Source organism: Puntigrus tetrazona, chromosome 15 (assembly GCF_018831695.1).
Source record: "Puntigrus tetrazona isolate hp1 chromosome 15, ASM1883169v1, whole genome shotgun sequence".
Taxonomy (NCBI): Eukaryota; Metazoa; Chordata; class Actinopteri; order Cypriniformes; family Cyprinidae; genus Puntigrus; species Puntigrus tetrazona.
Genome location: NC_056713.1, coordinates 438264 through 510352, shown reverse-complemented (window position 1 = coordinate 510352; position 72089 = coordinate 438264). Strand labels below are relative to the sequence as shown.

The following is a 72089-nucleotide window of genomic DNA, read 5'->3' as shown; positions in this document are numbered from 1 at the left end:
GATATGTCCGTGCTTTTTCAGAGTAATTAACACTCAAGGTAATGACATGTCCTTCATACTCTTTGCTTGTACCTGAATTAATGTAGTTGTCAAGGATAATTAATCGATATGAGGGCACGTTGGAAATAAAATCTAATGAAGACCAAATCCGTTTAAAAAGTAAATGGGGGAAGGAAACTGCACTGAGCGAGAAAACGACTCTCTTTCCCACAATGCACCTCACTCATAAAACCCACTTCTGATAGGAATTTGGTCATAACCATTGGAAATAGTTAAGACATATTACAGTCTTCATGTCCAATTGACTAGGTGGGGGGTGGAAGCATATCAAAGCATTTGTATTGTGGTCTGTTGCATGATTCATGGGCAGACGGGAGCCGCTCAGTGAACTGACAGTCCTGGGACGTGTGATTGATAGCATGCTGTGCTTATCATTGTGTGTATCGGTTTTATGACAAAAGCTTGAAGGACATTGCTACTTGATATGGTTATTCCGCAGCAGGCAGAGGGAGACTTCCATAGCAAAAAGAGCTTCACATTGTGAACTAAAGAATGTGTTTCCTACCCAGAGTTCCTATGAGTGACACGTATGACATTCCCAGAAGCTTTGGGGACGCCTTGAATGCATAAGAATAGTACATTCACTATTGTTATTCAAATGATGTTATATACTATTCAATTTATAGTCTGTCTGCTCGGTTTATTGATTTATTCTCCTTTTGTTCACCTTGCTTTGGGTGCAGCTTAATGATCCAAAACATACAAAGGCATGACAGCTTGAATCAAACTCATGTGCATCCTTGACTGAATCTCGAGAAACCTGTCAAGAACATGTTGTACACAATGTTGCATTTCACCTCAAAATAAATAAAATCAAATTTGAAATAAACCAATACATTATATAATACGTATTTATATAAATGCTAATTCTTTCTATATGTTTACTAAATTAAATTATGATTATTGCATTGAACCACAATATTTGATTATAATGAGTAATATATTAAAACACTAATGTCACTTTTAATTAATGCTGAAGTAAAAACAAATGAACAAAAGTAACAATAAAATGCTGAATTACAGTAACTCAACTATAACTCATGTATACATATATACAGTATAGTACAGTATATCTGTTAACATAGATGTTTTATAGCTAGAGAGTGCAGCCTACATTGATTTAATGGTTGCAACAGCTAATTTGCTGAGATGGTTGTCTCTGATGTACGTCCCATCATGCTTTAATCAGCATTAAGCAATGATCTGTGCAGAGACCCTGCTTATTTAATTAGCATGCATGTGAGCATCCCACCAGAAGTGGCCTGTGAGGGTATTTTAACCTCAAATGTACATTTTCAACACAGAAAATTTCTAATAATTAAGCGTGTAATTACAAAGTGCATTGTTCAGAGGGTAATAAAACAGAAGATATGACTGTGGAAGAGAAATGTGGAATGGACTGCAAAGTAATTAAAAAAAAAATCATCACTTTTGTATGTGACTGTATAGTAATTAAATCATTTTAAATTAAAAACAAATCGATTATTCAAATGAATAATATATATGCAAATTTTGCCAAAACAAAATTATGCTAAGATCAGCCTATATAAATATACAGAAATCGATCCATCAATCAATCTTAGCTTTTGCTCTTTCCTTTCTTTTCTTTCAGTTTGAAATGTTGCAACGGGTTGCTGGGACAGAGGAGTATGCAGGAGATGGATCTCCAAATTAGCCTTTTAATAAATCAACACAGAACGAGCAAACACAACCTCTTCAAACCATGTAAGACAGGACAAACTGAAACTCAGTGGACAAGAACTAAAATAGGGCAGATAACCAGGGAGAGACAGGATGAAGACCACGAAGGTGATTAACTAATAAATTTAAACAAGGACAGGAAGACCAAATAAGGGCAAACAGGAACTAAACAGGAACATACACATGACAAACATGACCCAAACATGAGTTTTGTTCTTTGATTTACCCAGTGTTTTCATCTAAAAACCAAAAGATTTTTGAAAAGATGTTGAAAACAATAAAATACACATTAAAAACTTGATGAATGGCTCCAACTTTGATAAGTTTAAAAACTGTAAACAACGACCAAGTAATCATGGCAAACTCCATGGCCCAAATGAAATACTACATCTATTATTAAAGTAGAAGGCAGTTTTGTGTGCCAACTGTCCCAATGATTCATTTCCTGGGTTTGGAGCGCAGCCAGACGCTAAGTTAGCCATCAACAACCGTAATGCAGCAAGGACACAGCTATAACCTCAAAAGAAAAAGAAGAGCAAGTCTCTCTTTCAGCATTTAGCCCCTTTTTATGGGGTGTGCGTATCAGAGCAGCTCTTTGCGTGGTGCCGCCTATTTTGTTGGCGTGGGCGCAGCAGTCTTTGACAGAACCCATTCTGGGTTTAAAGCATGGGCTGTACGCCTGAGCTGTGCCCTGAATCAATGCAGTCGCTTTCCTAACAGGCTTCAATATGTAACCATGGTGAAGGGGAATACGTCGTCATAGTAGAGCGCCCTGAGAGTCAGCCGAGACGCAGTGGAGCATGAAAGCTAAGCAGCCAAGCGTGTTTCCTACCTGCATTATAATGCTACCGGAGATATCATGTGTGAAAGGCTATTTGGGAAGCTCCTCGCCTGCTGCCTTCCATTGCTGTCATAACTCTCTGTGGTGAATACTCTTCACGGCAGAATTACATTAGGCCAAATACGTCCAGCACCAGCCTTTTATATGAATGCATTTCTCCCTACTACTACTAAAATCATTTCCATTTGCATGGCCCTGCCACAGCATTGCATTGCCATGCTTTCGCATACCTGTACGATATAGAACCCTGCTACAGCAACAATAGAGGCATTTTTATTACTTAATATATACACATTTCAGCTAGTTGCTAAAGAACACTTTTTTATTTTCATTTAGTGTAATTAATGTACTTCACTAAAAATAAAGCTGGAATAAAACTGAAACTATAAAACATAAAAATAAAACAGCCCTTACTTTATAATTGATGAACTACTATGTTGTTACAATAAAATAAATACAATTAAAAAAGCAATACAACACAATACAATTAAATTAAAGGCACATTGGTTAGGTTAGCTAGTTTTAAGTATTGGCTAACTTACAGGTACAGACAAACAGTGTAATCACAGAAAGGTATTTTTAAAAGTAATACAACATATTTTACATTGTATACATGTATACAGTAAGTGCATTGTATTAAACATGAATTCAAATCAATTTAAATGTAAGTAGTAGTAGTTAAACAAAGTAGTTAAAGACACAATATAAAGTGGGTCCATAAAAGAAATGTAACCTATTAATAAAACTTAAGTTAACTTTATTTTACAATGTCATGACTTGCAAGTGACCCTAAGCCAAACACTAGTCCTTATACAAACCAAATATAGTGCATAGTTAATTAATATTACTCAGTACTGAAATGTATAATTACACTGTAACAAGGACATCTTAAAAAACAGTTTAATCAAAACTAGTTTCTATACTAGGTGAAATAGTATCACGCATTAAACTGATGAAAAGTGATGAGGGCATAATAATAATGTCTAAAAGATTATTTTGAAGTTTGTATGCAACAAAAAATCTTATTAAAACAATCAGCATGTTATTTCTGAAAGATCAAGTTACACAGCTTTGCATCCCGGGAATAAATTACATTTTTAAACATATTAAAACAGTAAACAGTTATTTCACATTGTAATAACATTACTTCAAAATTTTGAATGGTAGTTTAATACCATAGTGTATATGAAGTTAATTAATATCTTGTGAAGAAAAAAGTTGATAAGTCCTAAATATTTATTATTGCTTTCTCCAGTGAAAATGTTGGTAACAATTTATTTTAAGGTGTCCATAATACAGAGTAATTACCTAGTAAGTAAGCTGTTGTACAAAACGTACTTACCATAAAACTAAGTTTGTACTTACAGTTCGTAATTATGTAGATGCAATGGGCTGCTGCTGTCACATAAGAATTAAAGAACATTATACATGAAAGAACTACTTATAATATAGATTGTACTTAAGTGTACTTCGTGTGTATCTATATTGTAAACCTTATCTAGCTGCACCGTAGTTTGATTTAACTTATGTCAGACTCAATTTTTACACAATGGCTCATTATAGCTTTCAGAACAACAAATGAACATCTAGATTAAACCCTAATCTATATTAAACCAATGCACCAAAAAAAAAGAAAAGAAAAAGAAAACAGCAAGCTGAACAACGATTTAATTAATGCCTTAATTTAAAACTGATGTGCGGAATCAAGTTGTTAATTAGATCAACATAGTTAATTAAGTGGAGATCAGGTATTATGTTAATTACAGGTCTAAAGTGCAGATAGGACTTATCTTACTGGATGCCATAAAGTTGTTATTTGCTCTTTAGATGTTATATGCATAATTAAATGTCAACACAAACCCCAGTTTTGAAGCAGAACACTTCAAACAGTCATTCTGTTTGAGAAAAACACTTTGGTAAGAAAATAGTTCATTTAATACATAATGGTAATTTTGGACATTCACATATTTCATATATATTCAATATACTATATTTAATATATAATTTTCAAAGTAGGACAGAGGAAAAGGATTGTATTTTATTAATAATCGTCTTGGTGGTTATCAATCTTTTATCAAGTAAAGTTGCTAAAATTTATTTCTAATTATCTATACCCATTTTTCATTAAAACTGAATGCTGTAAAGCAGTAAATAGCTGGCTAATATGATGAAACACTTAGAATGATCTCGGTTAGGGCACCCTAACAGCTTTCTCAGCATACTAGAATGTGGAATTCAGGACCCATTAGTACTCTTGAAAGATGAATATTTAACTGAAGCAGGGATATAGAATAAACTACAGCTAGAGATGAAATGCGGTCTAATTTAAATATTATCAACTCAAACCTTGAGTGCTTAAAAGCCATGTCTATTTAATTCCATGAGTGAAGGGTTACTTATCAGTAAATGTGTACGTATGCGATTTTGTATTTACAAGAGTCATTGTACCATTCACGCTACAAATTTACTCACATCCAAATCAAGTCTTATAGTTCGTAAAAATAATATTTCATCCAAACATTTTGCCATCCTCAGGTTTTAGCACCTTTTTAAACTCTAATTTCACTGCAGAGGACCTATTGGTGAGCAAGTGATGTAATGCTAAATATCTCAAAATCTTAAGATTTTGCATTTTAAAGTATTCCTGTGAGAATATGACAGTTTAATATTTATAGATTTTTCCTACATTTGTCAACAGCTGAGCTTGACTTTTATTAAGTTAGGCTTATAAAAAACCAACAGTCTAATTAAGAGACCATCAAATAGTGATTAATGGATATAAACTGGCCTATCAATTCTTTTTATTCAACACCCCTGATTTATTGAGATAAAAATCATGACCTGCAGTTTCAGAGTGTAATATCGGAGTAGAAATACACCGGAGTGCAAAACTGAACAATGAGTTTACAAGCACTTAGCACCTACAATTAGCACTCAGTGGTCCATTCCGGTCCAACAGAACAGGCTGCATGTTTAAGCACTTTCTAAACATAACTCAGCTTCCAAACCATATTTAATCATGGGTTGTAGGATGTCTTTAACGGTGCTGTAAAGTCTGTTTAACTGCTTTGTTATAATTAACAGCACAATTAATAAAAAACTGCATAAACGGAAACCATTCCATCAACACAACCCCTTCAACCCCTAGTAGTAAAAAAAATAATTAATAAAAATATTCACGTCTAATTGAAACACAGTCTACACAGCAACCTGTTAATTCTAAATATCCTCACCTAATAACAGAGAATATGTCGAGTGTTTTGGCATTTATCTATGACATTTGTGTCATAAAATGCCTCGGAAGTAGCTTTTTTTCCACTGGTTTGTTGACAACAGATCAGCATATGTGTTCATTAGTTTCAGAAGTAACCAGTCATACTTTATTTGTACAATGAATATTGACAGCAAAGAAGTGCAACACAAATGGTTAGTTAATCTGTCAATTAAACATCTCATATTAACCTCCTTGATAATTTTCCAGAATAGTCCTGTTTGTCTACATGTATCATACTGAATAACGTAATTTGTTTCATTGTTTCACTAGAGACTGTCGAGCTTTATGCTGCAACATTTATAACTCACTCAAAACAGACAATACTGTTATTAATGTCATACTATATTGTCAAATTAACACAGCCATCAGATTCCATATGTTAGCTATATTTAATGCATTAACTAACAATGAGCAATACATTGTTACAGTTATTTATTAGTCTTTCTTAGTGCTAAACTAAATCTGTTCATGGTAATGCTTTATTTTATGGTTACACTTATTAATTTCTCGTTAGAATGCATATTACTACAATATTAGCCATTTATTACTGTTAATTAAGCACATATCTACATGACCTTATTCTACATCTCTAATCCTAGCCAATGCCTAAACTTAACACCCAGCTTACTAACTATTAATTAGTAGTGTAGGGAAGATTACTTTGGAAATGTAATAGGTTACATATTACTTTCTAAATTTCAAATTTTATAAATCATTTCCAATCATGTAAACCAGGAATTTAAAATTTAACATTTTGAAGGAGACATTGGAAGCAAAATAACTGTGTTTTAATAAATGAATGGATCAGCACCCATTTTTCATGATCCAGCTATACCCTCAAAAGAAGTAAGTCTCACACTTGATATTTTTTGTAATGATTTGCAAATCACCTTTGCCCTTCCGCAGAAGAGAGGAGCAGGGTGAGCAGAGCTCATCATCATGCAAAGAGTTATGCACCAAAATGAGTTGCTGTAAACAGAGCTGTTTTTGACAGGGTAAAAAAGGGTGTTTTACAGGAACACCGAGACCATGTTAAGCTGACCCTAAAGAATCCTTCAAACTTGTAAAATGAGCATGTTCCATTTGAAACACAGCCACCAAAAAAAATTAAAATCTGACTTACTTTAAAAAGAGATTAAATAAGGGGCTGCAGTTGCCATACCCTAGCCCAATCCGGTGTGTCATGGAAAATTATTCAAATTATTATATTTTGTAACTATAGCCTGATCATGTTTATATGTAGGTATAAATATGTAACATTTAAAAGTATAAAACATACATTTTTAAAGTTTTTACTCATGATAAACTTAATTTAAACGTATTTCAAAGTTTCAAAGTACAAATCGCTGTATTTTTAGTTTAAAAAAACTAAATATTTGCGTATCTTTTATATAATTGAGATTTTTGTATCAGTCAATAAGCAATTTAGATTTTTAGACCCCTTAACCAACCCCCAGACATAAACCTACCTATTTTATAGCAAATATAAACATACAAATATAACAATCTCCCTAACTCTGTTCGGGAAGCAGACACACTCTGCCAGTTTAAATCTAGATTAAAGACACATCTTTTTAACCTAGCCTACAACACAATGTACTTGTGACATCGTAAAAAGAATGGCATCTACGCTAATATTAGTTCTGTTTCTTTCTTAATCTGTTTCACACTTTGTACCCAGACTAGATGGTGGATCAGCACCCAGAAATTATGTTCATCAGAGACCAGAACACTTAGATGTGCACCATGGACAGATCACCAGATCCTGATGCACACACACACACACACACACACACTAAGTCATTTACACTATCTGACACAGCTGCGTTTAAAATTGAACTGGAAGTTAAGTGCTGGGCGTCCGGTCAGAGGAGAACTGGCCCCAACTGAGTCTGGTTTCTCCCAAGGTTTTTTTTCTCCATTCTGTATGGATGGGGTTTTGGTTCCTTGCCGCTGTCGCCCCTGGCTTGCTTGTTTGGGACACTTAACTTCTAGTGATTATCGTCGAATTGATTACAGAGACCGTCTCTACATTTAATAACAAATTGGTCACTCTCGTCATAATACATCCCTGTCATTGTATTCTTCTGCTTTCTACTGTTCAGTGCTTTGATGCAACCTGTGTTGTTAAAAGTGCTATATAAATAAAAATGATTGAAATTACTGAAATATGCATTTCTATTATTTCATCAATAAGCAAGTTAGATTTTTATATTTTTGAATATAAAAGGATATAAAACGCAAATAATAACCATTTTTGTAACAACATAGCATTTAAAAATATTTTTATAGTCGCTAATCCCACTCCTACCTCTAAACCTAAACATAACAATATCTGAAAAGTATAAGAAAAACATGACAGTTAAATGCAATTACAATCATTTATTTATTGCAAAAATGACCATGTTTTGCAGCCACAGTGCTCTCTGGCAGAATACATTAGGTTCGTGTGAGGTGCAGTGTCTCTAGAACAACCCTCAAATGTCTAAATGTTTTGCAAAAAAAAAAAAAAAAAAGGCCAAATTTTCATAGAATTATTTCAATTTAAGTAAACGTAATGCAGTTGCAAACAAGGTCACTGATATGGCAACTAAAAACAAAACAATGCGATTTAAAAATTCATAAGGATGCATTTTTAGGTGTAGTCATTAAGTCAGTTTTGTACATTTAAGTGCTAGAATTATGCAAGTATTTGCACCTTCAGATGCTAAAAATGCATCAGCATTGTACGTTTTAGTAAATGTACATTTCATAGAACAACATTTTGAGTAAAATGCATACGAATTATCATAAGACAACGTTGGTAATTATTATTATATGATAAAAACAACTTTTATCAGCCAGTAAAGCTTTAGTAACACAACTGGATGCTCAAACTGTCAGCCTCTATTTAGATTGAGGTGCCGTGCACAGCCTGGATGATACAGGACTCACACTTTTCACACTGCAGGGGTATATAAATAGCCGATGTTTGAACAGTACAGCGTTTTCTTTACTCAGACACTGTGTCTGTAACTTAGGCTAATGTTTTTGTGTGTTTAAAGAGCAGAAAAGCAGTTGGCTGTTTGCTGTCTAGTTGTAGCCAGTATACTTTTGCTTTGTCTTTTGTCTATTACCACACAATGTATATTACACTGTTTAAAATAATAACACCAAAATATCTATTGTTCGTATACTGAAGACATTTTTAACATTTATAATAGAAGTTTATAATGGAATTTATTTGTTAATTAAAATCTCTACCTTTTTTCTTTTTTTCTCCATATTCGTCTAACATTTACATTTTATTAATTTAAACAATGAAAGAAAGAACAATCTTAATGGTTTTAGTTAAAATAACAACACTTAATGCATGCTAAAATGAAATTTGTTTGAATCTCATTTTATTTCAATTCTGCTGGTTTACAATATTGCATACTGTTGAGCAAAAGCTTTTAGTGATGCGCTAATCCTGTGTAATAAAATCCAGAGAGTTGCACATTAATAACATCATATTCATTTCAGAAGAGTTCTGGCTCAATCTGCACGCTACCCACATCCACCTGCCTCCTTAAATTCTGTATTAGGATGCATGTCATTGCAGCAGCACAGCTATGCAGTTAGACTGCATTAATCAGATCCGATGCCTCTCCTTTGGGTAACAGCACAGATTCCATGCATACTGAAATATTAATGTTGATTGCCATTCTGTATATGAGGCATCTTCCACAAATTAAATCATATACACTTATACATGTGCGAGAAAACACTCCTATTAAAGCACCTATTTTTTTTATTTTTTTTTACATTATTCAACAAATACAAAACAAAACGCAAAGTAATCACTTAGATGTTTAGATGTTGCTTTTCTATCTAGCGATTAATATTTTCTTACATTAGCAATGGTTGTCTCAGCAAATATGTGAATGGATTAACACATGGCAAATCGAGCAACAAATGGCAAAAACTATTTCAGCAAGTAGAAATTAGATTATATGCACTTCATATTCAGCAGTTAAACATGCTTTATACTTCTCAAACCACTTTATCGTGTTTATAATCATAATAATAATAATAAGTCAATTAAAACATAGTTTTGCAGTAAAATTGTTTTCTTGAATACTCTGGGAATATATATATATATATATATATATATATATATATATATATATATATATATATATATATATAATAAATCTGAATACATGTAATATATATATATATACACACACAAATATATATATATAAATATATATATATATATATAAATATATTGTTATATATATATATATATATATATATATTAACAAAGTTAACGTATCAATGTGTCCTATTTTGTGACATCAAAAATAGAAAAATAATAATAATAGTAAAAATAATAATCATCATATCCTCTTGAAGATATTTGAAGATATATTTTTCTAATTACATTTTTATGAGGGTTTTCTACATTTTTGCTTTATCACACCATAGGACAGAGTCAAATTTTAATTTTTCAACTACCCACATCACGCACCCAAGGATGTGTTCAGGTTTATTTTTTATATATACAATTACTTTCTGTATATATCAACAAAAAAAACCTTTGTGGTGACCTATTTTCTTACTTGTTTAAACCGGTTGTTAGCTGAATATAGGTACTGTGTGAATCTGCAGCTGTGATAAACTATATTCTATAAGTTTTCCCTGAGGTGGAGGACTCTGCACAGTTCAACCTAGGTAACATTTCCTCTGATCCTTGTAGATGCGATAAGGTCAGGTAATAGGGGGTCAGGGCATGCCTCGGTGTTTCTTCAACAGAATTCAAATCCATCTTGCTGGCCTTAAATTCTATATTACCATACCAGTATCCTTACTGCAACCTCTTATACACAGCTGTTGCAGTTTAGGTGTTTTAGGAGCCTTGAGAACTCCCACTGAAATCAATTAATGGGGTCAGAAGCAACTTCTTTTGGAGTTTGGTGTGGCCTGACTGGAATAAAGTGGCTGCAAAGGTAAGTGGGAGGTCAAACCTTCGGCTGTTCTGCAGAGGAGCTATTAGCATAAATTAATGCATTTTAGGCCAGCGTCGACTTTAGCACCTCTGTTCCCGCAGCAGTAACGTCCTTGCTGCTGACTTATTAGGATGCAGACTGTGGAAACAAGTGAGGGTAACAGTGAGTTCAGCCAGAGGTTTGTACAAAATCCGCCCTATGTTTGTACAATCAGTGTCAGCAATTTGGTATCAAAAGGTTTCGAGGTAATAAAATACTCCACATGCTTGCCCTTGAGCCGGTGACCTGTGAGTGTCATCATCGTTTTCTGCATAAAATGAAATTCAAAACAACCTTGTATTGTTAACTATTTTGACAACTGATCCCCTGCTTCAACACTGCTTTGCGGTACATTGTTAATATCTTTCTTAAATTATAGTTCACCCAGTAAATTAAATACATAATTCATAAAATATGCCTTGTGGAAAAAGAAGTGTGCTTAATTACACTGAATGTTCACCTTTTACTTTTAAAATACTGTTGTACATCTTGTCTTTTATAAACATATATATTAATTTTGGTATGTTGAAGAACAGGTAACACTTTATATCAGGGTCTCTTAACTTGTAGCTTATTAGCATGCATATTACTAGAATAGTAGCCAATATTAGCGCATATTAATTCTTTATTTTGCATGACCTTATTCTACAACCCTGATCCTACCCTATACTTAAACTATTTATGAGCAGCAAATTAAGAAATAAGAAAGTCATAGTGAATAGTGATGTGATTCCTTTTCTAAAGTGTTCGTAAGTATTTCTTTTTCACTGCGTTAACTGATTATTTTAAATGTAAATAACTAAAGTGCAAATTCATAAATTATGTCAAATAGCTAATTAAAAAATATATTTAAATATTGTAGGCTGCATGACCAGTTTCAACAGAAATTGCATTAAAGTATATATTAAAGTCTGTGCATTTGGCAGTACATTTTAATCTAATATTAAAGTCAACTGAATTATGAATGGAATTATTTAAATGTTATATTTAAATCAGGTCATAGTTGCATTTAGTTGCAATTAACATTGAGATTCATTTGAATTAACATTCAAATATTTCAACATAGTTTTAAGTATTAAGTATGCTAAAATGTACTTTATTTCTGCATGGCAAAAGAGTGAAATTCGGCACGGTTTCAACAGCAATGACGTTGTTGATAATATGATACTATGTCAATTACTATACATGAATATTATATGAAAACCTTTTAGTGGGAAAAAAATGTGCCCAGATTAATCAAAAAGTAAAAATGTGTACAAAATCTTACATGGCAAACATTTTAAAAGGCTAACACACTTAAGATTCAATACTAAACCTCTTGTGTGATAATAATGCACAGGCCGAGCTGTACTCTCTCACCAATCAGTATTCTTGTTCCATATTATGGCATATAAATTGTCAGTAAACAGCTATGGCGTGACATTCAAGGAGGCTTCCTGGTCACTGGCAGAAAGTCTTGTGACTCTTGACACAAAAGACGCTTCGAAGCTCGACATCTCACAGCCCAGTGACTCCAAGACTAAATGACCTGTCAGCTCTACAATCTGTGGCACTGCGACATCTCAATTCCACCTTACATTCAGTGCAGCTCAGGATAAAACACACGGGGAGAATAACCGAGAATGGATTGCATTCATTGATAGCACTGTTTATCTGCATTCACTGACCGCATTGCATTAGTACCTGATTCACTACAGGAATTATGTAAATCAGGCCACAGTGCAAACATGCAGACAATCTGTGCTGAATGCGATTTGAGCAGTTAGCACTTTTTTGCATGCCATATAGTTCTATTCATGCCATTTATCTATTGTAACTATTACAAGCTGATATTTTACTGGAATATTTAAATTTTAAATTTAATTAAAATAGTGCTTATTTGTAGGGTGGAACCACATAATATAATATTTTTAGTTCTTTGTTCAAAAATGTAATCACAGGCTTTGAATTCGTTTATGGCAGTTTTTCAAAAGATACATACAATTTGTTTCATTCATTAAGGGCTAATTTTACACCAGCGGCAAAACAAAAACATTGTAATTCACTGTAATTTGAATACACAGAAGACCATTTAAGCTTAATCGTAAAATGGCTTTGTTATGGAAACAATGCAGGGAATCGTATTGAAAAGACTGTTGATGAATGTAATATATGCATATCCACAACTATGAGCCTGACTGTAGTGACGGAGTAGGCCTACTTGTTTATTTTAGCTAATGGCACATTTAGTACAAGATTATTGATTCGACAATATTCACTTCATTATATATGTAAATATATGGGCATACCAAACAAAGCTGCCTTCGCGCAAAATAAATAGCTGTAATTGTGCTAATCAATAATTCATCACACACTGATCAGTAATTATGTACTATATATTTCATCATGTTCGCCTAATCCACAAAAGCAGGATGGCACTGATAATATCAAGAGACACTTTTCAATTTAGTAAATATTTCCCAGGGTGTGGTTATTTATTAAACTACATTTCTGTATAAATCCCATGCCTTTAAGTCTACCATAAAAAAAATTAAAATAAATAATAGTTGAACTTTGCTACCATTATTATAATGGAAAAAAGATTTGATTCAGTGAACCCTTTCTTTTTAGGGTATGTGGTCACAGTGGGAATTTTTAATTTTTTTTAAACAGATTTTTACATTTATTTCATTTATATTTTTTAACACAAAAGTAGTATTTAGAGTGGGGGAAACTATAAGGAAAATAGAAAATGCAACAATTAGACCAGACCGTACAATGCTACGGTAATAACACCATTAAATTGTATACATGTAGACTTCGCCTAAAAGCTGCAGTGTAGCATAGTCCGTCTAAAGCTTCTCGGCTGAGTAGCATTACCACAGCCTGGAACTCACTGAGCGATGAACTTAAGAAACAGGTTTCTTTTTTTCTTTTTTTGAGAGGTGGGACTGCAGTGGGGGAAACCAGCTGTTAGCCATTTGTCTTCATATGGTCAATGAACCAGTATTCAACATACAGCTGCTCCAGAGGATCTCACTTATTAAGCACATCTGTTGTTGTGCTGCAGAACGTGGTTGGCGAAAATTTTCTTCTAAAGATGAAAAATTAAAACTTTTTAAACATTTTCTGTAAATAACTGCCGCGTAGAGAAAAAAAAGTATCTACAATGTAATTACAATGTAATTGCACTGTTACAAAACACGCAGCTACAAAATTTAACATATATAACTGACCTTTTAAGCAAACTAGGTTCATTGGAAATATGTGCCTCTTCATTCATTTCTCCAAAAAAACGTACCTATACATACGAATGTATGCGGTTTCCAGTTGAAATGAACACTAGAGGCAGTAAAACTTCCACTTTTTATTCATTTTCACACCAAAGTATGATTTACAGGTACACTTTTTATTAATAAATGCAAATTTTTATACACATAGTTGCAGAATGTTATGTTATGCATATTGCATATGCATTAACAACATTTTTGCACGAGTTGAAAACCGATACTTTCAAACGTTTTCATCACATATACAGCTTCATATGTATGACTTTCAGTAGGTTTGCCCTGTAGCTCAAGTGATCCGGCATTGCACTTAGGCAGTGAAAAGCTCCCGTTTGAATCCTGTGTGAAACAGTTCAACAAAATAGCTCCAATCAGCGTAAGGAAGTAAGGAATGCGTTTTTACTTTTGCATTTGTTAACACTATCGGCTAGGTTTCGGGGATTGGTGTAGGGGATATTTCCGACATGATGGAGTATTAATCTTTAGCGACATTCACTGGATATTTGAATTCTGAACGACTGCAAAATGTACCTCAAGTAGCACTTTAAAAGCACTTTAATGTACCTGTACCAACCTAATACAAATGTGTTTTAGCGGCGCTGACATTTTACTCAAACTCCGGCAAAACGTGCAGTAAGGTACATAATTACGGGGTTGCAGAAATGTATGTAGAAGCATGTATTTTTTTAATTAGCCTGGGTTGTTTTTACGTCTAACATACAAAAATTGGGATTCTTTTAATGTTTAGTAAAGTAATGCTACATCTCATCTCTTTTCATCATTCATATCCAGTTTTTAAGATTTCGAAGACTGGTGCTGAGAACTCTTTTCTCTCCAGATACATTATGACAGATACATAATGAATTGAACGGCGCTCACCTTCCCTTTGTCCTTGCCCCACTCTTGGCCACTCTATGGGGTCTACGGAGCTTGAGCGCTCCACTTGCTGTCCGTCTCCCATTGTGCCGGCTCTGAACGGATGGATTTATCTCTATTTGATTAATACGCTTCCCTCTGTATTGTCAATATTGTTTCTCTCTGCATGTTATCTCTGGTGCAGAATGTGCATATCGCCAGGCATGGTGAATATGATGAAATACATTCAGAGGATTTGCTGTGTACTGGTGCATATTGGTTTGAGATTCTTTTGAGGGCAAATAGATCCAGCCTTGATTGATTTTACAAGCAAAACAATTCAGATGGTATTCTTGCCTTTGCTTTATGGAAAGTAAAAAGTTTCTGTCTTCATGAGCAATGTGAGGGTGTATTGTTTTGCTACAATAAAGGATGAATCTTAGCTGAATCTTAGACTTCATGCCGCAAACGCATAAAATGTTTGTTTTTCTGCTTTAGATATAATCTATCATTAACATTAAATTTACCATTATGTATGCGGGCATATCCTCAGAGATGAAGATGCAAATGTAGGGAGAATTTCCATAAATTTGCATCTTTGAAAAACTAGCAAGGACATAAAAAGGTATTGTGTGTGCCACAGCAATGTATTTCAGCTCAAACACTTGAGGATTAAAAATTACCTTCAGTGTGATGAAAGTCTTTGGAAGTCTTGCACTTTCAAATTTATATATGATCACATGAAAATAAGAAGAAAATTAATGTGAACACAATTACTGCTAAAGTGATTTTTAAAATAATAAAATCAAAAAACAATATTCCAACAAAAATCAATAATCAAAAAAATTATAATAATAAATGGAAAAGAAAAAGATAACACAAACATAACATTATAAAACCATAATTTACATAAGAAAAAATCTAATTAATGAATAATGTAAAATTCCTTTATTTTGCATTATTTGTAGTTTTAGTCAGATAAACTGGAATATATATATATATATATATATATATATATATATATATATATATATATATATATATATATATATATATATATATATATATATATATATATTAAAATCATTACACAAACCTATATACACACAACACAAAAGTATTTTTTATGATTTCTGAAGATTTTGCACTAGTTGTTTGAAATCAGCATACAGTATAAAATGACTTTGTGACTGGGTCTTTGACTCAAAATCTAACGGATATAACAGTTTTCCCATGTGACAACTAGCACCAGTCGTCTCTGCGTTTGATCTGCAATTTAAGGACAGATATTGTTTGTACCAAAGACTAATCAAGTAGTCAGTGTTAAACTACAGTTCCCATGCATGACTGTGTCGGTCGATGGCTGTGATTTTCCACCCAGATTCTATGCAGCTGTGTCTTGTAACTGTCCTCGAAAACAGAGTTTACAAGATGAGGTCACTTTGTTATAAAGTTTTACCACCTTCATTTACACTCGGCTTTAGTTTACAAGCCTCTGTGGTGTCTAACCTGATTAGAATGAAATCTAAATGCCAATCTGAGATGATTTTCCACTTCAGTGTAGCTCTTCCCATGAGAATAAATCTCCCTTTAATGTCACTGCTTATTAAAATGGACTATTTATAATTTCCAAGTTATTAAGAAATTACGCACCTACTGTCAAGTGGGTATAGACGTGCCTGATATTTCTCCAGTTGTTGCACCGAAGCATATTTACAGTAAGCTTTTTATCAAATATTACAGATCTCGTCATATAGACATATTTTTTGTCAGTATAATATTTTTTTGTGATCATTTTATATGTGCAGAATTAAAGCAGCCCACAGAACTTTAATTACAGGGTGTTATTTCGAATAATGAAATGTATGAATGCTTCTGTTCCCTAAGAAACAAGAACAGCAAGTTCATGAGCTCCTCCTTGTTGTCTAGTTTACCTTTTGGAAAAAGTAGGTCGTTTCATTTTAGAAATACTTGCAGTCTCAATGAAGACATCCAACTTCTACAAATCAGTTTTTAACACTATGCTAAAAGGTCATCACTATGAAAAAAGCTTTAAGAGGGGTTATTTTTTGTACCATAGAAGTCTTTTAGACAAAATAGACTGGAACAGTCTTTCATTTACAAATTGGACATCGCTACTTTCTATTATTGTCAATCCCAGAAATCCATTTCTGGCCAGCTCACCCACCTGAGGTGACTAATCATTTGCAATGTCATGGTTAAAACCTGCTGCAATGTCTCGTTTTTCATAAGCATCTTTCCATATTTCATTAGAAAAAAAAGGCATAGCAATGCATGTGCTAATGAGGAAGGATTACACTATTCAGTATCAATGTCTTGGAAGGATTACCTTGAGCAGACAAAACGACATCCAGAGGTTGCACCAGGGGAAATTAATCTGTTTCAGACGATTGCACACATAAAGTGCCAGAGCATTATAAAAAAAAAATGAACTGGGAGCAAATTAAATGCTTTCCACTTTTTTGAATGTCATGTTAGTGGAATGACGCAAAGGCAAATCCATTGCGGTCTGTGACATTCTTTCCTTCAAAATGAATACTGGCTAAATATCTGAGGCAGATGATGACAGCCATATGATATGTGCCAGCCGTCGGGATGAGAGCCGAGAATCTGTGTCTTTGAATTAAGGAAGGCTCACGCGGGTTTAAAGAAATAATTCACCCAAAAGTAAAAAAATCTGTCATTTACTCGTCTTCATGCCATACCTATATGCAATTTTTTATTACAAAATGTGGAATTTTAGAAGAATCTTCATGCAGCTCTATTTTATGCAATGGAAGTTCATAATGACCAATTAATCCAATTAAAAAAAAAAACTTTTGTAATGGCATGATGAATAAATACTGGTACAATTCTCATTTTATTTTAAGCTCTATAAAGTCTATAAAGACATATCATTTAGCAAAGCCATTATCTGTATATGTGTCTTTATGTTGTATTATTTATTATATCCACCGCAATACAATACCTAAATACTTTAATAAATAGACTGAACTAATTAAAATTTAAGATTCAAAGCATAAAAACTGATATTTCTATGATTTTTGACTTCTCTTTTTTTACTAAAGTGTTATATATATTTGATTTAAATTCAAATATGTATTTTTTTAGGCCAATAAAGTATCACTAACACTTTTCCCTTTTTTTGCTTATTTACTTTTATTTGACTACATCTTATTCTACATTTCTACATTCATATCAATAATACTATATTCGTTAAATTCTGCTTTCTTTATTGGCAATGAAATAAAAGGGAATAAAAATATACAAATGAAATGTATATACTGTATAATATACAGAAATGCTTTAAAGATCTAAAAAAAACATTGCTCATACAATTAATATGCATTTTTTTTTTACATTTTGTCTAAATATTCATAAAATTAGATTTTTATCCGAAAATGTGATTTTACAGGGTTAAAGTTATGTGACTACATAAAGCCACTGTAAAAAAATTCAACAATATGTCAAAACACAGGTGTCATCAGCTGGCAGGAGATCCAAACATTTAGTGAAGAAAAGCTGGCAACATCTCCAAGGGTTTTAAATATTTAGTTGAAAAGTCATCAAAGATATCCGATTCATCCCACATATCTCATCTCGGTTTCAGGATTCTCACTGCTTCTGTTTTATGTTCACGATTACAAGAAACCTGGAATGAAACAAAGCAGGCAGCTTTCAGCTTTCTCTGTCAGCTTTCAGCAAACATCAAAAGCGATGTGCAACAAGGCGCGCTTGGTAAACAATTCATTAAAAGTGGAGGTTGCCCCCAATCTACAAACACGAGGTGGTTCAATACCCCCGACAGGAAATGCAGAAATAATGCCACGAACAGGCACTCCCATCTAATAGCTACCATTCTTTTGAACATCAGTATGAAAAAGGAGAGTGATGTGAAAAATGCAGCAAATTTATGCTTTAAAGCTTTGAGATTCACAGCATTTTCTCATGAATAATGAAACCGTAGCTTTTTCAGCCATTTAATACAATGTTTTGTGGTGCAGCAACAGAGAATATGTAAGAGCGTGAGCTGTGATAAACAGATATTAAATTTTACAATTACAACAATAATCAATCGCATAATATATTGAGGAGATGTGTGCAAATGTGCAACTCTCTTTACTTATATTATTAAAAGGAGCCATGACATTGTTTTATTATTATTATTATTACTATTATTGTTATATGTTCCTTGAGGTTTACTTATATAGTTTTTTGCCATTAGAAAAGAATATCCACTTATTCTTTATGCTGGGATCATTCTGATATCTGCACAAAAACAGAGGGGTTTGGAAAAATTCATCGTTGAGCGAATCATGTGGAAGTCGCTGAGCGAATAAGGTGAAAATATTTGGTTATTATGACAATGAAAGTGTTTTTTGACCTTTCACGCATGTCAGCCTGTTGTTTGGGCCTCCCAAAGCCAAAAGAAGCATCTGTCATTACCCATAAAAGGGGCACTTTAATCATACAACGAAAATTTGGTTTGGCCCCTTTAAGCGACCACTCACAAAACACTAGCGCATGTCTGGAATAATAAAACAACATATTATATAGTGAAATATGTTAATATTGTTACTTTTGATTAACTGCTTGCCCACTGCCATTTTGGTTGTTTTTATATCATGTCGCATCGGTCAAGTACAGGTTATGCTTAATAACTTCAGACATGATATATCCAGTCATGTTCCAGAGCCAGAAACAAATCTATTCTTATAATTAAAAATGAACTATGACTGTGAGAACTGAGAGGAGATATAATAATTACAACTCCTTGACCATTGCTACTTTTTAAATGACTATCTTTTTTATCAAGTTCCCCTTTTAATCATCTTTGTAGTTTAGTGTTCTGCAGTGGATACCGCTTGCTAAGGTGGACTGAATTAATCCAATTAGTCATTAAAGATTATTAATACACACAGAATGACCATAAAGTAGTCTAGCTGAAACTTAACTGGCCCACATCGTGGAGTGTTCAGAAGAGAGCGTCCTTCACCTTTTAGAAGGGGCAGATCTGGTAATTACGAAGGAGAGGTCTATGATGGGGAATGGGATTTTTTGCACTTTTATAAGATCTTGCTCCTCTCTAAGGACTCTTCAGGGTTATTAAAACCCCTTTTTTAGAGGAGATCAGGACATCGTTTGCAATTTCAGTCTGGATCTTGCTTTCAGCGACTGCAAGGAGGATATGGACATTTTGAGTCACATAAGAGCCAACACGGAATCAAAGTTGTTCATCATTCGAAAAAGTCAATGATAATATATCTGTTCACAGCTTTTTACTTCTTTGCGACATTTTCATGTAAAGCAGGACATTGATTGGGAATAAATATGAGCACATCTTTATTTTACCTAGGGTGGTAAAAGTGGATTCATTATCAAAATGGTTTTTTTGTTAAAACCATATATTATGTCATAATATTGATTATACTTCTTTAAAAAAAAAAAAAAAAAAAAAAAAAAAAAAATCTCAGTCACAGTGAGATGTAAAATTATTAGCTTCACATGTTTGCCTCTTTGCCTGGTGTACATCTCTCACTGAAACCTTGATTTTATGTTTTTTTTGTAGTAATCACCTTTATGCCACAAACATTAAAATTATATCAAACTTGCAGTGAACCTGGAATGATTAAATATGATTACAACAAAAAATGTTATTTCACAGGAAGAGCAAGTTATTACATTTTGATTAGAAAAAGATTACAAAATTATTTGGAAAATTGGGAAATATGGATTATTTGGAATGAACAAGCACCAAATGACCTAGTTATTCGAGGTATATGCATTGAAATGGTTTACTAAGCTTATGTTATGTCCTGTTTTCTAACCTCGTCGCCATTACCTCACAACAGCTAAAATGACAAGAATAGCTTTATTGCTGAACTAATACGCATTTTGAGAGAACAATTTATGGAAGTGCCTTGAAAAAAGCTTCAACTTCTGTTGAGGCATTAAAAAGCTACCTTTGCTTATTAATGCCTCAACATAAGTCGCTATTTTATAGTTATGCTATGAATCTCTTTTATTTGAGCTTGTATTGAAACCAGAATACTTCTTCAAGTGATGTCAATAAAGAAAGACAGAAAGTAATTTCAGAGGAAGAGCAAGTTATTACATTTGGATTAAAGATTACAAAGATATTTTGCAGTGTTGGGTGATTGGATTACTTGGAATAATGTGCATCGAATTGTTCACAGTTAGACCAGGAATATGCATTAAGCAATACATTTGGATTTCGCTTTAAACTTCAACTGTGCGTTTTCAAGATGTACATACAGTCAATGTTCTTTCATTTCAGTGTAAATAGCCTGATTTCCTAACGTTTTCCTACTCTACAGTGGTACTGTTATACAGGTAGCATATGACGATTTAAAGCAAAAACTCTCTAATTTATAAACACACTGGAGAAATACGTTTCTCATTTTTGCTGCTCTCACATAATGATATCTTTGACATTTATTTTATATCGTGACCTTCCAGCATCGGGGCAGAAATTCAGCCTTCGTTAAAGGTGTCATCTGAATCCACTGCCAGTCGTTAACAGCAAACAGGCAGCTTGTTACAATTACTTTCACTCCTCTGCAAATTAGACAGAAAGACACATGCAGTAGATTGTTTATTTATCATCACACAACAATGCAGAGAAGCTGAAATAAAATTGGGAGACAAGGCATGGGTTTTCTACAGTCTTAAAACCCTGATCCAACAGCGCAGAAACATATTTCTGTGAAATTTTTGCAGTCCAATGATGAATAAGAGGTCTCCAAATGGTGTGAATGCAGAAGAATATTTCACTGCTATAAGACCAAATCTCTCACAGAGAAGCGTTATGCATGGGTAAAAATGAAACAGAGTTTCCTCTATCTATCTTCTCTTATGCTTCTTTATGCTTTAGGGTGAGAAAAGAAGTCTGGCAGCTAGACAGGAAGAAGTATTTAGAGAAAGATTTATTAGTGTGATTTAGCCTGGAGGTTTGTGCCAGTCAGTTTAAAGGGGATTTGCTATTCCTGCTGTTTAGTAACATTTTACTTTGATTGAGACAAAAATTGTGATAGAGACTAAAATTGTTACAACATGTAAAAATGCAGTCCTACATGCAATCAAAGCCTGATTAGTGGCAGCTGCTAATTTGCTAGTGATGCCATACTGTTGCTCGTTCTTAAGGTTAATGATTTATTACAAAGTATTAGCATTACACTTTTGTGTGAGCTATGCATTTTTGGACACAAAGTTAAGTCATAAGTCATACTTGATGAGAAAAGACTTTTCACCTGGCAGATGGTAAAAAGGAGGGACCGAAAATACATCGACAAAAATAGACTAGCTAGAATATAGAATTCCTAGCAACACGCAGATCAGCAACTGAATCTTACTGAGCATCTGAAGAAAGTTAGCTAAGCCCGAGCAACCAACTAGAAATTACTAGCAACATACTAGCAACTTAGCAGTGTTATGGTGACCATCTTTTAATACTTTAGCAAATGCTCAGCAATCACACAGAACCTTAGTAGCAACCTAGAAGGCCTAATAACCCACTAAAAGTGCACTAACACCCAGTACAGATCCTCTAAAGGGACATGAGTCCCCAGCACGTCCCAACAGAGGTTTCATCAGAACACCCTAAAAAATCTACCTACAATCACTACCAAATAATAGGCTACGGATGAATTATTTTTTTTTTCAAATATTATAACCAGATTGCATTTCCAGACTCCAGTATGCTGAAATGTAGTGGGGTTTTTCAGGATAAAGAACTGGCAGTGTCAGGTGTGAGCTGACAAGTGAAAAAAAACCCTGTGAAATACATACTGTAAGACATTACAGTTTCAACAAACAACAAAATACAAACACCTCAGGTCAAGAGAAGGTGGAGTGTTATGATTGTCACTATAATTGTCACTTATCAGCAGAAAAGTATTGATATCGGAATAGATTGTGGTGTTAAACAGCTCACCTGTGGATGTTTATGTGATTTTCTTTTCTCTCAGGGGAAATATCTGAAGAGCAGCATCAAGTTTCTGTCAGGTATATATGATAAACATCTCCATGGCAGAGTGAAATGAATACTTGTGTGAAATGAAAACGTGTAGATGGCTTTTTTTATTAGATTTTTTGTTTTGCTTTCCTTTTTGTCGACAGGTTTTTGCTGAAAATTCCTCTGTGTACTATGTCGATCAAAATTTTTAGAATTTCAAATTTTCTTCTACGCATGCGTATAAATACACATATAAACAATGGGTTATTCGAAATAAATTTACAGCGCATGCGCACTGCGTTTTTAACGTAGCAAGCGTTCAGAAACGGAAAACAAACACTAGAATATCCCCCTGTAGTAACCGCGAGTAAAATGGCCGATTTCTTCTAAAGGTGCGAAATATCTGTAGGTCAAATATGAAATACTTCAATGCATTTGGTGTGAAAACTACTCCATTATGCATCTTATTAAAAAATGAGATAGCACAACAGGTGCGCCCCCGCCAGTGAAACAGATGCTGCTAAATTGCAATTATGTATGACCAATAAAACAATCACACTTGTTATTTGTACACCTAAAAGATGATCACTAGGTAGCAGCCCGTTCTCATAACAATCAGAATTCAGAAAAAAAAATAGAAGTAGCCTATGGCTAATTCTTTGAATATAGCCAAATGTTTCATACATCGTTCCTTCGTTCCTACTACATTTTATTCACTTCCTTTTTCGTGAAATAAAGATATGAGACATCAGTGGGAAACAAACTACGAAGAAATATCTTATTTTAACATTCTAACATGCTGTAGATATCAGTAGCAGCCCGCTGCTGTAGAACGATTTGCTCAAAGCAGCAATACTGCCATCTTGTGTAAGTGAAAGGAACAACGACTAATTGTGCGACATAGTCATGTCGTGTGGTACGAGGTGTGTATGATGTTATAAAGCATGATTTAAGTTATCCAGGTGTTAAAGCATACTAATACGAGAGGCATTTACATTTAGTCACCTGGCAGACGTTTCTAAAGCGACTTTCAACAAAAAAAATGACCAAAAAAAAGAGATATATTAAACATTAATGTTTACTGCACCTAATGAGTGGAACAGAGCCTGTTGCATTTGAATAAGTTATTAAAATGCCACCTGGACTGAAATATGCTGAGATTGCTTTACAGGGTCCAGTAAAAATAAAAATAAAACCTATATAAAATCTTATTTAAGTCTTAAATGTTCATTAATTCCTTTTTTTCAGAAGTGTTTCATTAATTGCAGCAGGTTATGGTTATGGTGATATGTTAAAATGCAGTTATATTTATTTCTTATATATATTAGCTGTGTGTTTGTGAGAGAAAGAGAGCGAGAGAGAGTTAAATCCTACAATTCCTTTGTCATTTTTAATCTGAAAGATCTAAAGCACATTTTTTTCAACCAGGGATAATGGAACAATATTGCACATTATTATTATTTTTTTTTATTATTATTTATTTATTTTTGGTGGTGGTGGTGATGCTACTTTGTTAAATTAGACTGCAGAATATAATAAAAATGCCCTAAATGTACTATTACTTATTCTATTTAGATTAATCAAAGCAATATTAATATTTTAGTGACACATGGGACTATTTTTCTGTATTAATGCAATACATTGTATAAATAATGGCCATTGACAGATGAACACATTGGACAATGTGCTTTGTTGACCATTATTTTGTAATAGATCTAAGCATTATGATACATGATTAAATTTTGATCATTAAGTTAGCACAATGGGAATTACATTTGAATACAAAAATTATAAAAATTAAATAAAGAAATGTTTGCTATACACTTCCAACATGCAAATTTTTCTTTTACTAGTTGTAGTTCATTTCTAAGGAAACACAAAGAGATCATCAAATGAGCATGAGACCTCTTTTGGCCAACAGAGGGTGCCATAACTTGAGAAGTGTTACATCCTTTTGTTTGCCATTTCATTCTTTGCTTTTCATTGTTCATACTTGCATTTAATGATAAACCTGTCTTTTTATTGTGTCAGGTTTAACCTTTATGTTTGCTATGATAAAAAAATGTATTAAAAAACAGAGAGTGTTTATTTAATAGACATAAAGACCAGCTTTATTTTGTCCAAATACTTCATAATCAAAAAAAAACTTTTATCCAGTGCCCCTGTAAGTTCATATATTTAGGTGTGCAGCTTATTACTAGTCAATAAACATTAAGTACCATTTCCTGACAATTTCAGACAAACAGTGTTTTCTGATTCTGTACTGCCAACATTGTGAAGAACATAAGCACTAGTTTCAGCATATGAATCATAAACACAATTTTTTACTCTTGGCTGATGCATCCCACATACAATTAATTTAAAACTACAACTACATAAAAAATTATTCATTAGTTTTGTGTATTTTAACAGTTGATTCCGAGTACAAAACAATGCTGTAAAGTTCCCGCTTTCATGTTGTACATCCATTTTGATGAATATGATTATAAATATAATCAAATATAACACATTATTACCATTTGACATTCTAGCTTACAAAATTATACCTCATTCTTCTTCTCTGTACACTCTGTACACACTCAATTTATTTCATAATACCAAGAAACTCCAAAATCCAAACCTAAAAGGTTTTGAAATATGCTATTAATATCTAAAGTATATTCATTCAGTCATTTACCTTCAGGGAACCGCAAGTCATTGTTTTAGATGTGTAAACCTAATATTGCATGTTACGCAGGCAACAAAAATAAGCTATGGATTAACAGTGATAAAAATTCAAATGTAGAAAGATTGTCTTGATTGCCACTATTGCAAGATATAATATGTTTTGTGTCTGGACCCTAAAGAGTTTCCTTTTTTGCACTTAAAAGGCACGTAATGTCATGGTATTAAATACAAAATATCAGGTTAAGTGGCCGTAATTTTTAAGGAAGCACACTCGCTCAAATTGTTTGACAAAAAAAATACATTTAGTTTGTAAAATGTAAATTTGAAATTGGAAAATGATATACTGTTTAAAGTAAATACTTCATCTTAAATCATAGTGGATATTGTTTATAGATGAACTACACCTGTTACTCTGTTGGGACAGCTCTGTGAACTTGATGAACTTTATACAGCCACTGCAACACTATTTGATAAAAATGACTGCAAAAATGACCAGATTGACGTTAGCTATGAGAGAGAAAATAAAAGACGCCGCTAGATTTAATATTTTTGTAATCTCGTGGAAAAATAAATCTGAATACTTAATGTGGTCACTGTGTATTTATGACAATTTAGTGAACAAATAAGCAGACCCCCTGAGATCAGCTCTGTAACAAATTGTTGTTTCGTAATATTATAAATCAAACAATGCATTATAAAGGATAAGAGTTCCGGAGTGTTTTTGTAGTTTTATTTACAGGGAGCAATAAAATAAATTTCATAGCTTTGTTAATTTATGATTAGATATGTGTAAAATGTATTTTCTTTTCATTAAATAATTGGAGAAAAGTTCATCCTTAGATGTAAAGGCTGTCTTAAGATTGTAAACCTTTGATGCTGCATACATGTTTTCCCATCAAGCAAGAAACCCTTATCTGGTTTTGAGTCAAATGTTTTAGGATTAAAAAGGCAATTACATGTAGGTAGCGTTCCTTTGTCAATACAGTACTAAAAAATGCATATGTGTTTTTGTTCCAATGTCTGAGAAACAGAAAATCACTGGCTTAAAGAGAAGAAAAGCTCCCTCTGTTGTATCCGTTTACCAGATCGTAGGAAACTGGAGGTGTGGAGCAGTCTGTGAAGAAGTTTGAAAAGGTAAGTGCACACGGCGAGTTTTGTTCCACAGGCACGCTGCCAGAAAGGTCTGTGTGAGTATAAAGATTTGGCTGTACTGCTAATGTCCGCATGTCTCCTGACTTTTTGGAGGTGCCGCTACAAGTGCCCCAAGGTTCAGTGTACAAAAACCCACCACTTACAAAATGGTGGGAGTCATATGGCTCAGGGCCCACAGTCACCTCCTGTTGAATCCTGATAGGTGCGGTGTGGAATAGTTCCTGCTCCGAGACCATGTTACTGTAGTCGGGTCCAAGAAGCTCCAAGAACTCTGCTGCTTCCGGAGTCCCTCGCTCCAGGTCTTTGAGCGACATGCCAGAAGTAGATGTAACTCTGGAGCTGTTGGCCGGCTCCGTGAAGAAGGATGGAGGAAGGTTTCGATGCCGCAGCGGGGGCTTCTTGGCCCTCTCTCCTCGTACATCCTTCGCCGAGTTGAAGAGGGCAGCCAGACTCTTGCTTTGCAGGCTGGCCTGCATCCCATCCTTCTTGGGTGGCGTTTTGCTGGAAAGGTTGCTTGTTGGGGTTTGGGGCGAGCCTTGCCTCTTACATGGCTCCTGAACTGGTGCAGTCCCTGGCGAGATTATTCCCGTGCACCTCTTAATCTGCTTCTGCAGGTACTTTCGGTGGTTGACTTTCCTCTTGGACTTGACAGGCTTGTCCAGTGCAAGTTTGATGTTGCTGGAAGCCGAGTCGATGAAGCTAAGCAGGTCTCTAGTGGTCTCCTTGAAGTCACCTATGCAGTCCATTTCACCCAGGAGACCCCCTTCCAAACCCTTTTCCACCTCATAATCCATGACCGAGCCAGGAAAACAGAAGTTCAAGAACTGCGAGTTCATGATGGCAGCCTGAACAGCCATCTCTCTGCCACGAGCGCAACACTTTCACAATGAAAATATGCAATAGTTTTTGAGAGACCCTAAAGCATATTTATTATCTGCATTTCCAGGGTGGTTTGCTAACCATTGGTCCTGTGCAGGACACCCTTACAGTTCCTCTGCACTCTGCCGAAAGCTTGAATTTGGGGGAAGGGAGGATTATTTTAGGGGGCCGGGCCAATGATGTCAGGACATCAAAGGGGAGGAGCCGAAGAGACCCAAGGACTTAACTCTTTGCTCACGCCTGACCACCTGCAACTAAGAGGGATTTGTCTGAGGCATCCCACAGAGTAAAAAGACAATAGCCTTGGGTTCATCTGTCCTGGTCAAGTCTTCTTGTCTATGTGTATACATACATTTTTTAGATGAAATCTCTGTGAAAAAACTGTACTTAGGGCAACTGAACAGAAGTTTTACTTGTTATGTTTAGTATTCATTGAGTATACTCAATGTTTAAACATGAATGATGAAATAACAATTTAATTTGTAATTTATACATTATTCAAGTTACCCTAAAGACTACAAATATTTTATGCAACAAACTCTGAACCGCCTGCAGAGATCTTTAAATGCATGTTAAGAAAATGTATTTGATGTGCTCTAGATAGATAAAACTTGATGGGAGATTGTAAAAATATTTAGTTGTAAACTGAACTGGGCATTGTGTAATTATATTGCCCTGAAGGATTCAAGTTTCATGCAGTGTGATATACATTTTAAATACTTGTTTATGCATGTATTGTACAAACCTGACCAAATCTTCACAAGATGTGCATTAGGTGCTGAGTTTAAGGTGAATGCTTAAATGAGACAGGTTTTTCTACATGTTCCTCTAACTTCCTACAACTAACCCAATCTGTTCGCAGTGGAAGTTGATTTCTTGTGCATTCCCGCACCAGTGGGAATTTTAGCCTCTGCCTGACAACTATTATAGGCTGCCTTTGACATACAGCCCTACATGGTCTAAATAGCTTCTATTCTTCCTTGGGCAGTGAAAGGGATCTTTGTGCCAGAGATTCATTAAACTGCACCTCACAGCCCCTTCGTAAAATGAGGCTCAATAATGAACAGTCGATTTAACTAGAAAAGCTGCCGGAGCTGTTAAATTAAAGGGGAATAAAGTGCAGTTCAAGCCCAGTGTGCCAGAAGAAATGTTGACCTTAAGAAATCCTGGGTATGAGCGAAATAGCCGCTGTAAACAATTCAGCATTTGCAGGAAGTTTCTTGGCCAGCAGTGAATACTGAGGAGGGATCCAAGACTGGGACTTTCGTAGAGGTCCGATCAGATCCTGATTTCAGTGAAAGCGCTTAAAGGATAAGGCTCTGGTTTGGAGCATGGTGGATTTAAAAAGAAAACACTTGAGGATGGAGGGAGTGTTAGTATATGGATAGATTTCCATCAATTCATGTATGACAAGGATAATGCTTAATTTTGTGTTTATCTTAATGAAATAGCCCAGAAACAAGGAATTTTGCTCATTTAGAAATAATATTTATGGCCTAGTGTTTTGAGATTTAGAAAATTAGACAATTAGAAAACTATTCCATGGCAGAAACCCACGTATCTTTCTTTTTAAGGTTTTAGGGTTTACTAAACAGACTAATGTTAAAGCCATTAAGATGTCCTTAATCTGATCTTATTCCAATTCAGTCCACTAAACTGTACTTTCCCAGACATTAAACATGTTTATAGCAGTCCTAACAACATTTCTTTTTTTATCACATTCATTGCACTTTTCATGTTGTGAAATCATGTGCCAATGGAGAGTTTCTGCAGAAGCCTCTTTCACTTTGAGGGGTTTTCCCAGGGATTTTTTTATTCCCACCCCATAAGTGCATTTTAAGGTGAGGCAGTGAATCATTTGGATGTTGAAAAGGGGGGAAAAGAGAAAGTCTAAGCGCTTTTGAGAGAGGGGGACCATCGAGAGTGTTATTATCATGTAAATTGTGATGAAGAAAAGAGACAGTGAAACTGATAGCAGTGATCTAATTATCTGTAGCCCGGCTCAAGCCCTGGTCCTGAATGGTGGTCCCAGAGAAGCTGCCATGGTCTCACAATAAACTGTTGTACCACAATAGAAAAATAGCAACAGTGTAAAAACAGGCTTGTTTTTTTACAGGATATGGCTCTATGTATCCAAAGTTAAGGCTATTCTAAAACACACTGACGTACATTCTCCTCAGAATAAAAGTGACAAATATGATATTAATTAGAAGGGCATTATCACAAAAAGTCAGAGACCACATGTTGATGACTTGCTGTCGTTATGCTGAAAACATCATTTGTTATGAAAAATAATAATAAAAGCTGTCACTTTTGTTTTAATATTTAAGGTTAAATGTAAAATAGATGCAGATTTAACAATTATACAATATTATTATTATTATTATATTCTTTAAACTAGTGCAGCTTGGAAATCGGGAACCTGGGACAATAAATTATAGGGCTGTTCTCTAGAAGACTGAAGTATTCCAGAGAACATATATAATAAAACGATTTATTTCCACTTTTTTGAGCTAGTACAAAGTAAAACCACATCAAGTCCCTGGGGTATATACTCGGCCCTTTCATTTTCTTTTTTTTTACAAGCACCCCCTCCCCTCTTTCTTCTGGAGCCTAATTTTGGCACAGTGACATCATCAGACTAATGGCAGATATTTTCTTCTCTTCCCGCACAGAGCTTTTGTACATGCTAGTCATTCACGTTTGAGGGCTTGACGCACTAATTCCGGAAACAAGTTTCTATGGCCACATAATGGCTGAGGGGATCAAAGAGGGTGAGGAGTAGAATACTGACACCAAAAAAAGAATTACGTGACATTAAAGAAAATGGACTGTGCTGGTCAGTCTAACCCTATTTGCACATGAAATAATGAAAGGAGATTGCTAGTATCTGTGTAATACTGAATATGTAGTAAATGTTTGTATACTCTGTGCCAGTACTGGTTTACGTTGTTCAGAAAGCTATCACAGTTAAAAAAAAAAAAAAAAACAACCCAGATTTGTGGGCACCACTTTATTTTTTATAACTCATGGTCAGTGTTATTGAATGAGACCAGGGTGAGAAATATTGACAGAATTGTGAATTTCCAAGCAAACTATCCAAGATATGTACATTTATATTAGTATTATGTTAGTTGCTTAATAATTAAGACTATTAAGATTTGTGCATGTACATAGCCAAGATATAAAAAATATATAATCCATCTTTCTTGATGGTTACACCGACATTTTTAACATTGTTAAATGAAAGATTGTTAAATGCTTTTTTTTTTTCAAAATCAGCAAGAAAAAAAGATAATACATTAAACACTAACCTAAATGAGATTTTAAAAATAGTTTTCCTTTTTATCATCTTGGACATCTTTAATTCGTCTCATCCTCCCCAAATACATATTTGGCAACAGCGTAAGACGATTTTGGTCCTTGCATGAGTAGAAATGGAAATTTCATTGTGGAAAACAAATTATAAAGAAGGAAAGGCAATCAACAAGGTCAAACTAAGTTGAACAAACTCAGCAGGGGGAAGAACAAATGAGACAGCCGAGGGAACAACATTCATCTTTCCGCTTTCGATTCACGTCCATGGAAAGCTGCTTAAGCAAACGGACCATTGAAAGTGAGTATTGTTTGGTTATCGTTACACACAGTGCACCCCGCCCTCCACCCAGGGAATTTACAAACTCAGCACCCACGCTTTTTTATACCCCACTTTCCTTGGACTCCCTTCCCCCCAGACACCCTTTCCATGCTCTCAAGAACAGCAATGGGTTACACACACATCTTTTCCCATTGGTGTGTGGTCCCAGTGTTACCATCAACACATGCAGCACTAAAGACTCTCAGTCAGCGAAATACTACTAACATATTTGATTGATGAAACTGTCAGGTGAGAAGAAAGGATGTTAAATTAACGGCAACAACATGGTCCTGAGAAATGTCCAGTGGCGTTCAACCCCACCCCCCCACCAATTACCCTTGATGTTTGTCTGTTGGAATTAATCAGAAGCTATTCAGAATGGAAACTAAATGTGTTGTTTCAAAGAAATTTACAAATGTAGCAATTGTAATCTATAGTGGGACTAAGGCGCTTCCACATGCACATACTCATGTTGCTTTACAAATTAATCATCTTAGGATGCATTTCACTTTACATGCTAGTTATTGATAAATGGTGTGAAACCATTTCAATGAAAAACTGTTTTGGTGGTTCTATACACCTTTCCAGCAAAAACTTTGCACTGGCTAGTAAGCACCTTCAAACTAAATTTCAAACATTTGTACTAATGATTACAGAACAAGTGGGTGTGTTCTGGGGCTCCACCTACTTTGACATGATAATCTTGTTCAGATCACTAATTCCACTGATGTCAGACAGCATGTATACAGAGTAATGTTTTGCAGATCTGGTACAAATGTATTTGCACCTCTGCAGTTGCTTGTGTACATACTTTAGAGTCAACATGAAATCAAATATGGTTCAGTAAATGGTGTAAGTTTGGGGCAGGAATATTTGTTTATCTGACCAATGGCAGATGAGAGGAGTTTTTCGAGAAATATGTGGTGAGACTTTATTCGGGGAGTCCACTTTAGATTATCTGCTAACAGTAAGTAACTTTACAAATACATGTCAACTAGCAGTCATTAGAGCATTGTAGACTGTCTGCTTAGTATCATCTAACACTTTATATTGATGGGTCCACAATATACAACATACTTGGAAACTTTGCATGTATATGTCAAATTCTTCTACTAACCCTAAAACTACCACAACAGTTACTTATAGTTACTTATAGTTAAGCAGAATGTCTAAAGTGGACTATTGAAATAAAGTGTAACCAAATACGTTTGAAACCATTCACTTTTTTAGCTAACAATATAACAATAACGGTAAATAATACAGCACATAAATTATACAGAAAATAGCCAGAAAACAGGAAATGAACACAAAACACTGAGCTGATCATATTTCAGGGAAAATCATCATCCATCACATCACACGCATCTATTCCTCCTCCTGCCCTTCCCCAATCCCACAAAACAACCTGCTCTGCACTCTGGCTGTGATATTAATAATAATATTAGCAGGAGGCAGCTCAGCACAGAGCAGATGATGTCTACGTACTGCAATTCGGAGAAGCAGGAGCTGCCAGTAACTGAATGCAGGTCTGGTGGAGTCCTGCAGATCACCGCATGAGGCACAATCTCTGTGTTTTACACCGTGTGCCCCCCGCTAGCTACTTTATTGCTCGTTGTCTGTCTTTAGGTTTTCATTAAATAACACTGGAGAAGCAATGGAGCAGTAACAGGAAACGGGGCATGTACAGTTGTTTCCATTCATTTGGATTTATTCTGTTCATTCTGTTTATTCGAGCATCGTTATTTCCATTTAAAAAAAAAACATTGTACAACCTGAAGTGTACACAGTTTCTTCAGAAAACATAAGATCTGTGGTGAATACATATGAAAATAACACTCATCACTGATATTAGATCCAGCTAATTTCAGCGACTAGAACTGATTGAGATCTAAATAGTAGAAATTATTCAAAAAAATTAAAAAAACATTGAAATATGAATTAGTTTCTCCACTTTACTCTCAAATGTTCGCAACACATAACATTATAAAAATGCAGAACAGAAAATATGGTACAAAAGTCACACAGACTTTTATTTTCATTGGGGTAAAAATAGTGACCATTTTAACTACAGAGAATGTGAATCTACGTCACGCAGTTAAAAGCTGGGGCACCGCCGCCATTTTGAGAGGGTCACCCTCTGCTGCCAGAGCTCTACGTGGCATGATGTCAGTTTCACAATCTTTATTCTTTTAAAATGTAGCATACTTAAAGACCGTAGCTGTGAATGTATAATTTGTATAGCTAAAATTAAACATTGAGACTTTTGTAAAGGATAACTCCCCTGAGTGGTTTTGCATTTGGTGTTTTCTGACTTACTGAACATTCTTGTTTCGCAAAAAAAAAAAAAAAAAAAAAAACCTAAACAACATTATGATCAACCACAATCCCCCAAAAAACTTCCACTCCTCAATAATAAAACAATTTCTTTCAGTTAAGTACCAAGAAATAAAAAACCACTAACTTTGGCACATGGCAAACAGAAACTTTTTTTTCTTTACCATTTTTGTTTTATTTTAGTGAACTTGATTCCACATCATTGGGTAGTTGCTGCGTCTTTGATCCACTGCTTGAAGTAGCGTACTTCTAGAGCTCGTGTTTTAATGACTGACTCTGGGTCAAACTCGCTGTTGTAGCGCAGATCAAGGTGGTGTGCACCTCCATCTATCATAATGGCAACCAGTGATTCTGAAAGATTTTTGGTCACTCCGCCACTCATCCATGGATCAAGATTCCCATTACTGAAAAAGAAGACACACCATTAGGTCTCATAATACCACTAAATTCAGTACATCTACTCCAACTATAACATATAAATGTGAAGTATTACACAAGTAGATAAATCAGATGTTTAGGAGATTCATGAAGTTTAGGATGTTACCTTAGAAAATACCTACCTACTTTATACGACTTCTGGAACAGAACTAATATCTAAACCTCTGAAAAATTTAAGTAGTGCTTAATTATATATCAACACAAATAGTCCTACCTGAAGATGATGTTGCTGTGAGCAATTATGTTTCTCCCACCATACACAATTTCTGCCCAGTCTTCCCGTGGCCGCACTCCAAACTGGTTGAAGCACTCGTCGGAGAAAGCCTGGAAGTTCCAAGGCTGTGGCTCAAACATGTCAGCGATACCGTCTGTGCATATTGGCATTACCATCTCTGTGCAGCTCTGCAAATATTACACCACATTATGGAATGTTCAACAAACATGATAGTAATACTCACTCACAGAAAATGACCACAAAGTTATCATACAGTTGTCCTACAATAACTAATATGCCAAAGACTTCCAAGCAATGTTCTGTCAATAATAATTTCAATTTTGGTCTGTTGTGAAGTCATAGCTACTGTGGCTCAGTAGGGCACAATATAACAAAATGCCCACAATGCAATAGAAACAAGCTGCAATGCAATGAAATTACACAATGGAAACAAACCACAACACATTGGAATTAGTGCAACATGACATAAACCAGCCAAAACACAACAGAAACAAGCCGCAGCACCACGAAATTGGTTCTACGCATTGTGGTGTGGATTGTGTTGTGCACTACTAGGCCAAATTGACGTTTACATTTTGAAATACAGTGCAAAAACACTTTCATAGTACTTTTTGTCAATTTTTGCTTCCTGCTTCCTTCCATAATTAATTTCTATGTATGTAAAAGAACAACATCATAATTAATGTGGCCATATCAAATCCAACTTGCAAACATTTTAATATTTTACCTGATAGAACCAACCAAGGAAGCCCAGATTCCCAGTAGCAGTTTGTGAGGTATTAAGACAGACTGCATCTCCCGTATAATTGTAGTACACCCGTACAGCTTGAGAGATACCATTCAACAGCTGTTTGTCTGATACACCGGTATTAAAATTAAGATTTTTGCAGACCACCTGAGAATAAAAAAAAACATGTAAATCACAGAGCAAACAGCTGGCTTTATGTTCAAAAAAGATGACAACGGTTCCGCTTTATTGCATAACAAAGGCACAAATTACAATTTCGATCTGCAAACAAGCAACGCTTTATCTGGATGAAGATGTTCCATATGTTCCAGTTCTTTCAAAACAATCTTGCTGTGAAAATCCCCATGTACCCTTTTTTTGTAGAATCATCTGCTTTGCATGTGAAACTGAGTGGAATGAAATTCTGCTGGAGTGGAATTTATCACAGTCAAGCTAGAACAAAGTAAGGATGTTTCAAAGACAAAAAACTTGATAAGCTATGCAGTTATCTATGGAAAATGGCTCCACATAAATAGGATTGGACCCGAGTCATGCAGTAATATGAAAATTTGTTGCAATATCAGTACTGCCACAAGGAGCACTATAAAGAGAATTAATGTTGGCATAAAATGAAATTTATCTAATTTGTAAATCTAATCTAACATGTCCAAAAATGTTCATCACAAAAGAAAAGATTTGTCCCTACTTTTGTTTCATCGGGACTTCAAAGCAAACTGAGTACTGACATTATTTTTGTTTTCTAAATTATATAATTAAGCTGGCTACCAGAATAATAACAAATTCCATTTGTTGGCTTAAACATTCTAAGTTAACTCATCAAATTAATTACTCTTCGCTAATTGTTCACGTAAGGATTTCCATACCTGCACGTAAAGGTGTTTATGGTAATATCTAAAGTTTATGACTTTAGAGTAAGAATAGGGATGCTGAATATGGTCATGCACAATATGTGCCTTAAAAGTACTAATAAACATCTAACGTCTTAATCATAAACATGCTAATAAGCAACAAGTGAATAGCAAGAATCGGTCCCTATACTAAAGTGGTACCAAAAATTCTGAAAGAAGCTGCTTGGTGACCTTTGGTTCAGCCAATGTTGGATTGTCAGAATACTCAAAATAACAGTAAGTGCCATAGTGTTGATTTGAGGTGCGAACACGTTAGCAATTCATTAGCGAAATTTCGCAGTCGCTGCAGTCCATTAGCAAAGTGTGTAATAATTGCTAAACACAAAAAAAAAAAAATCTCTTGAATATGAATCCTTTGCGAAATTTTTCGACAATATGGATTCTTAGTTAACTTGCATAGAAAAACGTTTTAGAACATATTAAATTAATCCACAAAGTATGAGTTTTGCTACATGTTAAATATTTATTTTAGCATGGCAACACACATCCCCCCATAATGGGATGATATCTGTCATGTCTGACTTTGAGTGGGTTTGAGAAGTTTGTTGCTGACCTTTTCTTCCGAGATGGTGGTCTGCGTGCGAGATAAGCTACACGCATGTCCGAGCAGAGATTTATACTATGACAAAACCAGCAGAGTCTGTCCAAAGCACCTTCTCTCTACTTTTCAGATGGGATTAGGCTTACACATTCATCTCCAGCAACAGATTTCCCACTCCTAAGCCTTCAATACCCGCTTCTCTCAGTCACTCACATAATCACATTAGCTTTGTCATTAAAAAGCCTCCTCTTTGCACCCGCTGCCTAAACTGCTTTAACCACCCATAGGGGTTGCATACATTACCAGATTCGAGGGGGGAGAAGAAAACTACTCATGAGTGAACCATCTGAGCTTTTGCAAAGTATGCAAAGTCTCCATATTCATAAGTGTAAAAATAAGCTACAGTTGCCAACAATTAAAAGGTTAGTTTACCCAAAAATGTACATGGGTTAATTTTTAAATGGCAGATTCTGATATAAGCCAAAATGAGACTGGTTTTCCTTTGCTAAAGTAAGGAAACTTTGTATCCTTTGCTCCTACGTGCGACTATGACTGACCAAAGTCAGCAGAAGTGAGGAAAAAAAATGTGTTTGTTATGTTTGAAAAGTGGATATTCATAAAAGAAGCCTTTATTCACCCCCGGAGCCATGTAGGGGGTGTTTTATTATGGTTGCACACACTTTATTCAATGCGTTTTGGAAAACACCCACCCACTTCAATACTAGAGCTTAGAAGTGGCAGGATAATGTAACTCCTAGTATGGTTTGAGGGTGAGTAAAACACATGCTAATTTTCTTTTTTGGGTGAACTAACCCTTTAAACAAAGACGATAATGTATCTAAAAGCTTCTATATGAAAAAATGTTTACACCATTTCTTTAAAAATAAGGCTTTTAGGATTAAAATTTTACACCGCCACCTTTGTTACTAAACCTACTGAACTGCCTTCATTGGATAATGTTAATCAATTGACAAATAGCTGTTTATGCTTTTCTTTATCAAACTAGTGTTTAGTCTGGTTTCATCTTGTATGTAAATCATCTATTTATTGCTTGTTTACTATCATCTTTCACTCTGAAATGTCAAATATGGATGTAAAACGTTGCAAATGGCAATATAGATTCATTTTAAAAATGATTTCTAGGTCGGCAAGCTCACTAGCTTTAGGAAATAGCTATTACTTTTTCACACTAACGGCTCTTCATATTAATTTTCCTTTGCTTTGTCAGATAGATTCAATGAATGAACATACCAATGCCTCAGGAGTCCTGACAATAAACATGTTTTCTGTCCGTGCCACCCTCTAACCAAAACCGAACAAAAACCTGAACAAAAGCTCAATTCTGTGTGTGAATGAAAACAGAAGCTTTATGAATATGAATGAAGCTATTTGCATACTGATGTAAATGGGTACAACAACTGACTTGTTATCAGAGGTGAGTCAGCATTAATGAGCAAATCATTCAGTGAGAATCATTCATACAGACTAGCTGTGAAATCCAGCTGCTAAAGTAGAATTTTATTGTTAATTACTTTTATTGCATTTTACTCATTCATTCTTGCAAAGTGTGCCATATTTCATTCTAAACCAGTTAAGATTTTTTCATAATCACCATCTTATAGTCATTGATTTACAAAATAGCTGTGCCATTTATGTAAATATTATAGGAAAAGGTCAGTTATAGTGTTGAAATAAATAAATACATAAATAATTAACTTATAATGTAAACACTTTATAATAATTCTTTAACATGGTATATTTCAAATTACATTTTTATATTTATGCACCTGGCAGACATTTTCGTCAGCGCTGTGTGTGCCACAGTATGTTCTGTAAGGAAAATCTTGGAAGTGAACTTATCGTACCTTAACAGGCCAGGCTGGAAGTGGTTGGAGGAAGTTAGCTTCATATGGATAATCCACCATGGCCAAGTTCACCCAGGTTTCCTGCAGCCAAGCCTTGAAGCCATACACATCGTCTCGAGTCTTTAAAGGATTACACAGTCCAAACTCCTGAGACAGCCACTGCAAACCCTCACCTATAAAAGAAAAGCTGATCAAATGAGTCCAAGAAAACACATAATCTTCAAAAAGAGAGTTGGTACAAAACCATGAAGAGGCACAAAACGAACATGGCTTTAAAACAACTACTAGAACAAAATCCTTCAAACAATGACTTTTGGCTAGTGAAGCAGTACGGATCTCGACTATATAATAAATTGAACAAAATAAAAAATTTTGCATGCATGTATGCATTTACTTTTATTTGTATTATCACAGATTGATTACCTATTTGGCGTTCTATATTTTCTTTTTCTCTTTCCATTGAGGTTTTTCTTGTTTTTCAACAAGAACAAAAAATGACTAGACTATACGTAATCACATTTTCGAGTTTCGTAGACATGAAATAAAAGATAATATTATTGATTATCATTTTAATTTTGTCTTTTGTAATCAGTACCACATCTTCCAAAAACTGTCAACAATGTTATCTACACAAGGCATGATAACAAAAAAAAATCATTTTTAACAAAGGGTAAAGCAGCATAGCACAATCACATTCACCGACCTGTTGCTGAGAACCTGTCAATAGCCTCCCATGACCTTCTGATGTTGCCGCTACAGTTGGTGCCACTGATGGTGAAGTCATGGGTGACCACTTTGTAAAACTCTCCACACGGCACAATGAACTGCCAGATGGGAGCGGATGCGGCAAGAGCACTAAAAACAGCAGAAGGTCACACTCACTGATCATTCCATTTCACAGTAGAAAAGTCAACCAATAATCATGAACTTCTTCGCTGAATTACATCACCTTCCTTAATTAAACACATGGTTACACATTACTGTTCTGCATTTTTCTATTCCTGAATCCCATGGTACTATAAATATGAGATATTACTCGGTTTCTAGGCATCATACTCTATTAAGTATGCATGCACATGCTGTACTTATGCATTTTTATTAGACTAATATTTCATTTAGATGTAAACTACACTAGCAGTGACCATTAAGCACTTATTAAATGTTTACAAAATCACCTTGAGACTAATACATGCCAGCCTGACAAATGTGAGCGAAAATCAACCGAGGCAGGTAATACATTTGATTTCTGAAGGAGCATGTAGACTAGAGTTAAAACGTCATCACAGGGGTAAAGTGCATTTTAGAATATCTTATTTAAATTTATAACAATAATTTCCTAAAAGTACTTGTATTGGTAAAAACCAATATGAATATTATTTTAAGTACAAATTGTAAATTGTGTAAAATGTTTTTCATTCACGTTTGTTAAAATGCTGGTACACAAAGGTAACATGAGCCAACACTCACCCTACAACTGCACTGGGATACTTCATCCTCAGCCAGGCCGCCAGCATCCCGCCATAGGAGCCACCGATGGCGATGACCGAACTCTTCTGAGCTCCGGGCAGGGTTTTTTTCAGAGCTTTGATGAGCACTGCAAAGTCAGCTAAAGCCTGTTCTGAGGTCAAGTAGTTCAGATACTTAGCATTCTGGAGAAAAAGAAAGATAGGCCAAGAAGGTCAAGAATAGTGTTGGCTAAATGACCCTATGTATATGAGTCATGTACACAGTGCTCACGCTGTAAGACTCTTCGCCGAATGGCATGGACTCTCCATAGTAGCGATGTTCTGCAAAAACCAACAAGGCTCCCAGCTCCTCTGCTACATCCCACATGAAACCCTTGGTATAAAAAGAGAGGTTGAGACATCGAGCTTCCTTTTGGACTAACAAAAATTATTTTTTCTCTGAATGGCAAAATTAAAATTATGTATCAGTATTTTTGATTATAATGCTTTAAAAATGAAAGGGTCCATATGATTACATTATTTTGTGTATGTATTTATTTATATGCAATGTATTTATTTACGTTTAAGGTTTAAAAACACATTATTTTCCACATGCTGTTCATCATTGTTGCTCCTCTAAGCTCCTTCTTCCTGAAATGAGTGGATTTGTACAAATCTCATTGTTCTGAGAAGCGAGGTGTGCTCTGATTGGCCAGCTATCCAGGGCATTGTGATTGGCCGAATACCACAAGCGTGTGACTCTCACCATAACGTGATGCCGTGTCCAAGTGAGATAGCACAAAAACAATAAAACTACTCATAAACGAGACACTTGTTGCGTCCACTGGCAGTAGAAAGTGGTTATAATGACTTCTGCTGCCTTTTTACGCGTCGTGTTGCATTGCACCTTGTAAAAATGTTAATTTCTTTATTTGTGACCGGAGAAACAAGCACTACTCTACTTTCTTTCTTTGAAAAATATTTGAGAGGTGTTATGAAAATAAACCCATACGGTGTTATTGATGTGGGAGCGTGTTTAAATGAGCGGTTTCAGGGGGGCGTGGACAAGTCAAAAGTTTTATCAAGAATATCTCTTTGGTGTTAAGATTTTAGGCTTTGCAACATTAGGGATCTTATCTGCACTAACAGCTTTTAACACACTAAAGAGAAAGGAAAAGTTGAAATCGCATCATATGACCCCTACAGATTATCTACAAACAGTGTGTTCATTATTTTTAACTGTTAAAGATGAAGCTCATCATTTCTGCAGCACCAATAGGGAATGGAGTGCAAAAGATTTTCGGTGGGCTGGATTTGAGAAGTATTATACCAATCCAGTTTTCCCTGCATTTGTGATTTGTACAGAACCTCTCCTCCATTTATAATTTAATTAACAGAAGTGGTAGCATTGTCAGTTACAAAATATCTATACCTCTACACAAGTTTTTTTTTTGCCATTTAAAAGAAAATAAATAAATATATAACAAAAAAAAAATATATATATATATATATATATATATATATATATATATATATATATATATATATATATATATATATATATATATATATATATATATATATATATATAATAAATAAAATGCATATTTACAGTATTGTTACAGAACCATGTGATGTCTCCTTCATTGCCTGTGTAAAATAGGATTGGGCCCCTTCCTTGTGCCAGTGCTGGTTATTAAGAAGATACCTCTGTTTGAATGTCCCATTCTCCAAAAAGCCAAAATGGTCAATCTGTAATAAAAAAAAAGTCTAGTTAAGAGATAAAATAACTCATTTTAGTAATTTAAAAAAAGAATTTTATATATATATATATATATATATATATATATATATATATATATATATATATATATATATATATATATATATATATATATATATATATATATATATATATATATATATTTATTTTTTTTTTTTTTTATAACATTTCTAAGCACAGATTAGGTGTCATTTTTTTTCATTACAATTTATTTTAATTAATTGATTTATCATATTCTCATTTCTGATTTGGAGATATGTAGCATTTACATACAGTACACTTGCTCACTTATGAATCCTCTGCATGGGTGTAGCAGTATGAGAGTTCAAATACCTAAACAAACTAAACCTTTTTTTTTTTTTTTACCTTTAAAACTTTTCTCCTAGCCAAAATATCTTTAGTTTACAATCCACCAACAATCCATACAAAAAAGTCCATTCCCTGTTGTCCTCTCACACCAAAACATTTCTTTAGAATTGGGTTGAATTGTTTTTACTTGTAAGCTTCATCTGTGCATATTTCTCCCATGATCCAAACGAAATTACTTTGGAGATATGGATACAGGACTCAGGATATTTTAACCAGAAGCAACAGTTTGAAGTTGAATTTGATGGGTTTGTTTAATCTTGTTCTGTTACCGTTTTAACTATAACCAAAATTACAGTGTCATTACATCCCCGTCTACACTTCATGTACAGTAACGATACTAGTCTCATTTCTGGGTGTTCTCCTCAATCTCCTGGCCTTCAGCCATCTTGCATTGTTGAGCGTAAAATCTCAGAGCAGGATGGAGGGATAATTAGCCTCAATTTGTATTAAAATCTAGTGCCAGCGTCAGGGATGCCACATTAGTTCCGGTTTGAGCAGAATTGTAATATCCATTCAACCGGTCCAGGGGCCGTTCACTGTCTTCCACATTTCCATAAATTCTCCAAGTTTGAAGGAAGAAGTAAAAAGAATGTTAAAATTTGTTCCCAGAGCTGCAAAGTTGAGGTTCTTAACAGTTCTCACTCTTCTGAATCCCACCCAACACTTAATAAAGAATGTTCCCTCTAGTGTTTTGTTTTTTTGTAAATACCCTCTTTCTCCTCCCGTTGGCAACAAAAGAGGCAGAAATTTTATGAGCCAGTGACAGCAAAAGGACTCACAGTTACATTCATTCAACAGCAGTCAGAGCCTGGCTGCAGGTCAAATGAGTGTCAGCTATATTCTCATGCTTTAGTGAGTTATTTTCTATGTAAGCTGTTACATCTCAAGCCTCAAGCTCTAGAAAATGGTCGTTTCACATAATTTAAAAGCCTATTCATTTTCACTTAAAAAAAAACAAAAACATTTACAATATTTTAACCCTAAAAGTACATGCATTTTCTTCATAAATATAGCTATTATTTATATAATATTAATACTTGTTAAAATAATTTTACATTAAATGTACATGTATTTTATTTTAAATATTAAAATAAAAATTCTATGTTTAAAAAAATCACATAAATTTTAAAATAAAATGCAGAATGGAATTTTCAGCAGCCATTATTCCAAATTTTTTTAAAAGATTTTCGGATAAATATATACAAAATAAGAGCAGATATGCGAATTCGACATCTTTAGTAACATTATAAATCTCTTTTTTGTCACTCAATTATGATTACTTTAATGCATTCTTGCTCAATAAAAGTAAAAGTTATTTTTAAAAGAAAGAAATGAGTCTGAACTTTTGAATGATAGTTTAACTTTTTTTATTTTTTATGTATTCGCTTTTTAATACCATGCCAGCATCAAGGCTATTTTCCAGCAATCTCTGAATAAATTATGCAAGGTATACAATTAACAAAAGTTTATAAAAGACATTTCAGTTGTACACTAGGCAAAAATTCATTTTTTCCTCATTTATGTTTACTTCGGGGGATTCGAGAACTGAATGTATCCATAAATTTTAAATAATAAATCTGATTTTGTCTGCAGAGGTTAGATGAGTCAGGCTATGGACATCAGTTCAGAAACGCAGCGCCCCCTCCTGGTTCATACAGACTGTACTAAAAAGCACATGTACATCAGTCATCATTCTGCTTTCCATGTAAAAATGTGGGTCTGTCGCAAAGCTGCTTTTTTTTTTTTTTACCTAAATTATCATGTCTAAAATATTTTTAACAAGAAGGTCACTGTAAAGCCACTTTTACAATCGCAACACAAAAATATCCATAACACCCAAAAAGCATATATAACCATAGCAACCCTATATAGCTTCATGGCAGCGAGTTTTGTACAAGAAAGAAGCACCGAGTATGTTTTAATCAAAATTTAAAATCTAGTTTTAGGGGTGTATTAGTAGGTGCAATATATATATCAATATCAATTATGATTACAGAATTATTATTGTGTAATTTTACAAAAACATGCGTTAAGCGTGCATGTTATCACAGTGTTACATAGTCTAAAATGATGACTGCATTATAAATAGTGAATAGCCTCAATATATGAAGTCGAAATAAATCCGTATAAGCTTTTGTCTTTTATTTACATCACATATCACACAGTTTCGCAACGTCACACTATTGCAGTTATTCAGAAATTTGCAAGTGACAGCAAAAGACTGCAAGTAACGACAGCTCAAAATGTTGCTTTTCCACTGCAGCAATATGTTACATTTTAAAATATGTTCAAATCTGTATTGTATTTTTATCAAATAAATGCTGTCTGTCTGTCAGAAGGGACTTATTTTAAAAACAGCTTTAAAATGCAATTACTGCAAACTACAGCCCTTATCGGTACTCAAGAAATGCCAAAAAATAGTTTTTGTGTCAACGTCACACCCTATTTTGTTTCACATTAGTGCTTTTTGTTCTGTCTAACGAATTCGAAAGCAGCTTTGCCCTTGGTTCCTTGTCAAACAGCGCTCTCCACTTCTCCATCCCCAGCCAGCAACAGATGCTGAAAGGATATCCCCTCGACAACTGTTCAACCGCTCAACAAAGAGAATTTAAAAAAAAACCGACAGACTACAGCTCAGCTTGAGCGAGAATGTGAAATGAAGCGCAGAGGGAATGTAAAATCCTACACCCTTGTTACGTTTCCTGTAGAGTTTCTACTTTGCAGATCCTCATTTTACCGGCCTCGTCTGCGCCGCTATGACTGAAGGCTACCGTTTAAGGCGCACTAAGTGCTGACAAGGACAAAACCAAAACAATGAGGAGCAAGCCAGGAAATGGCCCTAATCTTCCTGACGGCTGAGAGGATGAGTTGAGCAGACACCGAGAAACAATTGCCTTCACTCTGGCGTGTCCAGGTCAAGACGTAATTAGGCTCGGAGTACAGCCTAACAGGATTGTTTTCGTCTAAAACTAGACGCTGGGCTTTTCCTGTGTGAGCTTTTCCCACAGATAGCGTGTAAAAGATTCATTTCTAAGCCACTCTTCGGGCTAAGAATGAGATTAAGTGTTCCTGAGACTTAAATTATTAAACAACTGGCAGCAGCATGCCACGGTTTCAATAAAAGGAAGAAATTAGCCGCTGCAGTCAAAGCACGTTAAACTTGACGCGCGCGCACACGAACCAAAATCAGGGGACTTTCAAGATCTCACTTTCAGTTCAATATAGTGAAACGGGCAAACTGCCAGCGTCAAACGCTACGCATCTGCACACAGGCCCAGAGGGATAAAGGATCTGCTATTATTCTTTGGGGGCCACGAGGAAAAAGGAAATTTCCTGCAGACACAATACAGAGCAGAACGGCACAGATTATGGACGCATTAAATAAAGGAAATCCGTAACGGAAGCCCAGTTGTAAGTTAATGAGCAGCCACGACCAGATAAAACTGCTGCGGGCTGCAAAATAACGCCTGGCAATGTGATCTATCACAAGACTTTCTGATTGAAAAAAAGTTGATTGGCATGAGAATGGATTGCAATTGTCACAAATGACAACAGCTAAACTGTTAACAACAAATAAAATGCTGTCACATAAGTTTCTGATTACAATATCAAGGTTACAGAAGAATGCGATGGGTCTAACCACCAGTTTTCAGATATTTACTCTCATGTATATTATTGGTTACTGAACGCACTGATAAACTGCATTTCTGGTGGGATGTATTTACTATTAAACGAGTGTTACCTGAAAACTTTCAAGCAAGAAACATGTAGCATTGTATGTGCTATAAATATGTTATATAAACTAAAGTCATTTAGATCACAAGCAACTGTATAAATAAAATGGTCTAAGCTATAATTAAAACAAGAACAAAACGCATGACTGTTATAATTATTCTTGTTGTTTTTACCATTTTATGCTTATACTCCCATTGTATTTCAGTTTGTATTTGTTTGTCTGTTTTATTATTTGAGTCTGTTTTAATATTTGAATTAGCGTTTTACTTTTTACTGTTTTAAAGATGTATATTGTAAAAATGTATATTGGTTATCTGGAAATTACATAAAAAACAATATACATATTCTTTGAAAATCAGTATCAGTGATCTTAAGTCAATGTAAACAGATTGATATCTTGACATGGATTTATTGTGGCCAAGAATAAACAGCCATGTAGGAGAAGCAATGAAGTAAAACACTTACCTGTTGATCAAAATAGAAAGTTTTGTATGAGACAGATGTGTGCTGAGAGCTGGTTTGGACTGTGTGTCTGCCTAAGAGCTGTGGTTTGAGCCCCAGCGCATTACAGCTGAGGATGATAAGAAAGAAGAGCAGAGCAGTGTCGATCAGTCTCATGGCTGAATGAGTGAATCCCGTCACAGTGCTTGTGAAAATATCGAGCGATGGATCATTTGCATACGAGGAACGAGGAAGGATGTCAAATGACTAGTTGCTCCATGACGCAAAAGTTTTACAACTACATAAAAAACAAAAGCGAAGCAAAGTAACGCCCCGATATATATTTATATGCAATGCCGTAGCTTTTTAGTTTTTATTTCTCAAATTTCAAACCATTTTATAAAATGATCACGCGGTAGCTAAGCTTCGTAAATCTGTTCGTCATTTGCGAATAGTTATTAAAAGTGCCTATCTGTCTTCTCACTCAAAACGAATTACATCTCCTTTCTGTCGATAAATGGATTGTTTTCTTAACTTCACATAACGACACAACGTGCTTCCGTGTTGTAAAAACGTGATCACCGCGATGCCTGATGGGTATTGTAGTTTTTTTTAATTTTCATTTATTCATAAATACGTATGGCACCGTGTCGTTAATATATTTGTCCATCTTTCTATGTTTAGATTTTTTACACATTATGTGTATGTATGTACACACACACACACACACTTTTATAAAACGCATGTTTAGTTTATAAAACATAATAGTTTACATAAGAATTTGTGTCTAATTAAGAAAAATAAATTGTATTTTTATTATTTTATTATAACGTACCTTTATTGTATTTATTTAATTAAGCTTTCTTTAATTTGTATAATAATTTATTTACATTTCCTACAATACAGTTTGTGTCATAACCATGTTTATTTGGAGAAAAAAGAAACTCGCAGTCGATGGGATGAAAAAGTTCCACCAAGATAACTGCTTAAAGAAAACGGCTTTGAATTGCTGCAGTCATGGGGTTTGTCTCTTTATGATAAATGTATTACACATAATGCATCACAACTTATATATTGAAAGCACACACTAAAACAATAAATGTACAGTTATCTACTTTGGATACAGATCTTGTGGGGTTTAGAGAATGGCATTTTATCTTCACTAGACAAAAGACTCCTTGATGAATATTGTACTTCACATATTGAAATGGTCATAATAACATTGTCCACACAGAAAAAAGTAAGCACTTAGTAATACATATACTATACTGGAAATTAGAACATAGAAAAGAAATAATCCTAGAGTCTTATTGGTACACAATGCAACACATTACAATATGGCATATATCTGTAAAAGAACGCTAGACAAAAATACCTGACAGATAAAATACTGTGCATGGCACGTCATGTAACATAGAAAGAAAACTGTTTATACAAAACTAGAAAAGGTCATCACTTTAAAATAAAATGTTAATAGAAAAGCTTAATATCGTATAAGCAGCTATGTGTACATATGAGGAAAATACAATATATGGCAAAGTAACTGGATGGACAACCAAAGAAGCTGAAACAATTGGTCCTCAAGTTAAACGATGTTGTTTTAGTGTTTTAGTGAATACCTTTTGTTGAAAGAAAAAAAAAAAAAAAAGAAAAATCAGTCTAAACTAAATCACTGAATCAAGCATACAGCATCTAAAACCTCAGCTGCAATTCCATCAATTATGTTAAAAAAAAAAAAAATTAAAGAAAGAAAGAAAAAGATCTGTAGCAGCAAGTAAAATACTGAAAGTCTATAAAAGAGGAGATTCACAGTTCCATTGTAATGACACAGGTGCAAACAACCTTACAGCACAGCCAAAGTTGGAGGTACAAGTTCCAACTGTTTAAAAGTCATTAAAATGCACAACACAGTTCCAGAACAGACAAAGGCCAACCGAAACCAGAATCACACTGTATCACACCGTTAAACAACTCCATCATCTATTCCTCAATATGACGCATTGGAACACAAAGACCATTTGTGCAAGAACTCACTTGAAACATCTATGAAATACATCTCATTCACACAAACTACATCCCCCCCCCACCACACACACACACAACACACACACACACACACACACACACACACACACACACTGTTGTTTCGCCCTCCCAGTGCCAAAAGCTTTAAACATCGCTACGGTTATTACAATACCAAAGCTGAACTAAATTAACAGCAAAGCATCCTGATATACTTCAGTCTTGGTAATATATAAAAATGTGTTGGCGGGGGTGGGGGGGGAATAAGCGTTTTAGACAGTGCAGTATTTTTTTTTTAATTGTTTACTTTTTAATGTATAATGTGCAAAGACATTAAAAGGACAATATCTAAGAGCTTAGCAACTAAAAACGTTTGTGATCTGAAAAATCTAGGCCCGATGACCTGCCAAGAACATGCCATACACTACCATTCAAATGTTTGGGGTCAGTAAGATTTAAAAAAAAAAAAAAAAAAAAAAAAATTAAGATAAATCTCTTTCTAAATTGAATGCATTTGAATGAATATTTATTATTATTATTATCATTACTCCATCCTTCAGTGTCATGTTATCCTTCGGAAACAATTTTAAGATGCTGATTTGGAATTAGAAGAAATACTTTGAATTATTGTTAATAAAAACAGTTTTGCTGCTTAATATTTTTGTGGAAAGGTTTTTTTTGTTCATTATTTGAAAAAAAAAAAAGTAAGAATAACAGCATTTATTTTAAATTTAAATTGTTATTTATAACATAATAAATGTCTGTCATTAATCATGCATTAATAATGCATCCTTGTTGAATAAAATTATTTTATAGAAAATCATACGAACCCCAAGCATTTGAATGGTGGTGAATTTCGCCTCAAAATAAAAAAAAGAAAGAAAGAAAATAAAAAAGCTTATTTTATGAAAAAAAATTAATTTCTGTTACATAATTAAGTAACATTAACACTTTCTGTTCTTATTACTTTAATTAAAAAAAATCTAATTCCTATGAATAATGCCAAAATGGAGTACATGTTGTACAGTCAAAATATAAAAAATATAATTGTGTCTGGGCAGTATTATTCCCATTACCATTTTACAGTACTGAGAATCAGAGTCATCGTTGAAATGAACTAAATTAAAATGTCAAACCTACTATATCGTCCTAGTTAAATTTGACCCAAACATGTGCTCCATGAGATTCCCGCTGCTATCTAATGTATGACGACAGGATACAAATGGCAGAGGCACATTGGATTTTTGCTATGACTTCTCAAAATAACATGGCCTTCTCTGTTTATTAACAGCCAAATTTCCATGCAAGCAGTAAGGGGAGTTTATATTCTTATAAACTGACTACCTGACAAATGAGCATTTAAAGCCGTGGTTTTCCTTCAAATATTCCTAATATAGATTAAGGAAGCTGGCTGTTTGTTTGCATTATTATTGATGTCTTGATTTAAAAAAAAAATAAAATTAAAATAAAAAAGCATGCATAAGCAACCTCAAACAATCTCGCAAGCAATCATCAAGAAGTGCATTTTGTGCAAATAATAAATGTGCACACTAATACACCAATTTTGTGGAAGTCTTAAAGGAGCGGTTCATCCTAAAATAAAAACTCTTTCATTATTTACTGACCCTCATGTCATTTTAAACTTTGAAGACTTAGAATGTAATGCACAGTCATATGGACTGCTTTGGTCAATATATACTTTCGTTGGAAAAGAGCTTCATGAACATTCTTCAAAACATCTTCTATTGTGTTAAAGTCAGTCATATAGATTTGGAACAGCATGAGGGTAATAAATAATGACAGAATGCTTTATGTTTTGGATGAACTGGTCCTTCAAGTGAGTGAGACTGCTGATGAAGACTTGCGTTCTCATTTTTTTTAAATCTCTAATATGACAAATACATTTGCTCTCGAGTCAGCAGGGATATCCCAACTGTTGTATTGTACAGAAGTGTAGAAAAATCTCATTGTCTGACCTATCAGCAACCATTTTTACGCAACAAGGCCCTTTATTTCTGGCCAAAAGCGTCAAGAAGCTTCGGACCCACCTTTAAAAGCAGCATCGTCTCGCTATTTTGTTTTTCCCGAATGCTTTAAAATACCCAGGGATTTAAGAAGGGTAAAAGAACTAGACTTCAACAACAGTGGAAAACAGTAACCACTGCAACTACGTAGCGGTTACCAACAATACAACCACTTTGTATGCCATCCATGTCGCCCCCCTCAGCCAGACAGAGTGGCTACTAGTCTACTAGTTCATGCTGCAGCAACTCAAGTAATTGATGTTTTTCCCTTCTCCAGGCATGGGAGTGGAGTCGTTGTTGTCCAGCGTGTTTTGCTTGGCCTCGCGGATCAGTTTGCAGGCCAGATCCAGAAAGAGCTTCTCCACGTTGTCCGATTCTTTGGCAGAGGTCTCCAGATAAAGCATGCTCTGCGCCTCCGCGAACTCCTCTGCCCGCTGCCGATGGACTTCTCGCTTATCAGCCAGGTCTATCTTATTCCCTGCAAACAACAACAGCGGTGAACGGGGCTCAAAAGCTCTGGTTACAAGGATGTTAAATATCTGGTGACAGGTTGATAAGTCTAACATAAGCAAGTCAGTTTGTTCAGCGACAAACAGATATATTAAACTAATGTTGATGGACAGTTTCCTGCATTGGTTTACAGAGCGCACCAATGGATGGACAGGTATTGATTTGAATAAGATATTTCACATAAAAGATGTTTACATATAGAAAATAATAGTTGAATTTATGAATGTATTATTTTGGGGAGGTGAAAACATTTATATATATATATATATACACACATACATATACATATACATATATACATATACACACATATACACATATATATATACAAATACATATATATACATATACATATATATATGCTTACATGTAAGACAAAATAAGTTACATTTACCCTGATAATCTAATTTTAAAAGTTTTTGCCTGCCCCCCTTTTTTTTACTGAACAACTGTTACTAATATAAGCCTGTGGTTTATTGTGTGGTTAATCTGACGATCTTAAGGAAACACGACCTTCACTGATAGTGATATATCATAACTATACAAAGTTTTTAATAATAAATAGAACAGCTAAAAGATATTATTTGTTTTATAATTTTAAAATTTGAATACACACCTACTAAGATTGTCACTACTTGGTTGTTGGCGTACTGCTCGATCTCCCTCAGCCACTCAGGAAGGCACCGGAAGGAATCTTCACAGGTGATGTCGTAGGTGAGAATGAGAGCGTTGGCACTGCGGTAGTAACTCTGGGTAATTGAGCGGAACCGCTCCTGCCCGGCCGTGTCCCAGATCTGGAGCTGTTGGGAACGAGTGGATCAAATAATCACTTCTAGCAGAAACCAAGACAAACTATAGCTTTCTGTCTATTTCATTAGCAGGAAGTGCAATGAAATGTGGAAAAGGTTGAGGAACACAGACACAAATACAAGGGTTTAATCAGTCAGTGGTCTACTGTAACTGATGTTTGATATATTTCAAGATCAAGATTAGTCACTTAGTTTACATAGAAATATACCAAGTGTTAATATAAAATGTAAATAGCATTTCTTATCATTTTTATCAAGTGTGCTGTGACTGTTAACCCTTGACAAACATATTTCACATCAAACTCACATAAACAAGTTCATTTGTGCAGTGCATTTCCAAAACTTTTTCAATGTTTTCACTGTAAATTAAGTATTTTAGGGTTTGGAACTTATAGTACATTTTCATTCATTTTTAATGAATGTTTCATTTTTTTCAATTGTGTTAAACTTTTTTGTGGACTGTGGGAACTAAAATACATATAATAAATAGTTTTTTATAAATAGTTTTTTAAAATACTATATACTTATAGTTTTCTTAAAGTTTTATTTACTAATATTTTAGAAGTCTTTGTCAATGCAATGTTATAATGTGATTATACAATGATGCAATGTTGAACCCCTGTGATTAGTAATATATAAATATGCGTATTCATACATATGTAATATATATTTAAAGTACATTCTTTCAATATTGTTTAATTGGTTACTTCAATTTATTTTGCCATATTAGAAGAATCCCACCAAAAGTCAACCGATTGTTATTATTATTATTATTATAAACTTCATAAAGTTATTATTGTGTTCTTTTATTAGATAGTGAAGCGCTATGAAAATAAATAAGATATAATAGTAACAACAATATTTCATTATTATATATTTGCATAGACCTCTTCTGCAAGGCTGCTTCACTTTATGACAAAGAAAAATCAAGAGTATAACCAAAAGACTAAAAATAGTATACAAAAAAATGAGAAGAAACGAAGAGGCTGCAGAGGTGAAGAGGCTTACCCACCTTCACCTTCACTCCTTTTATTTCCACAGTTTTGATCATGAAGTCAACTCCAATAGTGGCACCTTGTCCGGGAGGGAAGAGCCCCTAGAAATGCACAGAGTTGTTTAAATGCAACGATTATTTATGCAATTTGTGCATAAAAAACAATTGCACATCGCAAACCCCTAGCATCGTTTTTCTGAGGTAACGCAATGAGCTATTCCACACACCTGAGTGAAGCGTCGGACGAGGCAGGTTTTGCCCACTCCTGCATTTCCTATCAGCACAATTTTGAATAAGTAGTCATAATCCTCCATGCTCATGCTCAGCTGAGGGAACATGAATGAAGAGAGGGAGAGCGAGAGAGAAAAGAGAGAGAGGCAGACAGAAAGACAGGCGGATAATTTGTGGGTGTTAAGAACTGCAATGCAAACTACACATGGCTGAGCAACATCCCTCTGATAAAACACTGTTTGAAGTAAAAGAGCCACAGCAGCCCTTACAGAACAAACATCTCAATGACACCAGTGATGTATTACTGAGAACAAACGAGGGAACAAACTACGCCTGATGTCTCTAGGGACCATTTTTTTGCTGTCCATTCTTTAATTTATTAGATCAACAGTGCCTCTGTATTTCACTACACACATTAGCAGTGTTTGTTTCTGGAGCGTTGCTATAGGAGAAGCTGCTATGCATGTGCTCAAACGCTGCTGTTGCCAAGGCCTATGGCAGGATGCTGAGAGGACCGCGATAAAAACACAAGGAATAAAGAAGAACTCCCAGAGGCCTGTCAACACGCATACATACACGCAAACATACTTTCAACAGCTGATTAAGAGCCGTGTTTGATGTAAGCACGAGAAATGTGAAAAAAATACATTTGAAAAATACGATTGTAAGTTGAGCATACACAGGCCCCCTTTAAAAATCCTTTTTAATTCAATAAAAAGTTAACTTACATTAGCTGCATGAATTCTAACATTTGATCTCCACTGTAAGAATTTATCTCACAATCATTTTGTATGTCATTAATATTTAAAAAATACATATTATTGAATTAATTGTGTTATTATTGTCGTTGTAATGAACTAATACAACTGAAAACTGCAATTTGAGCATAAACAGACATTTGCAAATGCATTTTTAATTTGAAGAATTAACTTGATTACCACTGCAAAATACTTTATCTCACATTCATTTAGTAATTCTTACAAATTTGTGAGTTTGTGAGTCACAATTATATTTAATCTTTTAGCACACAATTTATGGTAGGTCAGTGTTTAACGATTTATCAGCACATATTGCAACAACATAAACACAACTTATTGCTCTCATAACAACCATTTAACTGTGTTTCATTTTCATCCAGAAACCAGCATGTTGAAAACAGATACAATGTAACTTCACTATTTCTTTATGAACATTATGATTGCAATTTGTGCTTTATAGGGCAAAATAAAAAGAGTAGAAAACAGAACAGAAAATCTATACTTTAATATACTATTCATCCCTACTGGGTCTGGATGAAAAAAGAAATCTGACATGCAATATCTCTAAGCAGAAAACTGAAATCTGATATGCAATATCACTGAGCACAGCAAAAGACAGAGATATGGCCTAACGGTAATACGTTTCCTTCATATGCAGACGCTTTAAAAATACTGAAAATTGCACATTTTATTTAATGATTACATAAAACCAGCAAGCACAATGTTCTTCTCCATTAGCTAGCAGGATGCTCTACACCTTAAAGGTCACATTAAATCATCTTTACACTTACCAAACACAGGGGATTCACCCCACTGCTTCTATTATTCCTAATGCATTCAGTCTTTTCTTCAGCTTTTTAAATCTAAACAATAATAGCAATCGTGCAGCGCCAACAGCAACCTCGGCAGATTTTCGGCTCCAGTGTTGCACAATGATCGCAGAGTTTCCTCGGTTTTTTGATAATGACGTCATGCTGCTTCCCCAGTGGAAGCGGAGTCCGGAAAAAATGGCCGCTGCATTCTGGGATTTGTAGTTCAACTTTAATCAGTGGAAAGGCAAAACAGAAAAGCAGGGGGAAATTAATAAAATAATATTTGATTATTGATAAATGGTGTTCAGTTATTGCTAAAAAATATTGAATGTCCAAAAATATTTAATTAATATTTGTCATTTAAATTCAGAGATTAATTCTCTCAGTTTGTAATTCAAAATATAGCTACAAATAGCAATGTATTCTAAAAGAATTAGTTGCAGGTATAGTTATTAAAATATAGTTAAATTAAATATATATATACATATTTCAACCAGTATGATTTGTTGTTAAAAATAGCTTGAAGATTTGTCTACATGTGAAACTATAAAACAGTTGACTAAAAAAATCGAAAAACAACAATATACTTTACGATTTTTTAATTATATACTTCAATGCATAAAACACATTACAAAATGTAAAAGATAAAAAATATATACATATACAAAAAATATAATATACATTTCATGGAGCTTCACTGTTTATAACATTTGGCATATTGTTAAAATATATTGGAATGGAGGAAAATAGAAGGATAGTTCTATAAAAGACCTGCAGAAAGTAAGTAAAGCTTGAAATGGTTCTTAGAAGCGGTTTTCACAATTAGATCAAGCAGATGCTCTCCCCGGAACAATTGTAAATCCACCATGTGTTTCTCACCGGACCGGTTTTCATTTCCACCTAAACGTTGCCCTTGACTTCCTCTAGTAGGTGATATGGAAAGTTAAGCGTCGAAAGGGTTCTGACTTTAAAAGAGCCTGTTATTTGTCACAATGTGGTTTCTGCCTGACGAGGCGAAAGGTTTGCCTCCACCAAATATCGTTAACAGAAATTCGTTGTGGTTCGGTCTGATCGGCTGGGTGTCCGCGATGCTGCACAACTCCTGTAACCGCAGGCCTGCGCTCAAAGCAGGTAAGAACATATCTACACCGATGCATTTAAAATCAGCTATATTTGTAACATTAACACATCGTCGTTTAATTGCATAGCAGTAATGAATTAACGCGTTGCTGGTTGAGTTTACTTGCAACTCTTCCACAAATCAGCTGTGATGGCGGCGGGTGTGCATGGTTCTGAATTAATAACACATTCTTGATCACTTAAATGGTTGCTACATTTTATTATCAAGAGTTGTGGAATTCCTATTGCACTCCTTATCACTTATGCCAATAATATTGCTAGTGACCGCATATCACTAGCATATTAGCACTGTATATGTCACTCACGTAAAACGAATGCAGCAGTCAGACCAGTTGTAATACATAACTACATTTTTCAAAAACGTCAACAAATGTAATGCCTTGGATTAATTGGATTATGCAAGCATTATCTTTGAATTCAGATGATTTATTTATTTTTATTATTATTATTTCTACCAAACAGGTGTTCATCGCCAATTGCTGATGACAACTGTCGGGTGGTTCGTTGGCTATCATCTCACAAAAATTGTGAATTATAAAACCGCCAAATTGGACACAGAAATGTTTGAGTACGTCCGGCAGCATCCTGAGGGATTTGCACAGAAAGGTAACAGCACATGGAAATCCAGCCGCGTTAGCGTGTTAATTTCTGTCTTGAGGTTTTCTTTATATTAAAATGATTGCGTATGTTGTTGCCACAATGCTTTCGATCTTTTAACTGTTTTATTTAACTTTCTGAAACCAGAACCGAAGACATTTGCTGAAATCGTGGAGCCTTTTCATCCCATTCGTTGAAAGGATGCAGTTGCCACAAGGAACGTGAAGACTATTTTTGCAAATCTGGTTGAACAGGTTTACTATTAAATATACTCTGTTGATTTATTCATCTGTGTCCTCAATGTCATTAAACTGTCTGGAAAAAAAGATCTGAGCATTAATTTATTTTTTGCCTAATTCATATTTAGTTTTTACATTACCAGATTATATCAAGTAGTTGTAATGTTCGGCGATCATCTTAATCCTGGCCCCGCTCTTCACGTTTTCTCCACAATGCTTGTTCTATTCAACCATAAGTGGACATCCCAGAATATTTTGCCATGACTTCAGTTTGAAAGAAGTGCATGTGTTCCATTCAAAGAGTATTAAAGTATGCAAATCTGTGTTTTTAAATTAAGCGAACTTCAGCTGATTTCTTGTACGGCGGGAGTACAGTGCACACTATGTAGGGAACATGTCTGTTGGAACATAGTTCATTCATGGAGCTTGGGTGCCATCTAGATCTGGTGCATTAAAACGAGAGAGGGGTCGCGAGGACCAGGATTAAAAAGCGTTTAAGCTTTCACAGGTTAAGCTCAGTCTTGGTACACGCCTGTGTAGGATACTGCATTTTAATGTTCAATAAAATGTGTTTGACACATCGTCAGAAAGCATGTTGAAAGGGCATGCATAAACAAGGTCGTTAGAATCTCTGAAGTGACCGTACAAATAATTGTGACAGCACTGAACAGCATGACATTTGAAGCTGCTCTTTCATGTCACAAATGATTTCCGCCAGACTTTGGCATGCATATTGCACCGATAGCCTGTCTCTTGCAATAATGTGCAATCCCAGAAGTTTCGCAATAGATTTAGTTGCTCTTGGTTCACTTTGAAAAGTTTCATTTGCTTCTTGCTGGACATAATCGTGTTTAAAACCTGAATTGTTCACTTTCAATTAAAAAATTTAGTTTGTAACGAAGTGAATTTAAATAAAGTAAATGATAGAAAAGGTAAGAGAACAAAAAAAAATTGAAGAATTAAAACGAATGCAAGTAAATTAAAATGTTACTCTGGCAGCTAACTGAAAAAAATACTGGAAATAATATGAAAGTTATAAAAGCAGAACAAAAATAAAATGTTAAATAAGAATAAATAGTAATTCAAAGAATTGTAATAATATGTTGTAAATAAAAAAAGTAATTTGCCAATATTACATCAGTTGCTTTTTTCTTATTGTTTTCAATTTGTTACACAGGGATGATTCCACTAGAACATTCTGGTTATTTTGACTGATATTTTTTTTTTTATTCCTTTTACTCTATATAATATGCACGTTATGAAAACTTACATCAAGTCAAAGTCTTTAAAGCATTCATTTCAATTATCTTCTGTATGTAATTTACAAAATGTGTTTCTTGAAAAGCAAATCACGGAAGCAATTTACGTTTAAAATGTTCGAAGGAATTTCCATTTAGATTTGTTCACTACACAATCACTAAACAGAATGCAAACGAATTATGAGTACGAGCAGTCGAATGTAATAGATGTGAAACGTTAAATTATTTAAATATTATAAATAAATTATTTTAAATACAATTCAAAAACAATATCATTTTTAATATTCTTTTATTGCATGTCACAAATAGTGACAGGGACGTAAACATGCAGTTTTCCAGGTAATGGCAACCACCCCAAGACGGATTTTTCCACAATATGTGCTGAATCTTAACGACTGATGCCAACGATGTCCAAATATTTCTCAGTCAAGTTCTGGGACTTCTTCGTGAGCGTTGCCATGACTGTGAACAGGCCTCGCAGATGGAAATGGAAAAGCGCCTCAGGCTCGGCCTCCAGCAGAGGCTCCAGGCCTTTGTGCAGGATGGCGTGACTCTTGGACTTGGCGTCATCGTGTGGGACGAGGCCGCTCTCCACCGTGTTCTTGATGGCTTTCAGCAGAAGATAGTACTCGTACAGGTCCATGCTGTTGTCTGCGACCTCACAGTCCGGATCGTTGTCGTATGGTACGTCTCTGAGGAGGCTGGGAAGCAGGATGGTCTGCTCCATATTGTGCACTGCTGTGCTGTAGCGCCTCAGGGCCAGCAGCAGGGAGCTTCGGCTGAGCTTGGCATCAGCAGACTGCATGGTTGCTCGAGGTGGGTTACAGGCTGACGATGTCTCTCGATTAGATGGTGGAGCAGCCGGGGCCTGGATGCAGTGCAAAAACTGAAGAAAGAGGCTCTTTTTATAGTGTGTCTGACGGGGACTGTGTGGGACAGTTATGCAATAGTGGCCTGATCTGCTAGTGGTTGAGTTCAGCTAAAGCACCCCCTTGAGCTAAAACACCCCTTATTTCTTCACAGCATGAAATTCTGGCTGCCATGCTGAGGCCGAGCAGTTTACTGAAGGACACTGACCCCAGAATGGCGATATACATCGGACCATCCCTTGTGGAAAAAAAACTGTTAAATGTGCACTCATAGTGTACTGCAACACTAAACAGTATGTTTTCTAAAAACTGTACTCGCAGATAATATAAGCCTATAGCGGAAATAAAAATAAAACATATTTCGATTTTTGACATAAAGCATAAGTAAAATACATGATTAAAATGCTAACTGTTAAAAATATAAACATTCTGCTTGCGCTTAAGTTTTTTTTTTCTTCCTAGCATAAGTACTCATTTTAAAACTACTCTGTGGGTATTAATTAACACAGCTGAATCAACCTCAATGCATTCACTTACAGAAACACAAATGTATGGGTTAAATACAGCTCTTTTAAGGGAACGGCTGCAGGTGTATTCTATTTGATTTACTTCTAAAATCAAACAAGATCTATTTAAATGTCAAAACTGTATCATACATAAAGATTCTTCTGATAGCATGCACCAGTGCTGCATTAAATGTGCATGCTTTATTTGCCTGGGATTTGTTAAAAAGCTATAAATGGAAAGATAAATATCTAAAAGTATATTTCTAATTAAGAGTGCAGTGACGTTCAAGGTCAGATCTGTTTGGATTGGCTCTGAACTGTGCACATTTGTACATTTGCAGATGCAACCAGACTACAACATCACTCATATTTGGAAATATCAGTCAGACTGTTTGCACAAGGTCTGTGATGAAATAAATACTCTTTATCATTTCTAAGAACACAAAACGGGTTTGTGATATCTCTTTAATCAGACATCTGGCATCGAAAGTTAAAGTTCATTCCAAATACAATACAATATATTAATATTTTATATAATATTCATATCATTTTAACACTGCTCTGCGGTACAACAGAAGCGTAGAATGATCAGGGGCTGTAAACTAAAAACATTTAGTATTTAATATGAATTTTAAAAAAAAATATTTGGAAAGTATTTGCTTACTAAGTTCACATGGTGTGTAAACAGTACATAAATAAACTTAAATAAAGGCAGTACGGTATACATCACTTTTGCCCAGGATGTGTTACGCATCACTTACAAGCTTCAATTTGTTAGAAAATATGAAAATATTATACTTTGTGTGTTTAGAATGTATAAAATGTCTGCTGTAAAATTAGAAAGATATTTATAGTCCAAATGTTCGGTTATCATCATCATTTCTATATTACAGAATGCTTTTATACTGTACATGATCTGATAGACGTAGGAATTTTCATTACATTTAGTCATTTAGCAGACACTTTTATCCAAAGCGATTTACAAATCAAAGCAATAAAAAAAAAATGAGAGAGAATGCTAGAGTTGGGGTCAAGTAAACACAGATCTGGTTTTAGCTGATTTTTCAAGTTGGCTAAGGCTTCTCAGATTGAGTTGGTCAGTGTTATTTAATGTGAAGCATTTTATAACGTTTAGAAACAAAAATGTGTATATGCAAGCTTACATTGTTGGGTATTGTTAGTGACATTTAATTAGTGAGATCATGAAAGATGTTATAGGCCTAATCTTTGATATAGTTTTTGTCTTTTCAGACATTTTCTAAGGGCAAAGTAATATTCATAATTGCCACAAGATGGCGTCCTTTGCGTTTTAAAAACTGCTTGAGACCAGCGTTTTAACTCATTTCTTTCTTATTTTTTCTCTTTTATTTATTTATGTCTTTTTTTTTCAAAATCACAACAATAATAGACGCTCTAACGTGTTAAAGCTAACCATTAAAATAGGTGATTCGCAGTTAGCTGCCAATGTCACTTTTAAATTGTACTTAAACACATCATGTAGCCTAGTATTCATGAAAATCATTAAATGTTTCACACATAATAAAAAAATGTCAGAACAAATTATATTCACTTTCTCTATTTATATTTTCAGATGTATTTGAATAAGGACTCCCATCCCTAAGGAACTGATTAGTTTACCAGTGCTGTGTTTTATTTATTCATTTATATATTTATTATCATTTAATGTTTATTGAGCGATCTATTCCATACGTGAACGTTTGGTGTAAATCATGGCAGACAAGACTACATTTTGTGTTTGTTTGGGGATCTTTTCATCAGTCTTGTCATGGCTACAAGAAGGCTCTGTTTAAGCAGGGGAATGTGTGCCTCAGTTTATGTATTTAGACTAAAGTCCGCTAAACTGTACAATTTGTTTTTCATACTATTAGATAAAACGGATTATCTGCAGTTTGTACTTGTTTTTAAGTTCAAGGCTGCAGTCACCACATATTCATAACAAAGTGGCCTGAATGAGGTTTGTGTTTGAAAAATAAAGCAAATATAAAAAAATGCTTAATCACTCTTTTTTTTTTGTTCTATCTCCAAAAAATGTATCCCTGAAAATGCACAATATTCACTATTCTAATTTAGGATGAACTTATTAGATATATAAACATGTATTTGTGATAAATATAGTTCTGTTTGCCATAAAATATCTTAGTGGTGCCTTATGGCATTGTAGGTTTTTAATAGCTCCGTACAGTCACACAAAAGTTTTTGTCCATATAGCTAAAAAAAGCAGTCAACCAACTACCAAGCTCTGTTGTATTTATTCAACTAATCTCTTTCCTCTCTCTCACAAGGTATCATAGATGAAGATAGTGTTTGTCGCACACACAAGCAACTTTGCGAAACCTTGGCATCATTTATTTTGTGGATTACAACCTTTAGAGAGCCCATCATGACAGTGAGGCAGGAGAAACCTTGTGCCTCTTTCATGCAGGGAGCGCCAGTACCCGACAGGCTCCCAAAGAGAAGGCAGCAAAGGCCTCAAACAAACCTTATGGCCCAGGTCTGCCAGATCTCCACAAGAAGCACTGGCGCATAGAAGAGCCAGGAGCAACCATGTGTACCAAAAGAGAAACAGGAGCCTCAAAATTCCTTTCCATAGGGAGCCAAGGTTCCAAAAGGAACAGCAGAAGCTTCAAACATATTCTGCAGACGTAGCGTCCAATCTGTGGAGGAAGCATACTATCTTGGTAACTGTATAGAGAGGTTCCCCACCGGGAGCACCCATGTCCTTTGGGACCAATCAGAGAGAACCTAAACCCATCTTCTTCCTTCAAGTAGCACCTAAGCATGCCTTTTTGCAAGAGGAACAAATTTTCCAATCCAATAGGAATAAGAGGTGGAGCACAGACTATTGGTTTAGTCCCACCTACCTCTTATTTCAGATTTATTTTTTAAATGGTATAAAAGTCATGTCTGTTCGTTTTATCCAAGAAGTGTTTGTTAAGCCTATCCAGTATTAGTTGATAATGTCTGTACCTTCAACCCGACAATGCAGGTGAACTGTTATATGCAATGTTAATCAAAGTAATCAAAGTAATGGTAACAGTCAGACAGGAAAGACAGTCCAAATGTGCAGCATACTGCATTTATTTATGTAAGGCAATGGTTACAAGTTAGAACTGTAGAGTTATCTAAATAATTTAGCACAAAATTTCAAAAGTCAGAATGAAGATTACATACATCAATAGAAAAACTGTACAATTATTTATAACACTGGCCCCTCCCTACACACTGTCCCCTAAACTGTATTTGGACACTTAAAGTAAGTCACATTTAAAATGCCTGTTATATTAATGTTGTGTTTATAATTTGTTAGACATATTAACTGAGGCTTATGTCCATATACATTTAGGGCCACTGTATATGCAGCATATCATAGAGCATCAAGAACATGCTTCACACATCAGCAAATGGGACACATGATCCATTACACCATGGATTCATCTCCTTTTGTGTCATTTCTGCCTGCAAGAATGACATTTTCAGACTTGTAGAGGTGATTCAGTTAAAAGTAGAAAGGTAAGAGAGAGCTCTGCTAACTGGAGGCACAGAGACAGAGAAAAAGTGTATAGAAAATAACAAATGATGATCACTCATGTCCACCTCTGAGATGCTGCTAGCAGGTTTCACCCTCTACTGAGTCTGTTTTAAGCTTTTTATCCACAGAGCTGATCATGTTTAATCAGGATGGGATGCATCAAACATTGGCAGTCACTCCTTCTTTTTTTGCCCATTGACTATGATCTCCAGGACGTGGGTGAGGTCCATCATCTTGGTGAGCATCTCCATGATATCAGGATGTTCTTTAGCCCCTGTGATGAATTCCTCCAACGTCAACTCACCTGCAAAAGTACAGGCATTGGAGAATAAGAGTGAATTCTTTTCGAGGTCAGATTTGAAAAATAAGTAAAAAATACATCAAATAAAACTGCAAACACAATACTGCACAGAATAATATAATATTTAATAAAAATATTGTTTAAAATGTTATAATCATAAAAGAAAAGAACCTTTAACTAGTTATATTGTTTATATTATTGTTTATTTAGCCGTTATACTGAGCAAGACTGACCTAAATTTTTACCACTTGAATTTGTTCTCTGTATAATGAATATTAATTTTAGTGCATAACCTTGGTCTTATACGAGGTCTATAAAGAAAACTAAACTGTGGCCCTTGTTAATTGCAATAGTGGTGTTAGCTTAATGGTTTTAGATTGGGGTGACTATACTATACAATGGTTGCAGGTTCCCTAACAGAAAAGACTGTAACACAGTTGTGACCTTGAGCATAAAGCACAATGCACTGGACAGGAGAAATTTGTGTTATGTACATTTTTCAAAATAAAATATTCCGGTTAAAATATTACATAGGTTAATATGTTTTATAAGCTCTCACCTTCGTTATTGACATCAATTCTCTCGTAGATCAAAGATACAATATCATCTGGAGGGATGTCATAACTGCGGGTAATGTCCTGGATGGCCTGCACATAAACAAAAGAATATTAATATTTAATATTCTTTATTAACACCACTGTCTTAATGACACAGTATAATAAAAACGACTGTCTTGGAATATATATATATATATATATATATATATATATATATATATATATATATATATATATATATATATATATATATATATATATATATATATATATATGTTGCTGTTGCTACTATAGTATTCCATTTAAAGATACAAACTCGTTTCATCAGTTTTACACATGAAGATATAATAGTATGTGTGAAAAATATTTTTGAAATGATGTGGGCATGAGAAGAGTATCAGAAGTTTGGTAACAAATGATTTATTCATGGAGCAGGTTGCCTCATGGAGTCCTCCGTGCTGAGACCACAAGACCACATACTATTTAGTTTATCTCCCTAATAGCTGGAAATTTTGAGAATAAAATAGAATAAATGTGATATATGTGTGCATTTTTACTATGGCATGTAATTAAAAAGCAATTCTAAAAACTTTTATGCCATGCTATGACTAAGAGCACCTTTAAAGCAGAACTGTACTCTGAACTAGTAGCTGTACACCAGAGGAAACACTGCATACAGAAAAAAATGATACTTTACTTTGAATATGGTCTCCATTTCATCTCTGTCAATCTTGCCATTTCCATCCTGATCAAAGAGTTTGAAGTACCACTTCAGCTTCTGGTTTATCTCTCCTTTCAGTAGAAGACTTACAGCTGCAATGTATTCTACAAAATCTATATAACCATCCTGCAAAAAAAAGGACAAATATATATGAATATGTAATATATACATGTTATAACACATTTAAAAGGGACTTTAAAACAGTATGCATTCATACATTGAAAAACGAGTTAACACACAATAGAACAGAATGAAAGCATCTTTGGTTTAAAAATAGTTGTCCCCAGGATAGTCAGTGTTAATGCACACCCATAAATTTATCACATATGTCTTTGTGCCCTCGGGTTACAAAATTAAAATTGAATTAAATCAACCTTCTATTAACAATTTGCAAGCTGATTGTACATTGCGCACATTCACAGATCTGACTACCTATCCTTGTTGATCCTGGAACAGCATTCCAATCAACCAATCAGGATTGAGAGATAAGTTTAACCTCACAACCACAGTTAGGTGCTTCCAAACCCTTGTTACTCAGGTATCATTTCACACTGACTTCAGGAATAAATGATGGATTAGCTTTAGAAGTAGATTTTTGAAAAATAATGTTATTCCAGGACCAACAAAAGATTTGAACCCCACACCTACATTGCTAATAATGACATTTGTGTCATGCACACCACAAACGTAATGTGCATAAAAACAATTATCACCTTAAGAGTTTTCCTTTCCCACACTGAACCTATGAAAGTGCCTAAAGCACCTTACTGTGTAAATATAAAACATAATAAAAGATAACCGTAATGATACCAGACATAATAATAGACTCACTGTGTATCAAGGTTACACTTCATATATGGTCTAATATGCAACTCTCATGTTTTTCCACAGGAGAGCAACTGTACATTTATCATTTATCTTTAACAACACTATGAAAGTCAAGAGCAAGCACAACGAGATATATTAATTAAATATGTGTTGAATTAAATAAGAATGTGTCCTTTTCCTAACACTTCAATTTTACACTGGAAACAAGCTGTTTTCAAGCTATTTTCACAAGACAGAAATGCTGTCTACGTGTGGCCGGAATGCAAAACAGAAAAAATACTATACTTTATATATAATACTCAAACAGCTTGGCAGGATTCCTGTGGACTATATAGGACAGTAATAGGCTTATGCTGAGTGATATACGTAAATGTCGCCTGATGATTTAACTGTTTATTTGTTTGCCACAGCAATGGATATGTGAATAATAAACCGTTTGAAAAAAAATATTTCGTAATTAATTAAGTTGAATAAAATAATACATTAAAAGAGAGATTTTGGTCTCCTAACTAAATGACCAATCTCCGTAATATACCTAAATGTTCCATTCAAACATTTCTCTCACCCCATCCATATCAAAGGTGTAAAAGACTTGATCCACATAGCTGCTGGCTTCCTCAGTCATCCCCTGCATCTGTAGCATGGTCTTGAGTTCAAAGAGCGTGATGAGACCAGATGGCGATTCCCTCATGAACTTGTTGTACCAGTGGTGCATGTCCTCAGCCAAGACTTCATCCAGGCTGGATCCGTGGGCACCCATACCTCCTCAGAGAGCCTCTTTGTAAATGGAATGTAGAATTGGTTTGTCAAATACAGAAGACCAACAGTAGCTGCAGTTTAGCGAGTATGAGCTGTGAACAGTTTGCCGCTCCAAGCAGGGATTGACTGTTGATGACGGCACAAAGACTAAAGCCCTATAGACTAGGCAACTAAAAGGAGAGATAACCCTTTAATTGGATAACTGCTGAAATCTTCCAAGAACTAAAGGGACATCTATGGCCGTCAAAGAGGGAAATTGGAAAGTCTCCATAAGGACTTACCCCTCCCCTTTGGGGATAGGTAATGATTTGCAGTGATCCTGAACTTCCTGACCTTGTCAGCAAGGGATTTAGGTACAATGATCAATCACTTTCCATGGAGAGGTCAAGATCTGGCCAATAAGCTTAAATGTTCCTGGCTTCTCTGTATAAACCCCGCCCTGGGAGACTTTTTTGTAGGATTTAGAGATGTAGAGTTCTCGTCTTGGGAACCCCTTTAGAGAAGGCTATTTTTGGGTCCACCAAAGTTCAGTGTGGAACGTAACTAGGGCGGAGGATATTTTAAGAAATGATTAAAACTGTATCAAGCGATACAATCTGTATCAAGGGGCCAAATATAGCTGGGATCTGCTAAATATAAAACACTTAAGTAATACAGTTTTGCATTGAAAGCCACTAAGTCGATGTTTAAGAAGTAATTAAGGATAGTGTGACTATTATTATTGTTTGTGTGACTACTATTATTATTTAGAGTCTGGCGTTTCTCTGAATTCAGACCTCAATTAGACTTTGTTTAGAAGGGACGTGCTATTGTTTTTCTAAGTGATCAGACAAATTGTTCCACCCTGCAACACTCACCCAGAACAATCATCTAGAGAAAATCTTTAGAAAACATTTAGTAATGTTTTAGGAACACTGTAGTAACAGGCTAAAAATAATGAAATCAACTAAGACACTCAGCATTGTCAGAAAGTTTATAATGAGCAAACACTACATTTTTTGTTCAGAAATTATGAACTAGACTGTTCACACCATAATTTGTTATTAATATTTTTTTAATAGCCAGGAACATTTTCACCATGTCTGAAAATATGTATTATAATAATATTCCGCAGGTGAAACTGCATTTTGAATATGTTTAAAATAAAATATATTATTTCAATAATATAATTTAAAACAAGGTAACATATTTATCTTGCTATGGCTATGTTAGCATTTTGCAGCTAAATTGGAAATGAACCAATAAAATTGTGTTGACAATAGTTGACAGTATTTATTTATTTATTTATTTATTTTAAGAATGACGTTTTACAGATAATAGATAACATAATTTAATTCAGCGTTGTAGTAGGTGTAATTAAATCTAGTTCATTTTTAAATGGATATTTAATTGACATTTAACCCTTTATAGGCAAAGCTAAAGACTCGCTTCTAAACTCAACCCCGAGTGTCATGTTTATCCAACACAGCTGACCCATGTGTGACCCTGATCTCTGATCTGCATGATCTTTTACTGGCATGTACATGATCCATTCAGGAAAACAAAGTGCAACCTCACTGAGATTAAATGCAGAGGATGAATCAATCAGACTATCAAAGATCAGTGTTCCCATTATAGTAAAGCTGGCTTCAGACGATTAACAATTTCCAAAACAGATTACATTAATTCTGTTGAGATTCTTGTGACTTCTTAAATAACATCCCATGCAACATACAATCATAAATGAAATCATTAATTATGATTCATTCTGTAAATTCATTCTGTAAATGATTTTCACTCTGAAAACATTTCTGTAATATTTCTCATTTTTGTGGTTGGAGTGCTAGACGAAGGCTTACACATCAAGATCTTTTAATTAAAAAATTACTTTTAGCTTCAACACACATTAACCATTGAAAACATTAATCCAAGATAAAGTCAAGTAATAAATAATCAGCAGTAGCTTTTATGATTGCAAATTTTATGATTAAAAATGTTACATATATTTTATGTTGCAAGTCATGAAAACAAATGCAAGTCATCTGCTCAGGATGGGCTAACAATAAAACCAGGAGCAAATAAAGAGGTAAAGTTAATTAATCGAACAGATGGCATGGCCAAATTGATGCCATCCTTGCCAATCTGGTTTAAGCAGTACTATGCTGATTACTGAATTAAATCTCTTATCTTGTCTCTATTTAATTAATTGTGAACTTATTGATTATTCTGACATTCTTAGGTATGCAGACATAGAATGAATACAGACGTCTAACATATTGTCCCACTGGCCCACCTATAATGACAACCACAAAAATAATTTACATGAAACTGAGATTGCAAGTGTCACATTAAAGGAAACTCATTCAATGGCAGCTCTGTCCCAATTGTTTCTTTTAGATGATATCTAAGACGTGTGTCTCTAGAGTTTCAATGTATATTCAATATGTCTCACATGCAGCCTAAGAGAAACAAAAAAGACTTTTACTTTAAATAATGTTCAACATACATTTGCATGCATTTAGTAACAGACCGTTACTACTGCAATTAATTTTAGCTATACTGTCACCTGCACCTGTACAGTGTAATATTGTTAAGAGATTGTATTATACTATAACTTTCTATTATTCTAAAATGTTTTTCAACGGCACAAAAGCAAATCTGAAAACCAGAGAAATAAAGCGCTGTAGTCACGCAGATGTAGCAGAGATTAGGTTGAGTAATCCCTGGCACCAGTCACTAAACACAAAACTAAACTGCAAAAGAGCAGTACCGCCCCCTACAGGACACAAGAAATAAACTCGTGCAATAGCAAAATCTGATACATGCGGTCATTTGAGTTTTTGGCAATACTGATAGCTGGTGGCTAATTTATTACCATGAGTGTCAATTTAACACATTTAATATGAACATTTGTAAAATAAAGAATAAGTGATTTGTGTTTGGCTTGAATGTGGCATCCTTCTAGTCATAAATGAAAAGTGAAAGTATGTGTTCGTCTTTTCGCCATTTTAAACAAACAAAATGGATTCTTTGCAATAAGCAATGAAAAAACATTTTTTAATATGTTTTTTTTAACTTGTTGGAAGAGGTGGATGGTATTTATTTAGGCCTACCTGGTTTTATGTAGCCAAATTTTGATTAAGGTGACTGTTCGGGTCTCTAGACGCTTTACAGATTATTTCTGCATGAATATTCTGAAGAACGTATTTATTTTTATATGTGAAAATGACAGTGTCTTCTGAGTGTGAAGGCTCAGTCTCCAGCTGAATTAAATCTATCTGCAATGTCCATCCAGAATCAGAGTGGAGACTCCCTAAATAAAACAAAATCAGCCAGGATACTTTAAATTCTCACTGTATAATTTTTTTTTTCTATTCCAGTTCAGTCCAGCAGAAGATATCGGATTCACCAGATTTCAGATGTGTATCTATAAGTGTCCGATCTATTGAACAACCAGTAAATATTAAAAGTGGAGACACACAACCTGAGTTCATGTATCAACACTGTACAAAATATGATTATTAGAATGATTATTAGATTATAACACTTGTTATGAAGTAGCCTGCATTCACAACAATATAAAAACTATTGATTCTCTTGATGATGTTAAGGTCAATCCATCCACCCAGATCAGACCCAGAAGTACCTGTCTGTAAGAAAGATGACGAGTTTTTGAATTTTGCTGTAATCAAATTGATCCTGGAGGACATTGATTATCTTGTCCAGGTTTGTTTGATTAGGGTTGAAGCTAAACTCTGCAGGAACACCGGCCCTCCAAGACCGAACTTGGTGACTCCTGCTGTAATGGGTCAAAAATATTATAACTCACTGAAAAAACTGAAGTGATAATCTGTTTTTAGTTTGTTATGATACAGAAAACAAACAAAAATGTTTAAGAATTTTGTATTGTAACATACAGCTATGACTAATACTGCCTGAAGTCCTAAAGCCATTGAAATCACATATGAGGAAGAAGATTCATTGTCTGTATCAGGGAACATCAAAGCTGGGAAACCCAACACTCCTGAATGAGATCTACGTTGATCTCTACATCACAGAGGCTGAAAATGGAGAAATCAGTGCAACGACATCTTTAGATCTTTACATGAGCAAAACAAACTCATCAGAACTGTGCTGACTATGGAAGGGTAAATGACGTTGGAAAAACAGTGCCTGTACACAAGTTAATTCTAGACTGGGCTGAAGGAAAAGAATATCAGGACACCCACTTCATATTTCCACCTCCTTTCGGAGAGCTCAATTTGATACAAGACCAAAAAAATTAGCCTTTTAGATCTTATTCAGTGTTTTTTTTTTTCATTGAAATAACGGGAAAAAAAAATCTTTGATGGTGTCGATGGACCGTCATCTGAATTTTCAAATGTCTGATGAGATTGTGAGATTGTGTGATGATTGTGTGATGTCTTTCAATCAGCCTTAGTAGACGTGCTGCTGTCGAGCCTCACTGACTAGTGGCAGCAGATCTCATCCTGTCTGAGTGTGTCTATGGGGTGACAGAAGTGCGAGGTTTCAGTGACCCAAAGAAGAAGGAATACTTAAAGAGTGTAATAATGGATAATCCTGTCAGCCAGACTCTCTACATCTAGACCTTTTCCTGCATTTTCATCTGGTTCTATCAGTGGAATCTAATTATGTTCTTCTATAAAGTCTAATTAAACAGACACGAAGCAGCTCCACCAGCAATAACAAACGGCTGAGTACATCAAGAAGATCAGCACCAGTCACTCTCAAGAGAAATCAATCTTTTCCTACTGTCTAAATGAGCTGGTTGCCCATACACTAGTGGAGAACATGTGAAATCTGGAACACTGACTGATTTCAAGTTCTGGTCATCTCATGGGTCAGCTGTTGTTATTGACCTCAGAGGCAAAGTTGGTTTTAGAGACAAAGAGGGGAAAGTAAAACTGAAAACCTTCTTTAGATGCTGTGGTTAAAGAATTTAGACCAGTTCAGTAAGTATTACAATCACTTCACTGTTAAAAATAAGTATGAGTTTCTTGCTATTATGCATAATAAAATTTAAATAATAAAGTACTAAAATAGATGAATAAATAATAAAATAACAGAAATGTAATAAAATATATAATTAAAATACAAATATTTCTTGCTGATTGAAGGACCATCACCCTCAGCTCAGTCATGCCAAGACAACAGTTTGTAGGTCCAAACCGTATTCTCCCGTTGATATTGTTCTTTGATACAACCTGTATTCTTAAAAAACGCTATATAAATAAAAGAGATTGATCGAATGATTGATTCCAGCAAAACCATTGTTTCATCACAATTTTACCATCCATTTAGACACATCAACTCCTTCAAAAACAGCCAGAAACCTTGGAGTTGTGATTGATGATCAGCTGACTTTCTTAGACCACGTTGGTAAAACCAATAGGTCCTGCATATTTGCTTTATACAAAATTACTAAGATCAGGCCCTTTATTTTGGAACATGCTTAACAATTCCTTGTTCAAGCTCTTGTTCTGTCCAGGTTGGACTATTGCAATGCTATTTTGGCAGGTCCAATTAATCCAAAATGCAGCGACAAGATAAATTTTGAATGAGCCATAAATAATGCATGTTATACCTCTGTTTATTAATTTGCACTGGCGACCAATATCTACAAAAAATATTTTTCTATTCTATCTGTTTTCTGTTTATTATATAATTAAAAATGACTATGCTAAGCTATACTGAGACTTGTTGCTCTTTTATTTGATTGCTATCCGTCGCTTTGGCTAAAAGCATCTGCTAAATGTCTAAATATAAATGTAAGAATGTTAAAAAATGTTTAAAAAAAAAAAAAAAAAACTTTTTTTTTTTTTAATTTTTGGATAAAATATCCCTAAGGCTGGAATGTACTACACAATCTTTACCATTTTAAAACACTGGGCACTATACACTTAAAAAATTGGTGGGTTAAAAATGGACAAACCCAGCTATTGGGTTGTTTTGACTCAGTGGTTGGGTTAAATGTTTAATACAGTGATTAGCGTCAGCAATAAAAGGATCAGCCTTGATGTCAAACTCTGGCATCAGATAACTGAATCTGGTTGAGAACAAACTTCAAGATTCAGGAGCGAAACTGCTCGCTGATACTGTAGTAAAATTAGCTGAGTTCTATAGCAGATGAAGCTTGATGCCCTAATTTGGAGTGATCACGTTGAGCGGGGAGTAGATTTTACGATTTATAAACACGTGTCAAAGATTTTATTTAATGTTGTTCTGTCAAAGAACTTTTAAGAGTTTTAGTTTGTTTGACACGTCATCACTCCGAAGAGTGTTTCTTTATTCATGTAAATGGGTGTTTTTATTGATTTATTTAGTGTTTACGATGTATAAACACGTGTCAATACATTTATTTAATTTTGTTCGTGTCAAAAAACTTTTAGAAGTTTTAGTTTGTTTGACACGTCATCACGTG

General features: G+C 34.7%; 6 protein-coding genes across 6 annotated transcripts; 1 reads left to right on the top strand and 5 right to left on the bottom strand.

The window, feature by feature from the left end:
- Nucleotides 1–25120: 25120 nt before the first annotated feature.
- LOC122359287 (protein FAM181B) lies at nt 25121–27824 on the bottom strand. The gene has a single exon (XM_043259595.1). The coding sequence runs from the start codon at nt 27679–27681 to the stop codon at nt 26716–26718; it is 966 nt and encodes a 321-aa protein (XP_043115530.1). The 5' UTR covers nt 27682–27824; the 3' UTR covers nt 25121–26715.
- Nucleotides 27825–33022: 5198 nt separating this feature from the next.
- Nucleotides 33023–46759, bottom strand: LOC122359286 (prolylcarboxypeptidase (angiotensinase C)). The gene is given in 10 exon segments (XM_043259594.1): nt 33023–34078; nt 34327–34514; nt 35075–35242; nt 38410–38582; nt 39113–39264; nt 39877–40058; nt 40147–40248; nt 41467–41528; nt 41531–41606; nt 46207–46759. Coding segments are annotated over 10 exon segments (1461 nt in total). The 5' UTR covers nt 46360–46759; the 3' UTR covers nt 33023–33873.
- A 438-nt stretch (nt 46760–47197) lies between these two features.
- Nucleotides 47198–54473, bottom strand: rab30 (RAB30, member RAS oncogene family). The gene is made up of 5 exons (XM_043259596.1): nt 54322–54473; nt 52769–52867; nt 52560–52643; nt 51355–51538; nt 47198–50706 (listed from the first exon to the last, which is right to left on the bottom strand). Exons 2-5 carry the CDS (start codon nt 52859–52861, stop codon nt 50456–50458), a joined length of 612 nt encoding a protein of 203 aa, XP_043115531.1. The 5' UTR covers nt 52862–52867; nt 54322–54473; the 3' UTR covers nt 47198–50455.
- A 751-nt stretch (nt 54474–55224) lies between these two features.
- ndufc2 (NADH:ubiquinone oxidoreductase subunit C2) lies at nt 55225–56363 on the top strand. The gene is made up of 3 exons (XM_043259599.1): nt 55225–55473; nt 55945–56088; nt 56227–56363. Exons 1-3 carry the CDS (start codon nt 55335–55337, stop codon nt 56274–56276), a joined length of 333 nt encoding a protein of 110 aa, XP_043115534.1. The 5' UTR covers nt 55225–55334; the 3' UTR covers nt 56277–56363.
- A 1486-nt stretch (nt 56364–57849) lies between these two features.
- On the bottom strand, nt 57850–58472 carry LOC122359290 (thyroid hormone responsive). Its single transcript, XM_043259598.1, has one exon. It carries the CDS (start codon nt 58380–58382, stop codon nt 57966–57968), a length of 417 nt encoding a protein of 138 aa, XP_043115533.1. The 5' UTR covers nt 58383–58472; the 3' UTR covers nt 57850–57965.
- Nucleotides 58473–62589: 4117 nt separating this feature from the next.
- guca1c (guanylate cyclase activator 1C) lies at nt 62590–65669 on the bottom strand. Its single transcript, XM_043259597.1, has 4 exons — nt 65475–65669; nt 64058–64207; nt 63363–63450; nt 62590–62806 (listed from the first exon to the last, which is right to left on the bottom strand). The coding sequence occupies exons 1-4, from the start codon at nt 65667–65669 to the stop codon at nt 62676–62678; spliced, it is 564 nt and encodes a 187-aa protein (XP_043115532.1). The 3' UTR covers nt 62590–62675.
- Nucleotides 65670–72089: the final 6420 nt, after the last annotated feature.

Excerpts from the sequence above, each read along its gene's own strand:
- rab30 (XM_043259596.1), bottom strand. The coding sequence starts at position 52,861 with ATGAGCATGGAGGATTATGACTACTTATTCAAAATTGTGCTGATAGGA. Across the intron at positions 52,644-52,768 it reads TCGTCCGACGCTTCACTCAG|GGGCTCTTCCCTCCCGGACA; the intron begins GTGTGTGGAATA and ends GTGCATTTCTAG. Across the intron at positions 51,539-52,559 it reads TAAAAGGAGTGAAGGTGAAG|CTCCAGATCTGGGACACGGC; the intron begins GTGGGTAAGCCT and ends CGTTCCCAACAG.
- LOC122359287 (XM_043259595.1), bottom strand. The coding sequence starts at position 27,681 with ATGGCTGTTCAGGCTGCCATCATGAACTCGCAGTTCTTGAACTTCTGT.
- ndufc2 (XM_043259599.1), top strand. The coding sequence starts at position 55,335 with ATGTGGTTTCTGCCTGACGAGGCGAAAGGTTTGCCTCCACCAAATATC. Across the intron at positions 55,474-55,944 it reads CAGGCCTGCGCTCAAAGCAG|GTGTTCATCGCCAATTGCTG; the intron begins GTAAGAACATAT and ends TCTACCAAACAG. Across the intron at positions 56,089-56,226 it reads TGAGGGATTTGCACAGAAAG|AACCGAAGACATTTGCTGAA; the intron begins GTAACAGCACAT and ends TTCTGAAACCAG.
- guca1c (XM_043259597.1), bottom strand. The coding sequence starts at position 65,669 with ATGGGTGCCCACGGATCCAGCCTGGATGAAGTCTTGGCTGAGGACATG. Across the intron at positions 63,451-64,057 it reads AAATGGAGACCATATTCAAA|GCCATCCAGGACATTACCCG; the intron begins GTAAAGTATCAT and ends GTTTATGTGCAG. Across the intron at positions 62,807-63,362 it reads AATTGATGTCAATAACGAAG|GTGAGTTGACGTTGGAGGAA; the intron begins GTGAGAGCTTAT and ends GTACTTTTGCAG.
- LOC122359290 (XM_043259598.1), bottom strand. The coding sequence starts at position 58,382 with ATGCAGTCTGCTGATGCCAAGCTCAGCCGAAGCTCCCTGCTGCTGGCC.